This window comes from Gossypium hirsutum, chromosome A11 (assembly GCF_007990345.1).
Source record: "Gossypium hirsutum isolate 1008001.06 chromosome A11, Gossypium_hirsutum_v2.1, whole genome shotgun sequence".
NCBI lineage: Eukaryota > Viridiplantae > Streptophyta > Magnoliopsida > Malvales > Malvaceae > Gossypium > Gossypium hirsutum.
This window is the reverse complement of record NC_053434.1, coordinates 22500520-22572608: the sequence shown is the minus strand read 5'-3', so window position 1 is coordinate 22572608 and position 72089 is coordinate 22500520. Positions and strand designations below refer to the sequence as shown.

The 72089-nt window shown below is 33.6% G+C and overlaps 4 protein-coding genes and 2 pseudogenes across 4 annotated transcripts; all 6 read left to right on the top strand.

The window, feature by feature from the left end:
• Positions 1 to 12890: 12890 nt before the first annotated feature.
• On the top strand, positions 12891 to 18246 carry LOC107912748 (LEAF RUST 10 DISEASE-RESISTANCE LOCUS RECEPTOR-LIKE PROTEIN KINASE-like 2.4). The gene is made up of 3 exons (XM_016841055.2): positions 12891 to 13771; positions 15843 to 15887; positions 17056 to 18246. Exons 1-3 carry the CDS (start codon positions 12931 to 12933, stop codon positions 18123 to 18125), a joined length of 1956 nt encoding a protein of 651 aa, XP_016696544.1. The 5' UTR covers positions 12891 to 12930; the 3' UTR covers positions 18126 to 18246.
• A 24269-nt stretch (positions 18247 to 42515) lies between these two features.
• LOC107912747 (LEAF RUST 10 DISEASE-RESISTANCE LOCUS RECEPTOR-LIKE PROTEIN KINASE-like 2.4) lies at positions 42516 to 48875 on the top strand. The gene is made up of 3 exons (XM_016841054.2): positions 42516 to 43563; positions 47340 to 47408; positions 47592 to 48875. The coding sequence occupies exons 1-3, from the start codon at positions 42717 to 42719 to the stop codon at positions 48659 to 48661; spliced, it is 1986 nt and encodes a 661-aa protein (XP_016696543.1). The 5' UTR covers positions 42516 to 42716; the 3' UTR covers positions 48662 to 48875.
• A 6232-nt stretch (positions 48876 to 55107) lies between these two features.
• Positions 55108 to 56868, top strand: LOC107911018 (pentatricopeptide repeat-containing protein At5g61400-like; annotated as a pseudogene).
• Positions 56869 to 58147: 1279 nt separating this feature from the next.
• Positions 58148 to 64015, top strand: LOC107911017 (endochitinase-like; annotated as a pseudogene).
• Positions 64016 to 64158: 143 nt separating this feature from the next.
• Positions 64159 to 64937, top strand: LOC121203410 (LEAF RUST 10 DISEASE-RESISTANCE LOCUS RECEPTOR-LIKE PROTEIN KINASE-like 2.3; the record flags this gene model as incomplete). The annotated part of the gene is made up of 1 exon (XM_041082040.1): positions 64159 to 64937. A coding segment is annotated over one exon (480 nt), but the record flags the coding sequence as incomplete, so codon positions are not given.
• LOC107911016 (PR5-like receptor kinase) lies at positions 64660 to 70996 on the top strand. The gene is made up of 3 exons (XM_041082039.1): positions 64660 to 64834; positions 69917 to 70401; positions 70437 to 70996. The coding sequence occupies exons 1-3, from the start codon at positions 64660 to 64662 to the stop codon at positions 70971 to 70973; spliced, it is 1197 nt and encodes a 398-aa protein (XP_040937973.1). The 3' UTR covers positions 70974 to 70996.
• Positions 70997 to 72089: the final 1093 nt, after the last annotated feature.

Genomic DNA, 72089 nt, shown 5'->3' with positions numbered 1-72089 from the left:
GTTTTTGGATATATGGCATGTATAGGAACTTTGGTCATTTTGGTATATGTTACTTATGGATTTGGCCATTTGAATTGGCTTGTAAATGATAAATGTTTGGTTTTGGTGTATAGTCATGTGAGTTGGCTTATTTTGGTTGATTTGGTTGTGTATATTTATGTACAGGGCCTTTGTTATGCATTTGGTATTGCTTGTGATTTAGGTAAAGTGATGCATAAATGAAAGTGAACATTTAAGTGAATTGAGAATGTGAAATTGATTGGAATAGTATATTGTGGTACATGTGTGCCTTATTGATGTTGGTATTGAAATAGCATGAATTAGGCTTGATTGAGGTGGTTTAAATGCCTATTTATGCCTTGTGTTGGTGCTATTTGGTTTGGTGTAGGTGTATACAAATTTGAGTGGCAAGATGGCTTGGTAAATCGCCTATTTTTGTCCACACGGGCATGTGTCTCAGCCGTGTGTGACGGGTCCAGTGACACGGTCTTGTGTTCTCGGGTGTTGAATTAAAAATGAAGTCAGTATGCTCCACACGGCCTAGCACACGGGCGTGTTATTTGGTTGTGTGGCATAAGTCAGCATACCCTACAGGTTTGGTACGGCCTAGCACATGGCCTGACACACGGACGTGTGTCGCCATTTCTTAGGGCACACGGGTGTGTGAGTTGGCTGTGTGACCCAAGTCAAAGAGTTACACGAGCTGGGACACGACCATGTGATCCTATTTTGAATGTCCTCATGGCCTGTGCCACGGGCATGTCTTTGGCCCTGTGAGACATACGGCCGAGCCACACGGGCGTATGTCCCCTATAATTTGAAAATTTGTCTACGTGTTCCAAAAATTTTATGAGTTATCGTTTTAGTCCCGAACCATTTCCAATGCATGTTTTAGGCCTTGTAAGCTCGTATTAGGGACATTATGGTTGATTGTGAATGATGTTTAGTTGAAATAGGAAAATGTATGAGAAATGCATGTTTAATTGTGTAATAAGTCTGGTAATACTCCGAAGCCCTATTCTGGCATTGAATACGGGTGAAGGGTGTTACAAGTTTAATTTCTTAATCTTTGCAAGTGAATTCCTCTCAACTTGGACCAGATGAAACCTTAATTCATGCATAAAAATGTCAATCCGCGCATGTTCTTTCTTTTACTACAAATGCATTAGCAACATCTTGATGTGGGCAACGCTCCTATAATCTGTCCAAATGCACCTCTTACTAGAATCCCAGAAGTAGAGGTTTTTGACACAACATTAAAAGATGCATCAAAATTTAACTTTATGTAGCTCGGATCTAGTGGCACCCATATTTCCTATTTACGTAGGAACGTAGTTTGCCTTAGCTCCTCAATAGCCTCAATTTCTAGCAAGTATCCCATAATAAAGCCTGTCAACTTCTTTAATGTATTCCTAAAACACTTGTGAACCAGTTTGTTTTGTGTGTACTAGATAGCCCTATAAGAAATTACCATCATCTTTTTAGATCTGATATTTGCATTTATGGAAGCCTTTGCTAACCACATTCTATAATCTAAGTATTGTGAAACAGGGAGCACCACAACCTTCAAGTGATTCAACATTTGCTTACAGACAGAATAATACCGCAATAGGTGATCAATCGTTTCTTCAGCTTCGTTGCACAAAGGGCACACATTAGCAATCTGAAACTTGCTCTTGATAAGATTCCCAAAAGTTGGCAGAAAATTATTAACGAATTTCCACATAGAAATTTTCACTTTTTCTGGGATTTATAACGCCCACATCTTTGTAAAAAAATATTGTAATTGTTTAGGCATATCCATAAAGTAATAATCCATGTTCTGTAACTCTTCTTCTAAGAGCAATTTGTAATTGCTCTTAACGGAGTATTCCCCTATCCCTTCAGACCACCATACAATCGTATCCGGAGGCTTTGTCTGGGCAAGTGGAGTTGTAAGAACTTTTTCAGCTTGATCAACATCAAAGAGGCATCTAACTCTTCCTTCATTCCAAGTACAAGAGTCTGAATTGATCAAATGTGCAACAGTAGAAAATCTGAAATCGATATTCCGATGTATAATTCTCTCATTTCTAGGTTTAGGAACATACGAGCCATTCTAGATTTCACCCTTTCTCCCATGCCAATTCCCCAACTAGATCCCCTCTCTATTAATCTCTTGGCACTCAAAATGCTTTTCTAGGCAATTTAAGGGTAAGTACCATAGCATAATCAACATAAAATAACAGGTAGGAGTCAGGTTTAGAGGCTCACTGAAGACCTACATTTACTTTGACCTGGAGTTTTTATTTCGATTGTCTTTCTTAACCCAATAGTAGGAACTATTTAAAAAATCATAAGATTTTCATTAGAATCCTCATTACAGACATTTACTAACATTTCAACTACATGCAACCCCTATGCATGGTATTCCTGCAATACTCTTCCTTTCTATAATCATAACGTGCAAAGATGTAAGACTTGCCAGAATATAGAATCATCTTGTAACACCCCCAACCCGTATCTGTCGTCGGAACCGAGTTACAGAGCATTACTAGAATTTACAAAACAATTACAGTTAATTCATGTCATTTATTATTCATATTCGAAACCAATCATATTTAATCGTATTTTCCCTTATATGGACCCTCGAGGCCCCATTTAAGTACTAGAAACAGGTCGGGACTATATCGGAAACTCAGAGAATTTTTTGTGAAATTTCAAAATTTTTCTTATGTACAGGGGTCACACGCCCGTGTCTTAAGCCGTGTTACAGAGCATTACTAGAATTTACAGAAAAATTACAGTTAATTCATGTCATTTATTATTCATATTCGAAACCAATCATATTTAATCGTATTGTCCCTTATATGGACCCTCGAGGCCCCATTTAAGTACTAGAAACAGGTCGGGACTATATCGGAAACTCAGGGGATTTTTTGTGAAATTTCAAAATTTTTCTTATGTACAGGGGTCACACGCCCGTGTCTTAAGCCGTGTGCGCATTCGATGTGAGGCACACGGTCGTGTCCCCGCCTGTGTCCATACCCGTGTAATTTTCTGACTTGGGTCACACGGTCAGCCACACGCCCATGTGCTAGACCGTGTATTACACACAGCTGAGACACACGCTTGTGTCTCTGCCCGTATGTTTTTAATTCGAAGCATTCTGTTTCTAAATTTTCAAGATGCAGATGACACACAGCCAAACCACACCCCATGCGCATGGCCATGTGTCAAACACGGCTAAGACATATGCCAGTGTGTCTACTCGTGTGGACAAAATAAGGCTATTTCCAAGCCTTATTCCTCACCCAAATTTGCCTTGTACCTACATTAACATTTTAACACATTCATCAACCAATTCAAGACATTAAAATCACACCAAAACCTATCTTATGTATGACATATTAGTTCATATGTTCAAGGGTTTAAACTTACCAAATTCACAATTATGTTATTAGGCAAAGTTTGTATCAATTATACCAACTTAAAACCATTTATCAACTTGTTTATATACTTCCCACTTTGTCACTATTTCAACACACATCAAACATAATAAAGCTTTTATAATTGCATCATAGTATGCTTAACACTAGCCATTCCAATGGCTAGTTACAACCAAAATATTTCATCATTTGATCTATTTTAGCTTATACATGCCATTATACCAAAAGTAAACTTGTTTTATATACCGAGAAGTCTGAGGGATAGTGTGATGTGTCTCCGACCAAATTCCAACCTTCACGAGACTCCGAGTACCATAAAACAGAGCAAAGTAAACAGAGTAAGCATTTTAATGCTTAGTAAGTTCGTATAACAATAACTTAACTTACCAATTATGTTCATTTTAAGTAAGCATAAAAATCATACATCCAAATCATTTTGACCAATTGTTTAATCATATGCACTCCTCAAACCGGTTAGTCATGTAATTCATATGAATTTCCAAGAAAATAGAGATGAGCTCATCGAACATAAATTTTCAAGTAATTCAAGAAATTTTCGAGATATAATTCATTTTATTTTTATATTTTCTCACATTAGGAATTTATCTATTAAATCATTGAAATATCGATGGATACCCAGGTAGTACACACAAGGTGTACAAATAAGTGATTCGTCAACTCGTATTCAGGGGTACCTATTAGGGTACATAATCAGGAAGCACTCTCTCGAGATAAATAACAGGATGCTCATGTGAGCTATGTAACATGAAGCTTATCTGGGCTAAAACAGGAAACTCATAAGAGTTTAAAACAGGAAGTTCATTGAGCTTAACAGGTAATTCCGAAGAGTTATTAACAGGGAGCTCTGAATAGCATATAACAAGAAGTTCAAGCGAGCCATAACAGGAAGCTCAAGGAGAGCCTATATCAGGACACTTATAAAGAGCTGTGTTTGTGTCCACAATATATATGCAGGATCACAACTGATCATATGACAGGATGCTCACAAAGAGCTGCAGTAGTCCACAACACATGCAGGATACTACCGATCAGGATGCTCGCAGGAACTGAAAACATGTAATAGAAAACTCAAAAGGGCTTATAACGGAATGCTCATAAGAGCTATGGTGCATCCGCAACATATGTAGGACCACAACCAATCGGGAAATCCTGTATCCATCGAATTTCATCTATTCAAACGAGATTTACTATATAGACAAAATTAAGCATTATCAGATTTTATGATTAATTTTATTAACATACCAATTTCACAATTCAGCATACATAAATACAACATTTAATTCAAGTATATAATATACAAAATATAGTTACACAAACTTACATCGATACTTGTTCGTATTTGAGAATCTACTAATCCAATACTTTTTGTTTTCCTCGATCCAATTCCATATTAGGTCTATCTGGATCTATATAAATGAATTTAACATCAATTTAATAAAATTCACATTCATTTCCATTCAAATTCACATCTTAGAAAAAATTACCATTTTGCCCCTATACATTTCATTAATTCTAATTTCGTCCCTAGGCTCGGAAAATGAAATTCATGCAATTTAATCCTTATTCCAACCCTAATTGAATTTTTCATATAACATTTACAGCCCATGTATTTCAAAAAATTTAGAAATTTTCCATGAATTTTACTACTTTACAATTTAGTCCCTAAATCATAATTTCATCAAAATTCACTATGTAAAAGTTATTTATCTATCAACAACCTTTCATTTTCTACCATAAATTTCAAAATTTTAGCATACTCATTCATGGAAAAATTTCAATACTTTGATATCTTTACAAATTGATCCCCAAAATAGATAGATGGTTACTACGTTCTCTGAAATATGAAAATTACTAAAAACGGGACAAGATTACTTACCCAATTAGGCTTGCTTGATTTCCTTTCTCTTTCCTAGGGTTTTCATAGAAATTTTTGGGGAAGATGATGAAATAAACTTATTTTATTCATTTAATTAATTTATCATCTTTTAATTTATTCAATTTTCAATAGAGTCCTTTTCTTTTTCTAATTTTCCATGGATGATTCATCAAAAATATCTACTAACCCTATTTAATGGTCTAATTGCCATATAAGGACCTCAAGTTTAGAATTTCATAGCTATTTGGTACCTATAGCTACTAGAGCTCAACTTTTGCATTTTATGCAATTTGGTCCTTTCTATAATTAAACATGAAATCGGTAAAATTTTCTTATCAAAATTTTCATGCGTCTTTCCTACCATAATTCAGACCATGCAATATTATTAAAATAAATTTTCTTTCTGACTCGGATTTGTGGTTCTGAAACCACTGTTCCGATTTCACTGAAAACAGGTTGTTACACATCTACTATTTAAAGTAGATCTTATTTTGATCTTAATGAAAAAGAAAATGTTGAGGCTAGAGAGAAGAACTTGAATATTAAGCAAAAATAAAAACCATCTAAAATGGTCTTCTCCTATAAATATACTCTAAAACCTCCTGACTTCTCTACCAAATCCAAGGTAGGTAAAAGAAAATCAGGTGAAGGTTAACCTTACTGTTGACCAGTCATGGGAAGGGTCAAATCAATCTAATTAACTCCTATTAAGAAATGGTCAACCATGCTTCTTGTGATGATTTGTTTAGTTGGCTTGTTTTAGTATACAAGCAATATTTCATACATCTTGCTTTTTACTCTAATCTTTACTTCTGCTGTTGTGAAGTCCCAACAACTCCCAACCAACATGATATAAGATCCAATTGAATAGTACTCATGTAAATTGGACGTGGCGATAACTCATATTCGGTTTGATATTAAGGATAATTAATTCTCCTACAGGTTCCTTATACACCTAAGAGAATCTTAGTGTTCAAACCCAACTTTAGTGATGCAATCGTTGAGAGCACCAAAAATATCCTATCCCTATAAAATATTAAAAATAATAAAAAATAGTATAAGGGAAGTAGGGTCAAATCCTCAAGGACCGGATTTGCACAATTGTTTGTTCCTCGAAATCTTGGTTAAAATCGTGCCCAAGAAAACCTGCGTACCTGGAAAAAAATAAAAAACAGAATTAAAAGTTTTGATCTGGGAAAAAATAAAATAAAAACAGAATTAAAAGTTTTGATTGAAATTCTGAAAATTAAAATTAAAATAATAGAAATAAATAGAGTTGAGGAAAATGTGTTATTATGGAGAGATTCCAGCCTCCGGTTGTCTCGATCCGCCTTGGGTTCAATCCTCGGCTTTTAGGTGATCCTTCTCAAACAGAATAAGCCAGTTATAGTGGAAGAAGACGCCTATGACCACTAGCTCCAAGATTTTAGACTTACAATTTAGCGGAACCTGACTCTAGCCAACAATCACTTTTGTGGGATTATCTTATGCTAGATCATCACTTCTCAATGGTGAATACCACGCCACTTTGTCTCTTGGACTTGCCAACCTCTGACGCAGTAAGCTAACGAATCGACTGTGCAACCTTCCCAAAATATACAAGCGGCTGTTCCTTGCACATGTTGAAAAGATCACTTTTTAAGGGACATGGATGAAAGCGTTAGCCCCGTAATGCAGAGAAACGATGAATACTCTTTTGAGAAAGCTAAGTGCGGATTCTAAGCCTCATGAACCCTTTTGGGGATTTTCCACAACCTTTGGCTAGATAAGTTTAGTGGCTCATGATTTTTGGGGAAAAGGAAATAAGTGTAATGGAAATAAAATTTTTATTGAAAAATATGGAAAGAACAAAAGGCTAAACTTTATGGGGAGAGAGTGTTTTCAGAAAAGATGGACGAAATTTGTGTCACTCCATCCCCTATTTATAGTACTAAGAAACATAACCTATTCCTAATTAAGTTCTAAAAAATAAATACAAATAAATAAAGATAATTAAATACAAAAGAAAATAAATCCTAAAATTAAATCTAAATAATAATCTTTAATAATCATCCTATTACAATTAAACATTAAATAGAGTCTTGTGCTATAAAATCTCTTCTTTTGCACCTTTTCCTTTTATGTCTTCCATACTTGCATTTTTGACACCACCTTTTTCCCTATGTCGCATGTTGGCCCATTTTATCTTCAAATTTGTACTTTTTACCCTTATATTTCCTTTTGCCTCCAATTTAGTCCCTGAGAGATAAAAGACCATAAATAGCTCAAATTAGTAGGGTCATACTCAAAATAAACATGCAATTAGCACATAAAAATATGTCGTTCTAGAGTATTATGAGATCCAACAACTCCCAACCAACCTGATATAAGATCCAATTGAACAGTACTCATGCAAATTGGATGTACCATGTCTTGGCGGTAACTCATATTCAGTTTGATCTTAAGGACAATTAATTCTCCTATAGGTTCCTCATACACCTAAGAGAATTTTAGTGTTCAAACCCAACTTTAAGGTGCACTCCTTCATAGGCGTACACTCTCTTGGGTGAAATCGTTCTTCACTTAAAAACATCTTGTGACAAATTCCTTAGATACCACTAACGAGCAGATGCTTTAATGCTAGTATGCGCTAATAACTCACCATCAGGCCAACAGGATGGCGAATTATGTTACCACAACACACCCAATAGTTTACCTACCAACCTTACTCATCTTCTCAGATTCGCCACTTTTCAGGGTGTGACAGGATTCCCATGACTTCTTAAAGAAAATCTGTAACAGTCCTATTTTGACCATAATCGGAATAGTGGTTTCAAGACCACGTATCTGAGTTAGAAAAATATTTTAATATTATTTTCCGTGCCTATTATAAGTGAATTGACATGTGTGAAAGTCTCGTGTAAAATTTAACTGTTTGTGTGCTTAATTTGCAAAAAGGACTTAATCGCGTAAAATGTAAAAGCTATGTGCTAGATGTTAAAAGTGCCTTTTTGATTTGGCTTTATAATTGTGAAGTCCTTATGTTGTAATTGGACCATTAACATGGTTAATGGACATTAATGGCCTTAATATATGTGTTTTGGTAATGTTTTTATTAAGGTTAAAAATGGAAATTTATAATTCATGTTAATATTAACTTAATGTAAATGAAAATGGCTATTATTATCCTTGTTCTTGCCGAAAATACAAAGAAAATAAAAGATAAAGAAGCTTTAAGCGTTCGACTAGGTTAAAGCTCAATTGAGGTATGATTTTTGATCGATTTTTGATAATTTCTATGTTTCTGTAATCGTTGCTTCGTGTACTATCGAACCCATGCTTCAATTTATAATTTTGGTGATAGTTTTGAAATGTGCCATTGATGAAACTATGAGCTTTATGATGTTAGTTGATGAATTATGGAAGCTTGATGTTTGGTTTAAATGTGTTGTCTTTGAATTTTTGATGAAATTGAGTAATTTGGGATAAATTGTAAAAATATTATTTTGAGGGACTAAAATGTGAAATAAATGAAATGTATGGACTTGTATGAGATTCATGAAAATTCAACTAAGCTTGTGTACAAGCAAATTTTGTGTATTTTGTGATTTTTTGAATTAGGGACTAAAGTGTCGAAATGTGAAAATGTGGGGGCTATTTTGCAAAATACCGTAATTGTGTGTATATGGATTGTTTTGAATGATTTGGTGAATAAAAGGGTTAATTTTGAATACATATAGATTAAGAAAAGAGGAATTCGGACTTAGACCGAGGGAAATTGAAGATTATAGAATAAACAGTCCAAGTCGACAAATTTCGAGTACGAGGTAAGTTCGTACTTAAAATATGATGTTAAGTAGGTTTCAATGCCTTTATTATACATGGATTGAATATAATTGATTCGGATGAATATGATGATGAATCGAAAGTATTTGGCACTAAGTGTGCGATTTAAACTAGCTTCAGCTACTTGAGGCACTAAGTGTGCGATACCGACTTAGTCTCGGTTAATTGAGATAGCACTAAGTGTGAGGAATCGTTTTAGCTTTGGCTAACCTTTAAGAACTAAGTGTGCGGATGTTTAAAGCATCAGTAATCTTTGGGAAGTGTTAAAGTATTCGAACAAGAGGTGAGATTGAAAATGAATTAATATGAAAATGACCAGGTAAGTATGATACCTATGTGGTAGATGATATTATGTTTATAAAGCTCATTGAATTGGTAAGAATTTATGGATTGTGTTGGTATAGATTTTCTAGGTGAATTGAGAAATTGTAAATACTTAAGTGTTGATGATTTATGTTTTATATATTGTTGATGATTTTAGTACGAGCTTACTAAGCTTTTGAAAGCTTACCTTGTGTGTTTGCATTGTTTTATAGATATCAAAGCTACTACAAGTTCGGAAATCATCTAGGATCGTCACCACACTATTGAACCTCATTTTGGTACTTTTGAAAATGCATATTTTTGAAGTATGGCATGTATAGGCTAGTAGTTTGGGAAGTATTTTTGTGATGTATATGCTTAGCCATGTGTTTTGGCTAATTTGTGCTTGAACTCATAGTTGTTAATGACTTATGGTCTGTGATGATAAGTTGCAAATGTGGTACGTTTTAGTTGTTAAGTAGTGGTAAGTTTAGCCTGAGATTTAATGATGAATGGAAGGAAATGTTTTAGCATGATCTTATCTCATGTTGGCATGAATCTGGTAAGGTGTATGAGTAAGGATTTGGGTGAGTATAATATGATATGATTGGTTTATATTTTAGTGTTGAAATTGGCTAAAATGGTGGTGCAATTATGCTTGTTTTCTTTGCTTACAAGTTGACCAAATTAGGGTGGCAAATTGGTTGTTCAAATAGCCTATTTTTATCCACACGGGCAGAGACACGGGGGTGTGTCTCAGCCGTGTGCGACACACGGCCATGTTGCATGGTCATGTGTCCTCTGGGGTATCCTACAATTGTAAGTCAGGCTCGAACACGGCCAAGACACACGGGCGTGTGGTCTGGCCGTGTGACCTTAATTGGTATGCTGACGTCACAAATAGAATACCCCCATTTTTGGCACAGCTTAGCACACGGCCTGGATACGGGTGTGTGATAGGAACACTAGCTGGACACACAGACATGTGGTCTAGCCGTGTGGTCAAGTCAGCATGTATGCCCTATTTCGCCACGGCTTAGACACACGGGCGTGTGACCTTTTAAAAGTTGAAAATTCTTATAAGTTCTGAAACTTTCATATGTTGTCAATTTGGTCCCGAATGCATGTTTTAAGTATTGTATACTCGCTTTTACGATCTTATTGAATGTGAATGTATAAGATTTACTGCAATGAAATGATATTTGATATTCAACTATCCTAAATTGTGTTATGGACTAAGTAATGCCTCTTAACCTATTCTGGCGACGGATACGGGTTAGGGGTGTTACAAAATCGAGAAGAAATTTACTTCTAAAAATAACAATAAAGCAATCTTGCACAAAAGCAATCTTGCACAATCAATGACTTTAATGAACAATGAAGAGGTCTTTATATATGCTAGCTAATTACATCCAAATAAAACTCAAGTATAATGAAACTCTAATTAATCTAAACAAGAAGTAGTTTTAGTATAACTAAACATTCTTGTTGACTAAGAAACATAAAATTGTTAAACAACTTTAAATACTTAAAAATATCTTAAAATTCGGAAGAAATAAACAATAAAATAATAAAACTTAATAAATTCAATATTGGGTTCATAAATAATAATAAAAAATAAGCTTAAAAATAGAACCCAATAGGATTTAAACTCAAATTAAATCTTGAAATTCATAATTTCTCGTAATAATCATGTCCAAAAATGCTGCTTGCGCAATCTTCAGTAAAATGATCATAACTTGAGCTCCTAAACTCGAAGTCAAGTTCAAAGTGAGTTTTAAATCTAAGAGATAGCTCTTCAAATGCTACATATTAACCCATAAATGCTCAGGTCCCATCCAAAAATTCATTGCAAGTTGATTGATCATTTGAGCTTGAAAATTGACAGGTTGACTGAATTTGCTTTAATAAATTTCACCTCATCGATGCATGTATCATTTAACTAGAGAGAGGATGGATAAGAAAGAGGGGAGACACCTAGAAAATAGACCACTATGGTATACCTCTGCCTAGAGGTGGCAAGCAAAAAGGCAAGAGATGGTTATTATGCCAACCAAAAAGGAACAAGGACAAGCCTTACTCTCGATGGAGAGAAGTGTGAGCGTCCCCGGTCAAAGACCAAGATAGAAGCATTTTACTTGAGAGAAAGAGAGAGCTTTTTTTGGATGTTAAATTTCATGACACAAAGTTCAATTTAAGTTCAAACAAAACTTTCACTATAAATTCATATCTGTAAAAGCAAATGATCCCAATGCTAGATTAAAATTTATAGGTCTTAAGCTACAATTTACTACGATGTTTGTATTGGTGTCTTTTTGTGTTGTATTCATGTGTCGGTAGAGGTGTGCATGGGCCGGGCTACTTGGCCCGGACCAAAGGCCAGCCCGAAAAATGGGAGGGTTCGGGTAAAAATATAGGCCCGAAATATGGGTTTGGGTAAAAAAACGAGGCCCGTTTAGAAAACGGGCCGGGATCAGGTAGAACTTTTTTGGCCCGAGCCCGGCCCAAATTATATACTAAATATATATTTTTTTTATTTTTAATCATATTTACATTTTATTTTCAATTTTAATATAATCACTTTTTATTATATTTTCAATTTGTGTATTATTTTAAGAATTATTTTAGTATCATTTTTTATTTGTTTCTTATTTTAATATTTGTTTTAAATGTATTTGATTTATTATATTTTAAAATTTTTTTATTTAATGAAATAAGCAAAAAAAATAATATTGGCCGGGCCAGGCCCAGGCTTAACAATTTTATTTCGGTCCGGACTTAGATAAAATTTTAGGCCAATATTTCGAGCCGGGCCAAGCTCGGGCCAAAAAAACGGGGCTAAAATTTTGTTTGGGCCTGGCCATGTGTCGGTGTCTTTTCATGTTGAAGTTGTCTTGAGTAATCGGGCAATCCGCGTATTGTGTCTAGTGTCTGCTTTTAGTGTTAGCCGTGCAGTTATGAAATGTGTTAGAAATTTTCAACACAATTATAACAGATCTTTATAACAAGGTACATACTCTTTGTAGAATTTTAAATTTTTAAAATTTTTTATTTTTCGGGTTTAAAAAATAAATTTAATTATTAGCATGGTAAAAAAATGTTAATATCATTGGTTTTGGTATGAAAATAAAATAAATTTTAATCTCTACGTCTTAAATCTTAAAAATAAAATAAAATAACGTTATGAATCTAAAATCTGTACGCCTTAAATCTTGCACTTTATATTATTTTTAAAAATGATTCGGTATCAGTAGTATGAATGGAGCTTTTACTACGACAACGATAAATTGGAACAGTGCAAAATTCAGGTCACAATGTAAATCACGCTGCATGAGTCTTTTCAAGTCAACTTTATAGTCTAAGTCTTTCTTTTGATAAACTTTCCCTTTATTTAGACCCAATCAATCCTTTCTATCTGTACTTCCCTAATTTGCCTTGTTCGGTTTTCCATCAATCCTCAGAAAAGAAAAAAAGAGAATGATTTATCATTGCTTCTCATCATCATTACCTGATCTTCCACTTCGTCTGTACTTTTCCTTATTCTTCATCATCTTCGGTTTTCCTCTTTCACTAAGCGATCATGATCTGTACCAGAACTGTCGCGATGCAGTCTTCAAATGCGGGAATATCTCCGCCGGATTTCCTTTCTTTGGTGGCCAACGAGCGATGGAATGTGGACGACTCGGTCTCGAGCTTCGCTGCGACAACAAAAATACAACAACGATCGTAATTAGTGATATAGAATATCGGGTTCTGGCCATCCATCGGGATCGTCATATTCTAAGGATTGCGAGGCAAGACCTCATCAAGTACGATGGCCTTTGTAGCCCTCAAATTATCCCAACTCGGAATTCGGTCCTCGATTCCGAGCTGTTTTCACCTGGTCTTGGTTATGCCAACGTTACTTTGTTTTACGACTGCCAATCTTCCATCTCCTCAAGCAGTACTCTCGGGTTCTTCCCTTGCGATAACGCCGGTTCCATTTACAGTAACGTTTCCGTTGCGACGCGAAGTAATATCCGACCGAAGAGATGCTCGGCTAATGTTACTGTTCCGATTCTTCGATCTTCCCTGGAGGGATCACTGAATTCTTTGTTGGGGTTGAAAGAAGCCTTGAAAAGAGGAGTGGAAGTAGAATGGTATTGGAAGGACAGCGAAGCTTGCGGGAAGTGCAATGATTCCGGCGGAGCCTGCGGTTTCTTTGGGCCGGCGGAGAATCAAACAGTGTTCTGCTATTGCCCTTTCATGTTTGACAATTCGCACGATGACGGACAATGCATTCGCGTTATTTCTTCACCATCCCCAACGACTGCCCGAGGTATGTAATTTTTATACCTTTAAAAATTCTTTGTTCAAGTCTCACTATTTCAAAATGATTAAAAATGATGTTATCAAAAATTTCTATTGGATTAAACTTTAATAATTAATTAAAATCTGTTTTATATACGGTTTTATGGATATTATCTTATTAGAATAGTGACATTATTGATGAATAAAAAGATTACAAGTTATAGAAAAAACAATACTTGAGTCAAAACAACCCAATAACGTCTAACCAGCAAAGCATAAAGAATAAGAACACCTTTTATATAGATACAAGACGACACCTAGTGAACTGCAACGGATACCCCATAACATCAAGCAGCCAACCATTGTTAAAGGCAGACAGCTTACGGGATCTTGAGCTTTTACATTACCAACCGTCACTGTCTGGTTCAAATGCATCAAAACTATTTATATTAAATTAAAATTTCTCATCTCAAAATTATGTATTTAAAACATAAAAGATTTTTTTTAAATAGTATATAATAAATAATTAAATATATTTTTTAAAATTAATTAATAATAACAAATGAAATGTATATAATATTAAAATAAAAAAATAGATTAAATTTTAATAAAATGAAATTTAAACATGTAAATATATCAGATTAAGAATACATAAATATTTTGATTGAGTTGGTGTTGCCAGTAACTAGATCTAGACTTCATCATGAGCCGAGTTGGGTCGATGCAAAATTTTAGGTCTAGGCCTACCTCGGCTTGAAAAGTAGGTCTAAAATTTTACCTTAACTCAACCCATATTAAAATGCTAAACTCGAGCCTAATCGACCCAACCCAACCCAACCGTATTATTTTTATATAAATTTTTTTTAAAAATATAAGACATCGAATACACTAAAAATATTAAAATAAATGTTTCTTAAAACTTGAAAATACAAAAAAAAATTATAGGCATGTAATTTGGGCTGAACTAGGCCTAGACCAAAAAATTTGTCTAACCCTCGACTTGTTTAGAAAGTGGACCTTATTTTTTATCCAAGCTAATTTTTCGAGCATTTTTTTTTCAAATCCTCCTAATTTTTGTACGGGTCTTTGGACTTACGCCGGTGGCCTGACCCATGATCAAATATAATTAGATCTCGTCTCAATTGTTAAATTACTAAAATATCATTATTTTAAAAAAAATAAATATTAATTTGAAGTGTTATATATATTTTATATAAAATTTAAAAAAATAAATGCTTATAATAAAATTGGTATGTAAGACATCATAATAACACTCCCAACTTTAGGATTTCGATAAAAAGTAATTTTTATAATATTTATAAAACAAATATACAACACAATTGTTTCATTATATAGAAAATTATCTGAATAGCCGAATAAAGGAATTTTGGGCTTGATAGCCACTCCCCTGAAAAACTGCAAAGAAGACGATTCGCTACTTCCGAATCGCTGCATCCAGCTCCTCCAGTCTCCTCGATTGGCCCCCTTCGCCGTTGTGATCCCCTTAGTTCACTATTTTATTGTATATAGAGTCGAGTGCCTGTCTTTGATTCGGGTTTGGATATTCTACCGTCTTTCCTGCCCCTCTCTCTCTTAATCAAAAGCCCCTAAACCAGTGAGGGTACTTTTCAAGTTAGTTGAGAAGTAGCCATTTGCTTCAAACAGGCACCTTGGACTAGTCTCTTAAATTACCGAGACCCATACATACAAAGATCTAAACATGACAAACTAATATTTGTTAGGTAGGCATCAGCATTGGTTTTAGAGGACAATTCAACACCAAAACATTCTGTATGTAACTTTTATCCATTCCATTAATATTTTTTATATAAATAAATTTATTGAAATAATGATACATCATCAACAAAAAAAAGTTATTTCAACTTTTTTTGTTTTTATTTTTATGATTTATTATTATCCAATTCAGTACGTTTATTTTATCAAATATAAATCATACTTTGCTTTTTCCTCAAGAAACTCATTATACTGGTTTCATTTGAATTTTGTTAGAATCTTAAAAAAAAATGTTGGAATTATTAAAATGATTAAAACTGCAGAATAAACTAATTTACTGCTTCTGCCATATATTTTACTCGCAGAATCCAAAGCTAAATCGAAATCGAGGCTGAATCTAATATTTATAGGTATGAATCAATTTGTTCTACTATCAAAATTTCTATTCATCAAATGTTTTGTTATTTAAATTTAGTTGAATAAAATGTTTTTAAATTATTTTTTTTAAAAGTAATTTTACTTTCTTTTTTATTATTATTGAAACTTGGTTTTCTTATAGGCTTTTTTTTTTACTATTATCTGAAAGTGGTTCCTCATCTGAGTGACAATGTACTTGAATCAATTAACTAGTTTGGATTTGAATTATAATTCTACCAAAATAGAACTAGTAACCTTCAGTTAGTGGGGGAGAGAGGGAGAAGGGTTAGAGTAAATGTGCTCATAGATTGAGTAGGGTCGAGTCTAATTATAATATTAATATACTTTATATTTGTCTAAACTTAGTCCAGCCCATTATAGTCTAAAATTTTACTCAAACATACCCATATTTGCAAAAAAATTAATCCAAGCCCATTTTAAACTCGTCCATATTATTTTTTAAAATATTTATATTATATTATTTTAATATTTAATTTTTTATTTTTTTATATAGTCATTTTAACATTATTTTAATGTTTATATTAGAGTAGTATTATATATTTAGTATAAGTTCATTTTTCAATGTGTTATAACTTACATAATATATAAAAAATAATATAAAATATTATAAATTTAAAAATGGATCCGATTGGGAGCTTAAGCCTAATCCATATTTTAAACGGACCTAATTTTGTTACCCAATTTAATTTTCTGAGCATAATCCTTTTACCATAACCCTCTCAAATTTCAGGCAGACTTTCGAGCCTAAGTGAATAGCTTGGCTTATGAATAGATCTAGGTACGGGTGAGTGATGGTGAGGGGAGGGATATTTTTTATTTTATTTAACATTAATATAATTATTTTTATTTAATATTATTATAATTTTTTATTTAACTAGGTTTTAATAAGGTGCTAATGTGGCACTTCTTGATTGGCTCTACCTTTTTTTTTTAAAATGGAGTGTATCAGTAAAGGCCAACTGTGGTTATGAATAAAGTTTAGATTAAAAGGCCTCTTATTGAATTAAGCCTATTATTTATTTTAAGATTTTTTGTTTAACTCTATTCATTTTTTTTAAGTAATAATTTTTTACTTAATTAATCTTATTGATATTCATTTATAAATGATTAAGTAAAAGTTGATTAATACACCATGAACAGGATTGACGGTTGCTGTAACCATCACCGTTGTATTGGTTTCTGCTATATGCTTCTTTGTGTTAAGGTTAAAAGGGAAATCACCATCAAGTCATCTATGGAAGGGGAAGAAGAACGGCAATGCTAGGATTGAAGAATTCATTGCAAAGTTTGGTTCTCTAGCTCCGAATCGATATTTTTATGGAGACATTAAGAAAATGACAAATAAGTTTAAAGATAAATTAGGTGAAGGAGGGTATGGTAGTGTATACAAAGGAAAATTGCTGGACGGTCGTTTCGTGGCGGTCAAAATCCTAAGTGAATTCAAAGATAATGGAGAGGAATTTATGAATGAAGTAGCCAGCATCAGTAGAACTTCTCATGTCAACATAGTGACTCTTTTGGGTTTCTGTTTTGAGAGATCAAAAAGAGCTTTGGTTTATGAATTCATGCCCAATGGATCTTTGGACGGGTTTATTTATAATAAAGGACCACGTAGTCAAAGTTGTCAATTAGAGTGGAAATCTTTGTACAACATTGCAATTGGCATCGCTAGAGGACTCGAATACTTGCATCAAGGTTGCAACACTCGGATCTTGCACTTCGACATTAAACCTCACAATATCCTTTTAGATGAAAACTTTTGTCCCAAAATCTCTGATTTCGGTTTGTCTAAGTTATGTGAACGAAAGGAAAGCATTATTGCAAATACAGGTGCTAGAGGAACTGTTGGATATATAGCTCCTGAAGTGTTTTGTCGAAATTTTGGTGGTGTTTCTCATAAATCAGATGTCTACAGCTATGGAATGATGCTCCTTGAAATGATCGGAGGAAGAAAAAATAAAAATATTGAGGGTTCCCAAACTAGTGAAACATATTTTCCCTTATGGATATATAACCATCTTGATCAACCCATGAACTGCAATCCTAATGAAGTAATATCTGTAGAGGAAGAGGAAATAACAAGGAAACTAATCATAGTGAGCCGTTGGTGCACTCAAACCAATCCAGTAGACCGACCATCAATGACTAAAGTATTAGAAATGTTACAAGGAAACTCTCAATCATTAGTACTTCCATCGCAACTCACCTAAAAATGTTGCAGACTTCTTGTTAACTTGAGTAATTTGTTCATGTTGAAGCAATTTTGGGAAAATGTTCATTTTGATCTCATGTTTTCTTTAGTGTTAGTTGTGTATATATAAATAGAACAATTTAAATGTGTAAAATTTTAAACATAAATCTATAGTATACCTATATGATATTATGCTTATTAAACATATATTTTGTGGAAATAATTTTATAAATATTAAAAGATGATTGAGAAAAACAGAAAAAAATCCTAAAAGGTTTTGTCTTCATAAATCACAAAACAGAATGGAAGATACATGGATTCCATTAAAAAAAAAAAAAGGCAAAGATAAGATTTGATTGAAGATTCGTAATAGAAACCTAAATCTGGGAATAAAATTCAATGTTCCCCTTTTATAGGAATGACAACAAGTTGAATACTTATATTTTTTGAATTATTGAAATCCAAATACGAAAATATGTTGAAATATTTGAATTCATTTATTATCCATAAATTATTCTAGTATTATTATCTAATCTCAAATTTAAAATTAATATATATTTATACTACAATAATGTTTTAGAGAAAAAAAGCTTAGGTGGCATGCTTCAGTATTTGACAAGTGGCATTATATTTATATATAGGGCACATTTGTATTCAATATGTAAAAATGAAAAAAAAGAAGTTGTGTCAAAATGTTTGAATATTATATGACAACAATTATATTTTTAAAAAAATCACTTTTTATATTATTTTCTTAATTTTCGTATATTAAAAAATAGAGAAAAAAATAATGAAATGATTTTAAATTTGTTAAATTAATTATTTTTAATTTTTTTCTTAGTGACATGACTAAATTAAATTTCTTGAAAATTTTAAATTAATTGCAAACATATTCAGTGATATATGAAATATAACTTTACATATTCAACAATTTAAAAGTACAAAAATAAATTAAAAGAATTTTGAATAAAAATAATATCAAACATATTCAATAACTTCACATTCTTTACGCTATAAACAGTGAAATTGCATAATGTTTACAAATAAATTTATTTTATTTTATTTTATTTATTCTTCACCCTAAAAAAAATAAAATCAATACAAATTTATCACAATACAAACCATTAATATTCTGAAAGTAAAATTTTTATATCATTTTATTTTTACCTTTTCATTTATAATAATTCCGAAAGGTTAAAATTTTTGCAACTATTTTTTAATAAATAAATGTAATATACTTTAATTAAATTTGTGCATTGTATAATGCCTTCAACCAAATCCGATTCATCGGGTCCAGATCTTGAGTGTTTCTATGCATAATACTTAAAAAGATCTTGTCAAGCAACTTTGCTATAAAGGATATGGGTGTAACAAATGTTGTTCTTGATATTAAAATAACCCGAGAGGAAAGCACTATAACTTTATAACAATCACATTACATTGCAAATATGCTTAAAAAATTTTATCTTTTCAATTATATATTAGCATCTACACCCATGGATCCTCAAATAAAATTAGTATCTAATACTGGTAGGAAAATTGGTCAATTGAATTATTCAAGTCTGATTGATTGTCTTATGTACATAACGAATTGTACAAGACCAGATATTGCATGTGCTTTTAGGAAATTGAGTAAGTACACGAGTAATCCAAGTATTTTGTTTTAGCAAGCTGTAAATTGAGTACTTAGGTACTTAATGAGAACTCTTAACTACGGGTTGTGCTATAATGGGTATCCTTCAGTTTTAGAAAGGTATTCGGATGCTGGTTGGATTACAAGTTTGGACTATCATGCTTCTACTAATGGATGGATCTTCATTCTTAGTGGATATGTTGGTTCTTGGGGTTCCAAGAAACAAACATGTATTCCACCATGACAACTAAATTTATTGCATTAGTTGCTACATCTAGCAAATCAGAATGGTTAAAAAATTTGCTTTATAATTTATTTCTATGGCCTAAACCAATTTCACCTATTTCTATTTATTGTGGTAGCGAGACTACTCTAGTAAATGCATATAGCCAAGTATAAAATGGAAAGTCTAAACACATTGGATTAAGACATAGCTATATCTGACAATTAATCTTTGATTGAGTGATCACTATTAATTATGTGAGGTTAAGTGACAACTTGGTGGATCCTTTGACAAAAGATCTTGCTAGAGATGCAGTCAATAATACCTCAAAAGGGATAGAACTCAAGCCTATTAATTAGAGTCACCCATGATGGAAACTTGACTTAACGCTTAGTATAACGTCAAGTCTTAAGTTCAATGAGACAAAGTACATAATTAGTATGTAACTGTTAGCACTATAAATAAACTCATCTTAAGATTAAATTGCTAGGTACTCGTAATGATAAAGGGAAGGATTTGTAATGTACTTTTAACGGACCCATAACATAAATATGTTAGAGTGTTATAATTACTAAAACACTCTTGATAAGATTGTAGCGACCTAAAAATTGGGCACGGGCGCTAATCGAAATAAATATTGAAAATTTGAAAACAAAATCTCGATCTATTTGAAAAGGGAGTCGCCACCGATCTTTTTTCATAGGTGTGATCGGACACCTAATAAATTCTCTTTTTAGAAGAAAAATTTATTTTTAAACTTTTCTAAAAAGAGGTAATTTTAGGTCTACGTGAAGATCCAGAGAAAATTAGAGTTCGGGAGTCGGTTATGCGCGAGGAAGGTATTAGCACCCTCGCGACGCCCAAATTGGTATCTCGTTAAACGCATGTTGTCTTAATTTCAAAATACGAGTTCCATTTAATATTTAGTCGTGATCCGATTGAAATATGAAAACTTTTTTTAAGACACGAGAATTTTGAAGCACGAAATTTTTTTTAAAAAATGAAAGTTTTTTTAAAACACGAGAATTTTAAACACGGAAATTTCAAAACACGAAAATTTTTAAAACACGACATTTTTGAAACACGAGAATTTTAAACAAGACATTTTTGAAACACAATTTTTTTCTTAAAAAAATTTAAAATACGAGAATTTTTAAAACACGAGAATTTTTAAAACACGAAAATTTTTGAAACACGGAAATTTTTTAGAGAACGAATTTTTTTTAAATCACCGGAGTTTTTGAAAACACGAAAATCTTTGAAACACCTGGAATTTTGAAAACACGAAGATTTTTGAAACACGAAAATTTTTTGAAAATACGAAGATTTTTTTTTAACACGGAAATTTTTGAAACACGGTCATTTTTTTGAAAACACGAAAATTTTTGAAAGACATGATTTTTTTGAAAATACGGAAATTTATAAAACACGAAAATTTTTTCTGAAAACAAGAAAATTTTTGAAACACTAGAATTTTGAAAACGCGAAGATTTTTGAAACATGAGAATTTTTAAAAGCACGAGGATTATTGAAATTACAATTTTTTTGAATATTTTTTTATTTTTAAAAGGGCGTATCGAGTTTAACGCAAACCAGTGATATTCACCCAACGTAGCGATGAAATCAACGATTTTATGTTAAATCGATTCGTTGCCTTATTTATTAAAATTATTTAAAATAAAATAAAATAAAAATCAAATTAAATTAAAAATATAAATATAAATATGCATAAAATGCTAATAATATTAAAACGAAATAACATAAAAATACGAGCATTAAAATAAAATAAACGAAATTACCGAAAAGCTACCGAAATACGAGCTTCGTCGAACGGGTTACACGAATTGAACCTCTTTTTCTTGTTTTTTCTTTTTTCTTTTTCTCTCTTTTTCTTTTTTTCTCTTTTTTTTTTGCTGGGCTGGCCGGTTGGGCTGCTGGCTTGGGCCTGGCCTGCTGGTGTGGGTGGTCTGCTACTGCACTGGGCCTGGGGGCCTGCTGGGCCTGCTGCTGCGCTGGGCCTGCATTTGGGCTGCTTCTTTCTTCTTCTTTTTTCTGCTTCTTTCTTCTTCTTTTTTGCTGCTTTTTTTTTGCTTTGGTTTTTTTTTGGGCTTGTTTCTTTTTTTTTTATTTTTGTTGTTTTTTCTTGGGCTGCTGGGTCGGATCGGGTCGTAGGTGGGTTGGGTCGGGTTGACCCGACTGTTATAATATTTTTTATTATTTCTTTTCTTTTTCTTTTTTCTTTCTTTCTTCTTCCTCTTTTCTTTTTCCTTCTTCTTCATTCTTCTTCTTCAAAGTCTAGCCTCCACCACCGCTTGCGCCGCCGCTACCTCCTCCGACGCCGGTACTCTTTCTTTTCTTCTCCTCTTTCTCTTTTCTTCTCTTTTCTTCTTTTTTCCTTCGAAAAAATCTCTCTTTTTGCAAGTTTTTTTTATTTTTTTTCGTGGGTGTGGGTTTGATTTTGGGGTTTTAAACCCATTTTATAGTTGATATTTGCTTCCTTTTTGCAGGTGGTAGGTGAAGAAGGAGCAGCCACCCATGTTTGTGGCCTGAAAATCTGGGAAGTGGGTGCCCCAAATCACGTAACTTGTCTGAAGGACCAAATCACAAATGCAGCAAAACTTCTGGGGCTAAATGTAATTTTTAGAAAATTTAGGATTAAAATGAAATTTAATGAAAGTTTAGGGGTCTAAGTGAAATTTAAAGAAAGTTTAAGGGTCAAAATGAAATTTAGGAAAAGTTTAGGGGTCAAAATGCAATTTTTATTTTTAAAATTTTTTTTTTTGAAATTTTGAAAATTAAACACAAACTCTAGTCGGACAAAAATTTAGTGCTTACAACTGCCCCTCTTTGCTTATCATTGTGAAACAAGGATAGTGCAAAGACTTAAAAGCACTAAATTTTGTTCAATTGTCCAATCTTTATTCTTTACTCGGCATGTGATCCTGAGCTCAAATCATTTCTCGCAATATGAATTGACTATTTAAAACTAGACATTAAAATAGAAATTGAAAATAGCTCAGCACGTGAGCCAAGGCTCAACTCACTTCTCGCAATATGAGTTGATTTTTGAAAACAGAATTTGCAAAAGGCTCAACTCACCTCTCGCAATATGAGTTGATTTTTGAAAAATAGAAAAAGGCTCAACTCACCTCTCGCAATATGAGTTGGTTTTTGAAAAATAGAAATTAAAAGGCTCAACTCATCTCTCGCAATATGGTTGATTTTTTAAAAACAGAAATTAAAAGGCTCAACTCACCTCTCGCAATATGAGTTGATTTTTGAAAAACAGAAATTAAAAGGCTCAACTCATCTCTCGCAATATGAGTTGATTTTTGAAAAACAGAAACTGAAAAGTAGAAATTGAAAATACATCAGCGTGCCCTGAGGCTCAACTCACCTCTTGCAATATGAGTTGATTTTTTTTTTTGAAACACAGAAATTAAAAAACAGAAATTAAAAACAGAATTTGAAAAGACCTCAGCGTGTGGCCTGAGACTCAACTCACCTCTTGCAATATGAGTTGATTTGAAAAGTAGAATTAGTAAAGCAGAAATTGAAAATACCTCAGCGTGCCTTGAGACTTAACTCATCTCTCGCAATATGAGTTAAGTTTTGAAAAGCAGAAATTGAAAATACCTCAATGTGTCTTGAGGCTCAACTCATTTCTCGCAATATGAGTTGAATTTTGAAAACAAAGATTGAAATTACCTCAACGTGTCTTGAGGCTCAACTCATTTCTCGCAATATGAGTTGAATTTTGAGAAGAAGAAATTGAAAATACCTCAACGTGTCTTGAGGCTCAACTCATTTCTCGCAATATGAGTTGAATTTTGAAAACAGAAATTGAAAATACCTCAACGTGTCTTGAGGCTCAACTCATTTCTCGCAATATGAGTTGAATTTTGAAAACAGAAATTGAAATTACCTCAACGTGTCTTGAGGCTCAACTCATTTCTCGCAATATGAGTTGATTTTGAAAAACAAAAATTAAAAGGCTTAACTCACCTCTCGCAATATGAGTCAATTTAAAACATAAACTAAAAATACCTCAATGTGTCTTGAGGCTCAACTCATTTCTCGCAATATGAGTTGAATTTTGAAAACAGAAATTGAAATTACCTCAACGTGTCTTGAGGCTCAACTCATTTCTCGCAATATGAGTTGAATTTTGAGAAGCAGAAATTGAAAATACCTCAACGTGTCTTGAGGCTCAACTCATTTCTCGCAATATGAGTTGAATTTTGAAAACAGAAATTGAAATTACCTCAACGTGTCTTGAGGCTCAACTCATTTCTCGCAATATGAGTTGAATTTTGAAAACAGAAATTGAAATTACCTCAACGTGTCTTGAGGCTCAACTCATTTCTCGCAATATGAGTTGAATTTTGAAAACAAAGATTGAAATTACCTCAACGTGTCTTGAGGCTCAACTCATTTCTCGCAATATGAGTTGAATTTTGAAAAGCAGAAATTGAAAATACCTCAGCGTGTCCTGAGGCTCAACTCATTTCTCGCAATATAAGTTGAATTTTGAAAACAGAAATTGAAATTACGTCAGCGTGTCCTGAGGCTCAACTCATTTCTCGCAATATGAGTTGATTTTTTTTAACAACAGAAATTAAAATTACCTCAGCGTGTCCTGAGGCTCAACTCACCTCTAGCAATATGAGTTGATTTTGAAAAACATAAATTAAAAGGCTTAACTCACCTCTCGCAATATGAGTCAATTTAAAACATAAACTAAAAATACCTTGGCGTGCCCCTAGGCTCAACTCACTTCTCGCAATATGAGTTGATTTTTGAAAAACAGAAATTAAAAGGCTCAACTCACCTCTCGCAATATGAGTTGATTTTTGAAAAATAACAGAAATTGAAATTACCTCAGCGTGTCCTGAGGCTCAACTCACCTCTAGCAATATGAGTTGATTTTGAAAAACAAAAATTAAAAGGCTTAACTCACCTCTCGCAATATGAGTCAATTTAAAACATAAACTAAAAATACCTTGGCCTGCCCCGAGGCTCAACTCACTTCTCGTAATATGAGTTGATTTTTGAAAAACAGAAATTAAAAGGCTCAACTCACCTCTCGTGATATGAGTTGATTTTCCTTGGAAAGCATGAACATTAAACATTAAAATACCAAAACCAGTCCTTTGGTAGAACTCGGGTATCTTTTCCTTTGATTCAATGCGACTCTCATTCAAGATTTCTTGCTCTGTTGGAGTACCTGTATATGCCATGTATCATGATATGCACATGTTTGTCTTAAATGCTTTTATGCCTACATGATTATGCGGTGCTCCTTAAGCATGTTTGTCGTATGTCCATTTAGCCACGATTGTTGAGGATCTGCGTTCATTGCTTTGATTCTCGACCTTCTCTTCAGGCCTCATACCTGTCTTCGAGCTTTACGAGTAATCGACGTTTCTCAGATATCACCCTTTTGCCCTTGGTTAAACTTTGTTCTTGCTTTGAAGATCTTGCACTTATCAAATTCTTATCCGGGTAATGCTTGACATTTCTTTTGTTTAGAGCATGTCATTTCACTATTTATCATTAAATAAACACATAATGAGATACATGAGAATGGTCAGGTAGGGACAAAAAGGATATCTCATATTCCTTTATTTCAAATGTGGCAAACAAAGAAAGTTAACCAATGAGAGTAAAAATGTCAAAAAGAAAGAAAAGGTTGTATACAACGGATACAAATGCTCTAGATATTCAACACATGAACTCTTCCACGTTCCTCAATCAATAATCTTTTCGAGCATGGCTTCTTGCGTAGAAAATTTTGAGCTTTCAGAAGTGCTTCAAATACTGTAGTCTCACTACTTGACCTACCGTTCGACCGCCAGGTTTGTTTCATTAGGACGCCCTCTCGGATTTTCATCCTAATCTTTTTGTACTAATCAAGACGCCCTTTTCGGGTTTTCGCCTTGATCCTTTTTTTTTTAAGATGCCCTTTTCGGGTTTTCATCTTAAGCATAATATTTCTTCACCACATCTGAATTCACCGGATTCGGTAACTCCTTCCCATCCATCTCGGTAAGGATTAAAGCTCCTCCTGAGAATGCCTTTTTTACAACGTATGGTCCTTCCCAATTTGGTGCCCATTTTCCTCGTAGGTCTTTTTGTATTGGGAGAATCTTTCTTAGAATGAGTTCTCCTTCATGGAACTTTCTTGGTCGTACCTTCTTGTCATGGGCTGCGATCATTCTCTTTTGGTACATTTGCCCATGACAAATTGCCCTTAGACGTTTTTCTTCAATGAGGTTCAACTGATCATATCGAGCTCGAACCCATTCTGCTTCTTCTAACTTTGATTCCATCAATACTCGCAGAGAGGGGATCTCAACCTCGATAGGTAGCACAGCTTCCATTCCATAGACTAGAGAGAAAGGAGTTGCTCCCGTAGATGTTCGCACAGATGTGCGATATGCAAACAAAGCAAATGGAAGTTTCTCGTGCCAATCTTTATATGTCTCAGTCATTTTCCCAATGATCCTCTTAATGTTCCTGTTAGCTGCTTCAACAGCCCCGTTCATCTTTGGGCGATAGGGCGAGGAATTATGATGCTTTATTTGGAACTGCTCGCACACTTCTTTCATCATCATATTGTTCAGATTCGTGGCATTATCTGAGATGATTCTTTCAGGCAAACCATAACGGCAAATGATTTCCTTTTTCAAAAACTTGCACACTGCAGTCTTCGTCACATTGGCAAACGAAGCGGCTTCAATCCATTTTGTGAAGTAATCGATAACCACAAAAATGAATCGATGTCCATTTGAAGCTTTTGGAGAAATTGGCCCTATGACATCCATGCCCCACATAGAAAAAGGCCACGGAGAAGTCATGACATGAAGGGGTGAAGGGGCTACATGAATTTTATCGCCGTAGATTTGACATTTGTGGCATTTTCTGGCAACATTGATGCAGTCACTTTCCATTGTCAGCCAATAATAACCGAGTCTCATGATCTTTCTGGCCATATTGAAACCATTGGCATGCGTTCCGCAAATTCCCTCATGGACCTCTTCAAGTATTTTTCTGGTTTCAACATCATCCACACATCTCAAAAGCATCTGATCCTTTCCTCTTTTATACAGGATATCCCCATCAAGAACAAATCCCGCTGCCATTCTTCTAATTGTTCTTTTATCGTTCTCATTCGCTTGTTCGGGATACCTTTGATTCTTGATATATTCTAAGATATCATGGAACCAAGGCCGTCCGTCTACTTCTTTCTCAATGCTACAACAGTGTGCAGGGACCTCGTATATGCTCATTTTGAGGGGCATTATTTCTGCTTCTCTACTTGCTTTGAACATTGAAGCCAAAGTGGCTAGGGCATCAGCCAGTTGGTTCTCTTCTCGTGGGAAGTAATGAAAAGTTATTTCTTTGAATTCCTTGGTCAATCCAGCCACTAAATCGCTGTACTTAATCAATTTTGAGTCCCTCACTTCCCATTCTCCACGGATTTGGTAAATTACTAGGGCTGAGTCCCCGTACACCTCCAAGATCTCGATGTTTCGTTCGATAGCTGCACGAAGCCCCATGATACAGGCCTCATATTCTGCGATATTATTGGTACAGAAGAAGTTCAGTCTTGCAGTGAACGGATAATGATTCCCGTCTGGTGATACCAGGATTGCTCCAATTCCATGCCCTAAAGCATTTGACACACCATCAAAGCACATCTTCCATGACTTCTCTTTTGATGACTCGGATTCTATTTCTGTGATGCACATTAAGTCTTCGTCTGGGAAATCGAATCTTAAAGGCTCATATTCCTCTGTCGTTCGAGTTGCTAAGAAGTCAGCTATTGCGCTCCCTTTTATTGACTTCTGACTTACATAGGCAATGTCATATTCCGAAAGGAGGAGCTGCCATCGTGCCATTCTTCCTGATAGTGCCGACGATTCCATCATGTATTTTATTGGGTCCAGCTTTGAAATTAGCCATGTCGTGTGATACAACATATATTGTCTGAGTCTCCGAGCTACCCAAACCAGAGCGCAACAATATTTCTCAACGGACGAATATTTTGCCTCATATTCAGTGAACTTTTTGCTGAGGTAGTAGATCGCCTTTTCTTTCTTTCCTGACTCGTCATGTTGTCCCAGTACGCAACCCATTGAACTTTCGAACACTGTCAGATACAAAATTAATGGTCTTCCCGGAGTTGGCGGTACTAGCACTGGAGGACTGGACAAATATTGTTTTATCTTATCAAAGGTCACTTGGCATTCCTCGTTCCATTCTCCCGGGTTATGTTTTCGAAGAAGCCGAAAGATTGGGTTGCATTGGTTGGTAAGTTGAGCGATAAATCGGGCGATGTAATTTAATCTCCCTAAAAATCCTCTAACTTCCTTTTGCGTGCGCGGAGGTGGTAATTCTTGGATGGCTTTTATTTTATCTGGATCAACTTCGATACATCTTTCACTGACAATGAAGCCTAGCAACTTTCCCGAGGTAGCCCCGAATGTACATTTGGCTGGATTAAGCTTTAGCTGAAACTTTCTCAGCCTTTCGAACAACTTCTTGAGGTTCATTACATGCTCTTCTTCTCCTCGAGATTTAGCAATCATATGTCGACGTAGACCTCTATTTCTTTATGCATCATGTCATGGAATAACGTCACCATAGCCCTCTGATATGTTGCCCCAGCATTCTTTAACCCGAATGGCATCACCTTGTAGCAGAACGTTCCCCACATTGTTATGAAGGTAGTTTTCTCCATATCCTCAGAAGCCATCTTGATCTGAATATACCCCGAGAATCCATCCATGAAAGAAAACAATGAATGTTTTGCTGTGTTGTCCACCAACGTGTCAATATGTGGCAAGGGAAAATTATCTTTTGGGCTTGCTCGATTTAGGTCACGGTAATCCACGCACATTCGTACTTTTCCATCTTTCTTGGTACCGGGACTATGTTAGCCACCCATTCTGGATATTTGGAGGCTTGTAGGAAGCCAGCGTCAAATTGCTTCTTGACTTCCTCTTTTATTTTCAACAGCATTTCGGGCCTCATCCGTCTTAATTTTTGCTGGATGGGCTTGCATTCTGGCTTTAATGGGAGCTTATGGACCACTAAATCTTCATCTAGCCCTGGCATGTCCTGGTATGACCACGCGAAAACATCTTTGTATTCGCGGAGTAAAGTGATCAAACTACGCCTGGTACTTTCTGAGATAGAAGTCCCAATCTTCACTTCTTGTTTCCTCTCTTCAGTGCTCAAATTTATTGTTTCTACAGACTCTTCATGAGGCAGAACCTGTTTATCCTCTTGTTCCACCATTCTTAACAATTCAGGAGACGAGACATAATCTTCAGCATTTTCTTCGGCTTCAAATTCTCCTAAGCAAACAGCCTTCTCAACATCAATTTCAAGATTCGTAACGGGCTTATTCATGTCATCAATATCTGAGCACCTGAAAGTTGAATGGAAAAGGAAGCTATCGGGGGACATCCAAGTATTGGAAACAACAAACAAAATGTTATGTCATGGCAATGAGGCAAATGTAAGGATAGGCTATGAAATGAGAAAATGATTATGAAATTAGTGATAATGCGAAAAATCATGACAAAATACATCTTCATTGAAATTTATTTAAATGATAAAGAGCGAATGCAAACTCTTACAAAAGAACTCTATTATATCTAAGGACACAATAGAAGGTTGATGTTTGGCATTACTCTGAAGGCTTATAAACTACAAGAAGCTCCTCAGCAATCCAATTGTTCAACATGAAACCAGGAGGGCAAGGGCGTATCCTCGAGACATCTTTACTTGCACCAGCTTCTTTGTCAATGACATTTATACTAGCATTCTGAAAATCCTTTTCAATTAATCCCAGCATGTTTCGTGGATCCTCTTGTCCAGGGTACATCATTCCCGCAGATGTAAATGTTTTTGACAAAGGAGGGTACTCTATTGGTTCCCATTTTGGTTCTCGGCCCAAAGTTCTTGCAATTCTTCTCTCTTGATCCTTCTTCCACTGTCTTCTTCTTTGGCGCATGTCAGGCTGGAACCCCAAACCGTATCGGGCCTTGTGGTGCACTGGCTTTAAAGCCCTCACTATTCCTTGCAGATGTCTCCCTAAACCTCTTCTCGCACGAGCTCCCCTTCCTACGGTCAACTTGACACCCATTCTGGTATTTCTCGACAGTTTTGGCATCGGAATTCTATTTCCCTCAGCGACGAAAGTGGCATTGATGAATTCAAGGGATCGAAAGGAACATTCCACTGCATCCTTGCTTACTTCCAGGTATGGCGCATCAGCAGAGATAGATGCGATGATGTTTTCTTCGCCCTCGACTGTGACCAAACAGCCATCCATGATGAATTTCACTTTTTGATGGAGAGATGATGGGACTGCTCCAGCAGAATGAATCCAAGGTCTTCCCAAAAGGCAGTTATAAGAGGGTGTAATGTCCATGACTTGGAATTCGACCTCATAGATGTAGGGGCCCACTTCCAAAGGGATTTTGATCTTTCCCATGACTTCACGCCTCGTCCCGTCGAATGCCCTTACCGTGGAATGACAGGGCTTTAAGTAGGACAAATCTATCGGTATTCTGGAAAGTGTAGCCAATGGCATAACATTTAATGCTGACCCATTATCGATGAGTACGTTCGGTATTATGTAGCCCTTGCAGCGGGTCGTGATATGCAGCGCTTTCACCGAACCTCTACCATTTAGCGGTATCTCATCATCACTAAAATAGATGAAGTTGTCCGCATTCAGATTGTTTACCCACCTATCAAGCTTTTCGACAGATATGTTGTTGGCCACGTAAGCTTGATTTAACACATTCAATAAAGCGTTCCGGTGTGGCTCTGAATTTAACAGTAGAGATAGAACTGAGATTCGTGCTGGCTGCTTGCTCAGTTGTTCCACCACACTATATTCGCTGTGCTTAATAAATTTCAAGAATTCTTGAGCTTCTTCCTCATTCACAGGCTTTTTAGTTTCTTGCACGGGTGGAATTTCTTGCTCGACTTCGACCTCGTGCATCACTGCTTTCCCTTTTTACTTCGAGTCGCTACTTTTCTTTACCGGTTCAACTTCTTTAGAATAGCATCGTCCACTTCGAGTAAAATGACCTACCTCCTCAACATCTTCAATTATGGCTTTGGACTTTTCAACTTCCGGTGTAACGATATTAACATCATATCTCCACGGTACTATTTTGTTGTCCTTATACGGGAAAGGAGATGGTACTTCAATTACCATCTGTGGTTTCAATGGCTCTCTCATCGCGTCGTAATAAATTACCAACGGTCGATCGGCGCTATACGGACAACCTGACGATCGATTGTCAGAGGCACATACTTCTTTCTCATTGGCCCCTCCTTCATTAATGATCTCAATCTCCTTATTATCTATCCGGTCTTGCAGTAACCTTTTAAATTCCTCACATGATTGAATGTCGTGCCCTACAATTCCATGAAAATCATAAAGAACCTGACATTCTTTTCTGAGATTATCGCCGGGGCGACAGAGCAATCCATTCTTAACCAGTGCCTCTCAGATTTTCTGCAGAGGCGTCCTTATTTCTGAAACACATCTTCTGACTTGCCATTCATCTTCTTTCCCCACTGTGCTCACATTCCCTTCAGTATGGTTAGGGAACGGGTTCCCAGTTGCATTACTGGTACTATCGAATCATAGGATACCCGCATCAATTAGTCCTTGAACTCTCCTGTTAAAGGCTAGGCAATTTTCCGTGGAATGTCCCTGGTTTCCCGTATGGTATGCACAACTAGCGAATTGTATGTTTTAACCTCAGCGAACGAGTATGGAATATGCAATGAATGAATGAATGCATGAATGTCAAATGACTGTTAGTCATGAAAGAAATGCAAGAAATTGGTGTTAATTTCAAGATAGCCCCTATTTAGGCATTTCCTTAATCAAAAGAGTCTATTACACAACGTTTCGGTCACTTGTGTAATTGACTCCTCTATCAGAAACCCCTTTTTGGCAACCAATCTCTAATCAACCCTTTCCTAACAAGATGTATATGATGCATGATGAAAAATAGAAATACAGACAAACAACATTGGTTAGCAAAACACATATGATCAGATAAAAATTGTGGAAAATCTAACAAATTAAGCTACTTAGTCCAATGGACTCGATTCCCTTGCATAGAAAGCGAAAGTGCAAAAGGTAAGAGGCGTTCCTCCCGTGCACTTATTTTGGTGACTACTAAACGGACGGAGGTTCAGCATGGCTCTAGTTAGGTGGCTCGTATGGTTCATTATATGCGGTTTTGGTTCTAGATAGGTACTCGAATTGCCCGTACTATCATCTACTAAGATTAACACGGAGCCTCGGTCATAGCCTATCACAGGCTCACGAGTTCAATTCGAGGGGTTACATTTACTTATGCCTATGCGGAGGGACAAGTTAACTCACGAAAGCATAAATCATATGTAACCCGAAAGTATTCACTAGCCTGTACGGAGGGACGAGTTAACTCACGAAGGCGTAGCGTTTACTTTCACTTAAACGGACGGAGCCCGGGTAGAGAGCTCATGTTATGCGAAAATACAAGTGCACGGTGTGTGGGGAACAACTCATAAACCTTTACGTTTCACTTAAAGAAACTAAACCAAAATTAAAACCATAAAAATTAAAAACTGAAAAACAACCAAATAAGCAAGTTAGAAGAAATATTTACAGCACGATACAAATGCATGAATTTTGAAAACGAGATTTTCGGATCACGACCAAATATTTACTTTGAACAAGGAAATTTGAAAATTTTGACAAAACATGTTTAATTCCAGACATGACTCTCAAAAAGGCTTTCCCCAGCGGAGTCGCCAGCTGTAGCAACCTAAAAATTGGGCACGGGCGCTAATCGAAATAAATATTGAAAATTTGAAAACAAAATCTCGATCTATTTGAAAAGGGAGTCGCCACCGATCTTTTTTCATAGGTGTGATCGGACACCTAATAAATTCTCTTTTTAGAAGAAAAATTTATTTTTAAACTTTTCTAAAAAAGAGGTAATTTTAGGTCTACGTGAAGATCCAGAGAAAATTAGAGTTCGGGAGTCGGTTACGCGCGAGGAAGGTATTAGCACCCTCGCGACGCCCAAAATTGGTATCTCGTTAAACACATGTTGTCTTAATTTTCAAAAATACGAGTTCCATTTAATATTTAGTCGTGATCCGATTGAAATATGAAAACTTTTTTTAAGACACGAGAATTTTGAAGCACAAAATTTTTTTTAAAAAATGAAAGTTTTTTTTAAAACACGAGAATTTTTAAACACGGAAATTTCAAAAACACGAAAATTTTTAAAACACGACATTTTTTGAAACACGAGAATTTTTAAAACAAGACATTTTTTGAAACACAATTTTTTTCTTAAAAAAATTTAAAATACGAGAATTTTTAAAACACGAAAATTTTTAAAACACGAAAATTTTTGAAACACGGAAATTTTTTAGAGAACGAATTTTTTTAAAATCACCGGAGTTTTTGAAAACACGAAAATCTTTGAAACACCTGGAATTTTTGAAAACACGAAGATTTTTGAAACACGAAATTTTTTTGAAAATACGAAGATTTTTTTAACACGGAAATTTTTGAAACACGGTCATTTTTTTTGAAAACACGAAAATTTTTGAAAGACATGATTTTTTTGAAAATACGGAAATTTATAAAACACGAAAATTTTTTCTGAAAACAAGAAAATTTTTGAAACACTAGAATTTTGAAAACGCGAAGATTTTTGAAACATGAGAATTTTTAAAAGCACGAGGATTATTGAAATTACAATTTTTTTGAATATTTTTTTATTTTTAAAAGGGCGTATCGAGTTTAACGCAAACCAGTGATATTCACCCAACATAGCGATGAAATCAACGATTTTATGTTAAATCGATTCGTTGCCTTATTTATTAAAATTATTTAAAATAAAATAAAATAAAAATCAAATTAAATTAAAAATATAAATATAAATATGCATAAAATGCTAATAATATTAAAACGAAATAACATAAAAATACGAGCATTAAAATAAAATAAACGAAATTACCGAAAAGCTACCGAAATACGAGCTTCGTCGAACGGGTTACACGAATTGAACCTCTTTTTCTTGTTTTTTCTTTTTTCTTTTTCTCTCTTTTTCTTTTTTCTCTTTTTTTTTGCTGGGCTGGCCGGTTGGGCTGCTGGCTTGGGCCTGGCCTGCTGGTGTGGGTGGTCTGCTACTGCGCTGGGCCTGGGGCCTGCTGGGCCTGCTGCTGCGCTGGGCCTGCATTTGGGCTGCTTCTTTCTTCTTCTTTTTTCTGCTTCTTTCTTCTTCTTTTTTGCTGCTTTTTTTTTGCTTTGGTTTTTTTTTTGGGCTTGTTTCTCTTTTTTATTTTTGTTGTTTTTTCTTGGGCTGCTGGGTCGGATCGGGTCGTAGGTGGGTTGGGTCGGGTTGACCCGACTGTTATAATATTTTTTATTATTTCTTTTCTTTTTCTTTTTTCTTTCTTTCTTCTTCCTCTTTTCTTTTTCCTTCTTCTTCCTTCTTCTTCTTCAAAGTCTAGCCTCCACCACCGCTTGCGCCGCCGCTACCTCCTCCGATGCCGGTACTCTTTCTTTTCTTCTCCTCTTTCTCTTTTCTTCTCTTTTCTTCTTTTTTCCTTCGAAAAAATCTCTCTTTTTGCAAGTTTTTTTTATTTTTTTCGTGGGTGTGGGTTTGATTTTGGGGTTTTAAACCCATTTTATAGTTGATATTTGCTTCCTTTTTGCAGGTGGTAGGTGAAGAAGGAGCAGCCACCCATGTTTGTGGCCTGAAAATCTGGGAAGTGGGTGCCCCAAATCACGTAACTTGTCTGAAGGACCAAATCACAAATGCAGCAAAACTTCTGGGGCTAAATGTAATTTTTAGAAAATTTAGGATTAAAATGAAATTTAATGAAAGTTTAGGGGTCTAAGTGAAATTTAAAGAAAGTTTAAGGGTCAAAATGAAATTTAGGAAAAGTTTAGGGGTCAAAATGCAATTTTTATTTTTAAAATTTTTTTTTTTGAAATTTTGAAAATTAAACACAAACTCTAGTCGGACAAAAATTTAGTGCTTACAAAGATCTACCTATGTGAGTATAAAGTGTGGCCACTTTTAGGAGCACAAGGGCATGGCTCTAATAACATTTGTGAAAAATAAAAAAATAAAATAAAATAAACACACAGATTTTTACGTGGAAACCCTTTCGGGAAAAAAACGACGGGCAGAGGAGAAGAAAATTCACTATGTCGAATTCGAATTATTTTACAAGAGGAATAGACTATGTTTATTTATAGGCTTGTAAAGCCATATTCTTATGTTTATTTATAGGCTTGTAAAGCCATATTCTAGTAAGACTAAAACACCTTATTCTAATCAATATCAAATAGATGATATTTAATAAGGTTTAAAAAACTTTGTTCTAAAAATAAAATAAAAGAAGTGTAATTCTATATGGATTCTTCTTTTATTTTATTTTACCACTATATTTTATTTTATGCAGGTTTATAGTGTAAAGGGTGAGAAAAGTTGATACGAGTCACAAAAGCCCAAATTCTTGAAGGCGAGGCCCAATAAGAAGATTCCAAGCCCAATCAAGAAATCCACCCATACTTAGTTGAAAATCAGGCCAAATTGTCAAAGTGGCCCAAGTTGTAAAGTTTTATTTTTATTTATTTATTTATTTATTTTATTTAGTTTAAATTTTTATATTCAGTCCAAGAGTCCCAAATAAAAGACCCTTGGCCGAATTTCCATATTAAAATAATTAGGAGTTTTTTTTAGTTTTAGTTTTAGTGTTCTAATTAAATTAGGAAAACATTTGAAAGGCCTATTTATATGGCTTGGCCAGCCACCCTACATAACATTACAATTACATTGAAAATTTCAGATTTGATTTGAGTGAAAATTCTCTTTGAGTTCTTCAAGGATTTTCTCTTGAGTTTTCCTTAGAAGTTGTTTTAACAATCTTTTTGATTGTGGGAGCCATCTTCAAACTTCTTCTTGCCATTGATATTCTTTGGAGGGGAGATTAGAGCCGTTTGAAGGGAGTTGTGAGATCTTTCGAGATTTCAAGGCTTCTTAGGACTTATCTTTTAATTTCTTACTGTCAATTCTTTCTTTATTTCTACTTGTGCTGAATCATTATCTAATCTATTTTCTGTTCTTATTGTGTTTTCAGCCTTTTTCTATCTTAAGGAATCAGCCCAAAAATCCCCAATTTCTAGGGTTTTTCCATACTCTTTTTGGGTGAAATTAGATTGTCGAAATTTGGGGAAAACTATCTTGGTGTTCAATTGGGCAGAATCACAATCTCCTTGAGGGTTTCAAGAACCCTAACACTTATTTCTATTCTCAATTTGATTCTTTGCTGATTTGGGGATTTTATTTCAGATCTGAAAATTCAAAAATCTAATCTTTTAATTTTCTGTTTCGTTTCAGATCTAATTGTTTAGGGTTTTCGTAGGAGTTTCCCGTGACTTGGCAACTCGATCTTGGTCCGCGCGTAACCCCGTATCATTTGGTATCAGATTTTGGGCGTTTTGGGTGTTCTTGGTTGATTTCTAAACTGATCTCTATTTTTTAAAGTATAAACAGCAATTTTACCCAGAAAAATTGTTCAAAAACAATTCATTTGAGTAGGTAAACATTGTCCTATTGATTTGAAATTTTACATACATGTTTTTGGCACTGTGATTGAATATAAAAAAATTATTCCCGCAAAAAAATCAGTCAAAAAAGTCAAAAAAATCAAAAAATACGAAATTCAATAAAAATTTAAAAAAAGATTTAGCGGGTTGAATTTGGTGCCCAAAATTTCCAGATCAAAAATTCAATATATAAGGACACTCCAGATTTAATTTCGTGATTTTTGGAGATCGGGAACACCTCGAACGAAGTTGTCAAGTTACTCCGCAGTTTTTCGGGTTTTCTGTTTTCAGCAATTTTTATTGATTCTTAGCTGTAGGTTTTCATTTGTTTCCCTTTATTCTTCCTTTACGTTATCTAACACCTTCTTGTTTCTTGTGTTAGTAGGATTTAAACGTGTGCACAACTTCTTCCTCGGTGCAACACGAATCAATTGGTGTCTCGTCAGTTTTTGGCATCCTAGTGCAAATTAGGATTCTTTGGTAGTTTGGTTCACACTCTCTAATTGGTTGATATAAACTCTGATAAAGAACTCACAAGATTGAATTCGACCTCATTGAGAATTTGATTTTTCTTTTTGAGTGATTAACGGTGAGGTTTGATAACTTTTATTTTTGAGTGTTGAGTGTTTTGCAGGTTTTAAAAAAAAATGTCTACAGGTGATAATACTAGTGACATATTTAAAAAATTCCAACAACAGTTGGACGAACAGGCTGCTGCACTTCGAGCGTTGACTGCTACTATCAATGAGGTGCGGTTGAATCAAGAGCCTCAATATCGAGATCAAATTAAAGACGATGTGGATAACCAGCCTCCTGCTCATAGGCGCGCTCCTCGGCGTGTCCCTAGAACTGATTATGATCTTCATGATCGTGGACAACCCTCTTTGGCAAAACCAAAGAGCGAGCAGCAACGAGAACATCTCTTTCATACTCGCTGCCATGTACAAGGTAAGCTTTGTAGAGTTATTATTGATGGTGAAAGTTGCTCGAACATAGCCAGCACGACGATGGTGGAAAAGCTTTGCTTAACCACTACCAAGCATCCACGACCTTATCAACTACAAGGGCTTAGCAACGAAAGCCAATTTAAGGTCACTCAACAAGTGCGCATCGCCTTTTCTATCGGTAAATATCAAGACGAAGTCGTGTGCGACGTAGTACCTATTCAAGCCTGCCATTTATTGCTAGGAGAACCATGGCAACTGGATCGAAAAGTCACTCACGATGGTCGTACCAATAGGTATTCTTTCAAGCATCAAGGAAAGAAACTTACCTTAGTGCCGCTCACTCCGGAACAAGTCCATGAGGACCAAATCAAACTGAGAAATTCTGTTAAAACAAGTGAGGAAAAAGAAAAGAGAATGAAAAAGAGCAAAAAGAGATTGAGAGTGAAAAGGAATGTGAAACAGAAAAGAAATTTGAAAAAGAAGTTGAAGAAAGAAGAGAAAATGAGTTAGAAAAAGAAACAAAAGAAAAAGACGAGGAAAGGCTAGTGAGGAATGTTTCCACTAACCAAGATATGAATTTTTCTTGTGTTGCTACTTTTCAGGTTCCTGAAAGATCGAAAGATAACTTTCAACTTCAATACCTCTCAAATGAAAGACGCTTTCATACGATCAACTTAGGCACACTACATGATCCCGAAGGTAAGCGAGGTAAGGAAATTTTAGAAACCGAGTCCAGTGCAGATTTGAAAATTATTGATAAAACTTTTGGTGACTTAGTTCTTAAAAGATCCCCTCATTTTGATCCAATTAATTGTTACTCTTCGATTGTGGTTGATAAAGTCATTACGAAAAGAAGCGTGATTTGTTATTCTCTTGATTTACCTTGTGTAAAATCCTCGAATTTGTCCAAATCTGTTTTGGAGAATAAGGTAACGAAATTTTCCAAATTTGTTTTCAATTTATATTCGTGCCTTAAACAGTTTATGTGGTTGTACATGAAGTTTGAGTTCCATTTGACAAAGGTTAACTCAACAACGGAGATTCGACTACACTATGCCCCCGATGAGCGAAGGTTTGTTTTAAATGAAAAAGGTAAAATCGACCCTTATTCTTCTGCTTATCGAGGTAAGATGCTTGAAACCTTTGAAACACTTTTGTACTCCTCGGATAGTGATAAAGATCGTGTTGATGAACACTTAGATCGAAACGTGCTTGACTGTCCTATTTTATTTATTGATGATCTATCTGTTTTGATGGTTGATAAAAAGATTCTTGTTTTTGATAATGCATGTGTGAGTGAATCTATAGACCGTCGATTAATGCATGGTATGATTATGCAACTCTGTGAACCATGTGAATCTTTTCAAATACCTACTTGTGACGATTATGTTTACCATTTGATTTATTACTCGCAATTTATTCATGGTTTGTGGGAACAATGTGAGACGACTGAATGCCTTAAAACATGTCCATCTTTGTTTCAAATATTTGACGAGGCAGTGGTGAGTAAATTAGATTGTTTGCATGGTAATCTGAATCTGTCCATTCACATACGTTATACCTGTTCTGTTATGCTTATGATTGGACTACAAGCTTGTTTCCGTTGCTATTTACTATCTCATGGCTATTCTTTTCAGTGGACTCAATTGCCATTAGTCCCGTTCGATAGAGGAAAGTCGAGTTCATTTGATTTTTCAGATTCGAGGACGAATCTTTTTGAGGAAGGGGGGAATGATACGAGTCACAAAAGCCCAAATTCTTGAAGGCGAGGCCCAATAAGAAGATTCCAAGCCCAATCAAGAAATCCACCCATACTTAGTTGAAAATCAGGCCAAATTGTCAAAGTGGCCCAAGTTGTAAAGTTTTATTTTTATTTATTTATTTATTTATTTTATTTAGTTTAAATTTTTATATTCAGTCCAAGAGTCCCAAATAAAAGACCCTTGGCCGAATTTCCATATTAAAATAATTAGGAGTTTTTTTAGTTTTAGTTTTAGTGTTCTAATTAAATTAGGAAAACATTTGAAAGGCCTATTTATATGGCTTGGCCAGCCACCCTACATAACATTACAATTACATTGAAAATTTCAGATTTGATTTGAGTGAAAATTCTCTTTGAGTTCTTCAAGGATTTTCTCTTGAGTTTTCCTTAGAAGTTGTTTTAACAATCTTTTTGATTGTGGGAGCCATCTTCAAACTTCTTCTTGCCATTGATATTCTTTGGAGGGGAGATTAGAGCCGTTTGAAGGGAGTTGTGAGATCTTTCGAGATTTCAAGGCTTCTTAGGACTTATCTTTTAATTTCTTACTGTCAATTCTTTCTTTATTTCTACTTGTGCTGAATCATTATCTAATCTATTTTCTGTTCTTATTGTGTTTTCAGCCTTTTTCTATCTTAAGGAATCAGCCCAAAAATCCCCAATTTCTAGGGTTTTTCCATACTCTTTTTGGGTGAAATTAGATTGTCGAAATTTGGGGAAAACTATCTTGGTGTTCAATTGGGCAGAATCACAATCTCCTTGAGGGTTTCAAGAACCCTAACACTTATTTCTATTCTCAATTTGATTCTTTGCTGATTTGGGGATTTTATTTCAGATCTGAAAATTCAAAAATCTAATCTTTTAATTTTCTGTTTCGTTTCAGATCTAATTGTTTAGGGTTTTCGTAGGAGTTTCCCGTGACTTGGCAACTCGATCTTGGTCCGCGCGTAACCCCGTATCAAAAGTGGTCTTAAAATGGCCTATTTTTGTCCATATGGGTAGACACACGGGTGTGTGTCTAGACCGTGTGTTACACACAGCCTGGTATATGGGCATGTGATTTGGTCGTGTGTCCCCTGCACCTTAAAAATAAGAAACAAAATACTCAGAATTGAGCACACGGGCAAAGACACGGGCGTGTGTCTCAACCGTGTGGGTGACACAGCTTTGGATGCGGGTGTGTTACACGGCCGTGTGAAAACTGTACCTAATTTATGAAAATTAAATTAACCACACAGCCTAGCACATGGGCGTGTGATTTGGCCGTGTGACCTAAATTTCTTCATGCCTTATAAGTCAGAGAGTGACACAGGTTAGGGACACAGTTGTGAGCCACACGGCCTAATCACACGGGCGTGCCTCTAGACCACACGGGCGTGTGGGCATTGTATATAAGGAAAATTTTATAAATTCGCATAAAATTCTTAGGGTTTCCGATTTAGTCTCAAATCGTTTTTACTGTTTATATTGGGCTTCGAGGGTCCATTTAAGAGACTATAGGATTATTATTGAATGTGAATAGTAATTTTGGCTCGATTTATTTGTAAACCCCGGTAATACTCTATAACCCTATTCCGACGATAGATACGGGTTAGGGGTGTTACAAAACTTATAGCCATGGATCAGTTGTATGGAGATTAGGATGTGTTGTACAGTGAACTCTAAGGGTGGATAGCCGCAATGCAAGAGTACGTTCTAGGGATAGTCATTGAGTTGTAGACATTGCCTTATACGATTGGGATAACCTACTACATCTGGGGGAAAATAACTTTTCACTGGATGTTTTAGACGTTTGATCCATGAATTTGAGCCTTTCCCTACTGTAACCCGCTTGTGCAGATAGATGTGACCTAGCTGTACGGGAAATATACGTAGATCTTTCTCATTGTAACTGCACAAGATGGGAATTGGAACTTGCTACCTATAACGTTTGCCATTGTTGAGGAATAGAACATGGAGTCATGGGACTTTTTCCTAGAGAACTTGTAGAGGTATGTTGTCACTCAAGACAACATTTGCATCATTCTTGATAGATCAAAGGGGATAATTGCCGCAACTAGGCATTTCAGGTGTTTTTGGAGATCCGTATATTGTATCAGGCACATTGCGGCGAACTTCCACAAGGAATTCAAAAATGCAAATTGGCACAAACAAGTTTTAAATATGGGTAATTATTTGTCTCAGTTTTTTTCCATATGTTTAGAGTTTCTGAAACAACACGTAATATGTTGTAACGGTTTAAGGTACGAGCTAGAACCATATCGGTTCAGACGGAGACTAGCTAACCTCTAAGTTGATATGTAAGGTCAAACGAATACTTCGTTTTACCAATATAAAAAATTGTTTTAGGTCTAAAATACAGGTGCTGCCAATTGCGTAGGCGACACCCAGAAAAATTATTTTTTTTAAAAAATGTGATGTCATCGATGGTAGAGGACAGGGGTGCCGCCGATTGGTTAGGCAGCATCGATTTAGACTGTTCACTTTGCCTAGATTCGTAAATATTAGGATCGTTATCCTATTTTAGTATTTATTTTATTTTTTATATTAGTTAGATAAAAAAACCTTTATATATTCCCTATTAGATGCTTTTTTCAAGTGTCTTTTTTCTCCTATTCATTTCTTTAAGGAATTATTTAAAGATTTATAATTAAGTATGAATGGAAGATTTATACATAGGGAATAACTTATATTAGAATGATACTAAAATTTAAAGTTTTTAGGCATTAATAAAAAAATTAAATATATGAAATTATTATTATACACCTATTCATATTCAACCTGCTCTCCAACTTTAGAATTTTTTTAAAAAATTATATATAAGTAATTAAAATAAAAAAATCAAATAATTTATAAACTTTAAATCTTACACAATTCTTATTAATGAAGATTCAATGACATAGGAAATAATTTAAAATGAAAAAAAAATCCATTGTCTAGAAACTAATATTTTTTTAAAAAAATTGATTGCAAAAAAAAATTAACTTAAAAGAAAAGCAAAATGATTAAAAATTGTAAAATTAAAAAATATGTTTGTCTATAATTAAAAAAATTACTTATTTAAATAAATTGAAGAAGATAGTAAATATATATCAAAATTTAACGATGCTAAACTATTTTATTAATGCCTTAAAATTATGTTTTTTCAGGAGTTATATATATATATATTACATAAACCTTTAGACTTTTTACTACCCATTGATAAATTAGAAGAGTGCAAAATTCAGCATAAACGTAAATCATATTACACGAGTCATTTTAAATAAACTTCATTGACGAAGGCTTTCTTTTGATAAACTTACCCTTTACTTAGAGCCAGTCAATCCTTTCTCCGTGTACTCTCGTCATTTCCATCAAATCTCAGAAAATTTTTTAAAAAATGAATAATCTTTGGTTCTCATCATCATCATCGCCATTACCACGTCTTCCACTTCTGTACTATTCCTTACTATTCATCATGTTTGGGTTTCCTCTTTCACTAAGCAATCATGAACTGTACGAGAACTGTCGTGATACAGTGTTCAGATGCGGGAATATCTCCGCCGGATTTCCTTTCTCTGGCGGTCAACGAGTGTCGGAATGTGGACGACACGGTCTCGAGCTTCGCTGCGACAACAACAACAATACAACAACCATCGTAATTAGTGATATAGAATATCGGGTTCTGGGCATCCGCTGGGATCGTCATTTTCTGAAGATTGCGAGGGAAGACCTCATCAAGTACGATGGCCTTTGTAGCCCTCAAATCGCAACTCTTAATTCGGCCCTCGACTCGGAGTTGTTTTCACCTGGTCCCGGTTATGCCAACGTTACTTTGTTTTATGACTGCCAATCTTCCATCTCGTCACGCAATCTCGGGTTCTTCCCTTGCGATAACGCCGGTTCCACTTACAGTAACGTTTCCGTGGGGATACCGAATAATATCCAGCCGAAGGGATGTTCGGCTAATGTTACTGTTCCGATTCTTCGATCTTCCATGGAGGGATCACTGAATTCTTCGTTGAGGTTGAAAGAAGCCTTGAACAAAGGAGTAGAGGTACAATGGAATTGGAAGGATAACAAAGCTTGTGGGAAGTGCAATGATTCCGGCGGAGCCTGCGGTTTCTTTGGGCCGGTGGAGAATCAAACAATGTTCTGCTACTGCCCTTTCATGTTCGAGAATACGCCCGATGACAGACAATGCCATCGCGTTGTTTCTTCATCATCACCAACGTCATCTGCCCGAGGTATGTACTTTTTATCTGTATTGGTGTTGATAAGTAAGATCAGACTGGATTGCAACCTGAATTAAAAAAAAAATGAATCTTTATTCAAGTTTATTAGAATTTTGATTTCATTATTTCAAAAATATTAAAAATAATCTTATCAAAAGCCTGATAGATAATCCGACAAATAACAATAAATGAAGCAAAACAACCTCAATGACATCAAACTTGAATATTTTTTATTTTATTTTTTATATTATGAATCATGTAAAATAATTTAATTCATTTAATAACGTATTTTCTTATGATTTTATATACTTTCAATTTTTTATATAATAATCACTCTTTATAATAACTAAGTTTTTAGTAGAATTAATATTTTATGTTTTATTTTAATCATTTATAATGATTTTTCACTTATAATAATAACTATAACAATAATTATGGAATATATTCTTTATTAAATTAATTTTCTGTAATAACATTTATTGAAAAGTTTAGAAAGATTATAGTTACTCCATTAATTATAATTTATTAAATAAAAATATCATAATTAAAATATTTAAATTTCACATTTAAAATCTATTAATAATATTTTATTAAATGCAAATTATCTTTAATGAGTGAATTAAATATATCAATTCAATAAACTATTAAGTTCCTTAATAAATATTCTAATATGAATTTACAACATCATAAATTTATAAATTGATTACTTGAATTTAATAATTTTATGATAAATTAATTAATTAAATTAGATAACTCATACTGATTAATTGAACTTGTTTAAATTATGAACTTCATAATTAATCATGTAAAAGAATGTAACATAAAACATACATAAAAGTAATAATGCATGCATCTATTATATGTCTTTTAGTTTTGTTCATTTGATTCTATTTTTTTTCTTTTTTAACATAATTCTCATTTACTTTATTTATTGGAAATTCATGTTATAAATTTTATTGTAAATTTATAATAATTAATTTTATATAACAATATATTGTTATAAATATATAACAATCGCTTCACTATAACATACAAAATCTTCATAAATAAATATAATTATTATAAAGAAAATTTACTATCATGGTAAAAAGTTTGTTATAAATAATTACTTTTAAAAAGATTTCCAATTGTAATAAATTAATACAAAAAATAAACTTAAAAAACCTATTATTTTCAATTTTTTAAATTTCTTTTAAAAGTTAAAAGTATTTGAATAAATAAAAACAACTCTTGTTTCTTGAAATCGATTCGCTCTTGTTTTCATTAAAAATGTTTTGTAAAAATAAAAATGATAAAAACAAGTGTTTTTAATTTTAGATGAGTTGACTGATTGAGTCTTAACTCATTTGGTATAGACATTGTTGCCAATATAGGAAGACGTGGGTTTAAGTATGCTAAAGCGCATTATTCTCCTATTTATGGTTTGGGGAGGAACTATAGGTAGTTTTAAACATTGTGTCAAAAAGAACAGATATGATCAGAACCTATCATGAGATTGTTCAACAAAAAAAAAGTATAGATAAATTGATCTGGGTTCATATCCATATAAATGCAAAAAAATATTCTTTCTTTTTTCAATTTTTTTAATATTAAATCTGGTATCCTAGTTCAAATCTATATGAAATGTAATTTTTATTTTATTTTATTTCTATTTAAGAAAAATAGTTACCAGATATATTTTCATGTTTTGATTATTATAAATATTTTTTATTTATCAAACGTGTTTTTAAATTTTTTAAAAAATAGAAAATGGAAACTATGTTATGAAAATAAAAATAGAAGATATTTTCAAAAATTAAATCTCATCATAAATATGCTAGATGCAGTGTTAAAACATATTATATTTTCAATAAAAGACACATATGAATTTTAAAAATAACATTATTAAGAATAACAACTTTAAATATAAATTATAAAATAGATTTGAACGATAAGAAGAGAGACACGAAATATATGCTTAATAATAACATCTTTGAAATATACAAACTTTACCCAAAAAAATATTATTTCTTACGTCATTGTCAATCATTTAAAGCAATAATAACGTATTAATCAGCATTAATTTTAGAGGAAAATTCAACACCTAAAATTGTATATATATAATTTTGATCCATTCATTTAGATTATTTTAATATATGTCAATGGATTTATTAGATAATGATATGTCATTTTTATAAGATAATGATAAATCATTGACAAGGATGTTATTTGGATTTTCTTTTTTCTGGTACAATAATAAAATTAATTTTTAATATTTAAATTTTTTAGCATTTTTTATATCTTTTTACTGGATCAACTTTATCCTTAGCTTTTAATTTTTTTAATTATTTTTAACTAAAAAATAATCGAACCATTAAAATTTTAACACTGCTGATGTGGTTATTTGTATAATAGTTTATGTATATCTCATAAGAAAATTTAAGAAAAATGTAAAAATTAAAAAATTTCATATTTTAAAAAAATTATATTAATAATAAAGTATACATGAACTATCATGTGGGGTGCAATATCAACACTGTTAAAATTTTAACCTAATCAATTTTTTATTTTAAAAAAAAGACTAACTTTTAAAGATTAAGGGTAAATAAAAAAACGGATTAAAGTCAAACCAACTATAGAGATAAATATTTTTCACTAAAATTTATTATTACATTTAATTTTTTCATGATGTGATATCATCTATTTAACCAAATATATATATATTATATTACAAGATTTTAAAATTCTATATGAAATGAGTAATTGATATGTGACAATGTGTTATCGACACATGCCAAACATTTTATTATAATGTGATTATTAATTAGAATTTCTAAATCAAAATTGCTTAAAAGAAAATATCATAATTGTAGAAAATACTAGTGATACATTTTAATGTATCATATGTATCTTTATTTTAATATATATAATTATTTATTTATTTTTCTTCCTTTTATATTATTTAGTAAATATAAGATTTAAGTATTGTATGGATTTCTTTATTTAATTTATTTCGTTATGTTTCATCCTCATTTTAATTATTTTAATGTATCAATGAAATAAATTTGGGCTTCGAACAAATTAAAAACTTCAACAATTGAAAATTCAAGGGTGCACGGATTAATATACATGAAAAAAAAAATGCAAAATATAAGATAATCTTTGATATACACATTGAGTTTATAGATAAAAATTAAATCATAAATCATAATTATTGTAGAAAATATAGATTCTAATTTGAAATCATAAATAATAGCAATAAATTTCCATATTTTAAAGTATTTAAAATGTTAATTGTTTCCTATTTAAATCTAACATACTTATCAATTGAGTCTTAACTCGATTGGGATCGGTATTGTTGTCCGTGTAGAAAGATGTGGGTTCGAGTGCGGTGAAATGCATTATTCTCTTATTTAAGGGTCAGAGAAGGTTTATGAATAATTCTAAATATTGTATCAAAAAGAGCAAATATGATAAGAACCTAAAATGAGATTAATATTAAAAAAAATCCAATATAATCTTAACTTCCTAAAGTTAAGTTATGCAATGAAACAAGTATTAACAATAATTCATGTTGTTAAATTTAATTAAAATTTTCTTGCTTTTTAAAAGATTTCATTTATAATTTCAAAAATTATATCTTTAAAATTCATTTTAAACCATTTTTAAAAACACATTTAGGATAGGATAAAATTATTTGCACATTTAGTCCATGATCTTTTATCGTTAGTTGATTAATTTTTTTTATTAAGTCTTTTAAATTAATTTTTTACTCCTTCAAAATTTTCATTGCTATATTTTACTTGCAGAATCCGAATCTGAATCCGAATCCAAATCCAAATCCAAATCCAAATCGAGCCTAAATCTAATATTTATAGGTATGAAACACTTTGTTGTAACGACAATATCTATTCATGAAATCTTCTGTTATTTGCTTTAAGATCTCTTGTTTACTTCTATTCATTGTTTTTTTAACTGATAAAAGTTTTTACTTACTTCACCTTATTCATCTTCATTTATAAATGATTTAGTAAAAATTATTAATAATGCACCATGAACAGGATTCACGGTTGTTGTAACCATCACCATTGTTTTGGTTTCTGCTATATGCTTCTTCGTGTTAAGGTTGAAAGGGAAATCACTGTCAAGTCATCTATGGAAGGGAAAAAAGAATGACAATGCTAAGATCGAGGAATTCATCACAAAGTTTGGTTCTTTGGCTCCGAATCGATATTTTTATGGAGACATTAAGAAAATGACAAATAAATTTAAAGATAAATTAGGTGAAGGAGGATATGGTAGTGTATATAAAGGAAAATTACCCGACGGACATCTCGTGGCGGTCAAAATCCTGAGTGAATTCAAAGAAAATGGAGAGGAATTTATGAATGAAGTAGCTAGCATTAGTAGAACTTCTCATGTCAACATAGTGACTCTTCTTGGTTTCTGTTTTGAGAGATCAAAGAGAGCTTTGGTCTATGAATTCATGCCCAACGGATCTTTGGATGAATTTATTTATAATAAAGGACCACATAATCAAAGTCGTCAATTGGAGTGGAAAACTTTGTATAACATTGCACTAGGCATTGCTAGAGGACTCGAATACTTGCATCAAGGTTGCAACACCCGGATCTTGCACTTCGACATAAAACCTCACAATATCCTTTTAGATGAAAACTTCTGTCCTAAGATCTCTGATTTCGGTCTGTCTAAGTTATGCGAACGAAAAGAAAGTATTATTGCAAATACAGGTACAAGAGGAACTGTTGGATATATAGCTCCTGAAGTGTTTTGTCGAAATTTTGGCGGTGTTTCTCATAAATCTGATGTCTACAGCTATGGAATGATGCTCCTTGAAATGATAGGAGGAAGAAAAAATATAGATATTGAGGGTTCCCAAACTAGTGAAACATACTTTCCCTCATGGATAAATAACCATCTTGATCAGCCTATGAACTTCAATCTTAATGAAGTAATAGCTGAAGAGGAAGAAGAAATAACAAAAAAACTAGTCACAGTGAGCCTTTGGTGCACTCAAACCAATCCAATAGATCGACCTTCAATAACTAAAGTGTTGGAAATGTTACAAGGAAGCCTTCAATCATTGGTACTTCCGCCACAACCCACCTAAAAATGTTGCAGACTTGTTAACTGGAGTAATTTGTTTATGTTGAAGCAATCTCAAGTAGATTTGGCAAAATGTACATTTTGATCTCATGTTTTTTTAGTGTTAGTTGTGTATAAACAAATAGAACATATCAAATGTGTCAAAAATTTTAAACATAAATATGTTATACATATATATGATGGCATGCTTATTAAATGTATTGTTCGTGGAAATAACATTGTAAATGTAAAAAAAAATATATTGTTAAGAGGAATAGATACAAATTTCAGAAAGTTTTATTTTCATGAATTGTACCGAAATCTATTAAATATTTTAATTGAAAATTAATTAATACAATTTTCAGTAGTGAGATTAATTTGTTGATCACTTTTAAAAGCATAGAGATTGTGCTGGGATTTTTGCCAAATATGATACATATAAGAATCAAGTTATGTTTAAGGGTTAGGAAAATTCATTTTGATTTGAAAAAAATAATTCAAATTTTAAATTAGGTGATTCAAGTTAAATAAGTCATTTGAGTTATTAAGTCAATTTAAATAAGCATTTTAAGTTATTCGAGATGAATTTGAAAATATTCTAATATCTAAAACGATGTTGTTTCAATGTCTTTTTTTTTTCACTTTATTGTAAATACTCTTTTTAGCCCTTATCAATTCAAAAAAATTATAAAAACAAGTAAAAAGTAAAATTTATATAATATAAAAATCTAAAAAATAAAAAAATATTTTAAAAATATTAATAACAATTCATAATTTTGAAAAAAATCTTAATTATAAAAATAAAAAATCCTAAAAACTTGTTATTTGAAATTCAAAAAGAATTATAATTTTTTTTCCAAAATTGTACTAAATATATAAAAATAAAAATCATATAATATTTACATTCTAAGAAATTTCAAAAGACTCTCAAATTTATTTACTCTAGTATTGTTGTGAACAAGGTTTTAATTTAATTTTTTTTATTTTTATTTTAAGTTTAAATTAAATAATTTTTTTCAACTCAATTCAAATTTATTTTTATTAAATTCAATTAGTAAAAGAATAAAAAAATAATTTAATTAAAAAAATAAGATACATTAATTCAACTAATTCGAGTTGGATACTTGGATTCCATACAATTCAACACAGTAATTAATCAATTGTAAGTTGTGTGTTTTAAAATAATGGCGGTTTTCAGGATATTCGTCAACAATGTTCCCCCTAAAATCCATTAGAAGATAACTGATCTGTGTAGTGGCCAGTTCTCATCCAAATGAGTGCTTTCAAAAATGTGGATGAAGTGATAAAAGGGTTAATAGCGGTGCAAAGATGGTTGAAGTGAGATTGTAATCCGGACATGTTTTCCTTGTAAACAACTTTGTTGTCAGTTGGAGTAGAAATTAGAGGAAGAGGGTTTGGTGAAGGTTAATCGGAAACCCACCAACATGGCTAACACCTTCCTAAACTAGAAGAGGACGACTTATGGATCATCTCTTTATAAAAATTTAACTTCACCACATTTTTTGGTAAAAGAAAAGCTCAGTCAAAGACCGAAAGAAAGACTAACAAAATTACAGCAAATAAGAACCATTGAGACTATCATCACGTAACAGCCTCTATGCACTAACCGGAGGTTGCTCAAAAGCGTGAAAATCGAAATCTGAAACTCTATCGTGGCTGTAACAAATAAGCCAACACCATCAGAATTAACAGTGACCCAACCTTTCGCTGGTGGTAGCCAAATGTCATGGCTTCCCTGCAAAGATCGAGCTTTTTCCCCCGACAGCCAGCTCCGAAAGATGGTTATCACGCAAGGCCGACAGAGGTTAACAATAGTTTCAGCACTCCAAGTCGAGTTTGAAAAGAGGAAATTGCATCTATACTTCCAAAGCCTCCAACAAAGTATTGCAAAGAGAGTCCCCCATTCGCACTCATTAACATTAATCTGTAACTCATTCCGTGTATTACTCATCATCCAACTCTCAAAGGAAGAACTGAAAAAACTAGCACTACAAGTTATTAGGCACTAATCTTGACCAAATCGATTTAGCAATCAGAAAATCTCGAAGAACATGTAACGTACTTTCCTCATGATGTCCACAAAAGCTATAAGAGGAATCGGTCGACAGACCTTTCCTTACCCGTTCCATATTTGTCAGGAGGCAATTGCGCGACGCTAACCACAAAAAATTCCGAACTCTTTGTGGCACTCGTACTTCCAAATTACTTCCCATTTAGCATCCTTATCATTCCAATCTATGTTGGCCAGAAGAGAGTAAGTACAGATAAAGAGAACAAGCCATTTTCAGAACTTGACCAAGCAAACCTGTCCTCTTCCGCCATGGGATTTGGTGGAGGAATAGCAGCAACGTGCAACATGGTCGAGGCTTCCAACAAATGCTGGAATTTATGCTACTCCAATTTCCATTAATATCAACCATATCGGAAACACAAACTTCATGATTTGGAGGATTGGATTGAGTAAGATTTACAGGAGGCCCAAGTGCCGGAATTCAATTGTCTATAAAAACGAGTTCTCCTTCCATTTCCCACTCTCCAACAAATATTCGTTTTTAACACATCCCAAATTTTTGCCAACAATTTCTCCATACAAACGAACGTTTTGTTCTAAAAATATGTTCTGGGTACCCAACTTCAACCTTAGACTTGCCTTGATGATCCGAGCCCAAATTGCTTCAGGATTAAGAAGGCTGAAGCCTATTTTAAGAAGAAAAGACTCATTCTTATAAGCAAATCTTCAAAGACCGAGACCACCCGACGAGATTGGCTGACAACAATCCCTCCAATTCACAAGATGCGGTTTTCGCCTTTCATCTTAAGAATCCCAAAAAAGTCCTCGGATCAATTTCTCCAAAATGTCGCAGCGTTCTTTAGGGATCAGAGTTGTCTACATGCAATAATTGGGAATAGCAAAAATGATCGAATTAACCAAAGTAATACGACCAGCCATCGAAAGGAGCTTTGAGTTCCATCCGCTAAGTCGTTCTCGGATTTTATCAAGAAGGAACTGAAAGGTACTCTTCATGACTCTTTAATGAAAGAGGGGCATCCCCAATACTTTCCTAAAGCATCGACCCTTTGAAAACCCAAACTTTGGCTAATCGACCATGCCACACACCTTTGACATTCCCCGAGAAATAAATCTGATTCTTTCTAGCATTAACTTTGTGGCCCGAATAAGCTGCAAATTCGGACAAAATCTCACTAATTAAATTAGCTTGCTCCTCATCTGCTTTGCAAAACAAAATAAGATATCAGCAAAAAAAAAAAAAAAGGTGAGATATTGGTGGAACATCTTTTGACAATCTAATAGGCTTCCACTTACTCAACAAAACAACTGAGATAATCTTTTGCCCAAGCTGCTCCATACCTTTACAAACAAATGCGGAGAAAGTGGATTACCCTGACGAATTCCCCGAATCGATTTAAAGCTTTCAATAATAGAACCATTCCAGAGAATTTGCATAATAGTCGTAGAAACACAGTTAATAATAACACGGACAAAATGATGAGGAATTCGAGCATCAATGAGGGACTCTTGCAGGAAGTCTCACTTAATCTGGTCGCATGCCTTCTTAAAGTCCACCTTAATTGCCATCCAACCCACAAAACCTTCATAAATTTTCATAGAATGAATAACCTCCTAGGCGATCAAGATATTATCATTTATCGATCTACCTGAAACCACTTTACATCATTATTCTTGATGCTCACTAAATCATATTTAAGTTCAGGTTCTAAGAAAACTTATCAATCCCATAACCTAACAGAAATATACTAAAAACATTTTAAGAAATTAACAATGATAGATGAAGGATGAAGATGAAGCTTTTCTGATTAGTGAATCTTGAATCATATAATGATAGATGAAGTTTAGTATTTACTGCTTTTTTTTTTAATCATATATATAGTTATTTGTTTTTAAATTCAATTCAATTCAAACTTTTTTATTTAGTTTTTCACACAATGTTATATTATTCATGTAGAGTTTATGATTTGGAAAAAAAATTTTACGGGTCAAATTTTAATTAGTTAGTTTAGCAATTCACTGAAGGTGTTAACACTTCATTCTTTAATATTGATAATTTAGTACTACATTAGATATTTTCAAAATATAGGTACCACATTAAACATTTTTATAAATATACATGTACCACGACAAAACATATTTTGATAGTTTAACTATATTAGACATTTTTAAACTACAAATATAACCTTCGATCTTTTTATAAAACTACAAGAATAAAATGTGGACAAGAAAAAGATGAGAATGAATGTATATTTGATCCATCTCTCTCCCACTTAAGTATGTTTTTAACTTTAATAATCAATCAATGGCTATAATTCACCCAAGCTTAAGTGAGTGGAAGTGGATTGTGGATAAAAGGTTAATCCACTATCAAGTTTTTAATTATTCTCAAGTCCTAGGTGAATTGCATATTAGAGGCAAAAAATTTACCTTAATCCAATCACTCTAGTTTTGTCATCTAACAATTTTTCCCTGTACTGTTTTCACTAATTATACAAACAGATCATTTATAATTATATTCCCTAGTCAACTCATAAACTTCTCAATTTAGCACTCGGACTGTCTCGGTTTAAGAAAATTTAGCTCCAAAATTAAATTTTTTACATTGACGAAAATCGAGTGGATTAAGTTACTTCTAAAACGTACATAGTCTCCCAATATTTTCGGTTCCTTCTTTCATGTGTTCCTTTACAAATCTAAACTGGTATATATTGTTGCATGGGCTGCTGATTGGACCCAAAATTTGTTACATTGCCTTCCCCTGGTAAAGAAACCTTCTCCACAAGGTTCCAAGCTGGAAAATTCTTCAAAATTTCGTCCTCTTCTTCTCATGTAGCTTGGCTCTCATTTGCACTATTCCATTGCACCAGCAGTTGAGCTACTGCCTGGTTTTCTTGTAACTTGACCCTGAAATCTAGTATTGCCAGCCTCGTTAATTTTTGTCTCCTTCAAACGGGACAGTGAAATCGATTCATGCATATCATAGTGGGTCTGAGCACTAATACCTGATTTTTTATGTTTGATCTCAACCCAGATAAGAAGCATTGAGTTCGGAAAGTTTCTGAGAGACTCATTATGGAGTGCCATTTCTTCAAACCATGTTGGTACTCTTTGACAATTAACGTCTACATAAACAAATTAGCATCCACTAAATTACTCCACTCGACTATTTGTCTCCTTTGCATTCATCAGAACCACTTCTTCGCAGGTACATCCATTCAAACCGACGTGATCGTAACTTAATGGTGGTCCTCAATGGGATTGAGGTGATGACGTAGAGTATAAATAAATGGTTATATATATAAAAAAATGTACTGTTTATATATCAAATAGTTATCTCAAAATAAATGAAGAAATATAAGGTAGAAATAATAAATAAATAAATAAATTAGAGTTGAATATAATTAAATTTAAGATTCATGTTTAGAATAACAAATTTAGCACGTAAATTTAATTCCAAAGCCGATTCAAATGTAAATTACAACATTAGAATACATGGTAGTACGTTGCGGCTCGGCTACTATTTAGTTACGTCGCTGTATACAACATTTTTCATTGGAAATTCAAAGATGAGACAATGCCTTACTGTTATTGGAAGCTAAAAGTCTTAAAAGGTAGAGTGTATGGTCAAAGTCTTCGTTGTGATAATTTCCTCGAAATTCATTTGAGTTGAGCTCAGACAATAATCAATCCTTTCTTTTTATTCATCATTTGACTTGTTCTCTGAAAATCTAAAAACAAAATGACTTCATCATCAACTGAACTTGCTCTTCTTTCGCTTTCCTTATCATTCATGATGCTTGGGGTTGCTACTTCACAAAGTAATAATACCAGAGATATGTCTGCATGTACCTTCCATTTGAGAGCTTTTCTTTCTGGGTAATGGTAATAAGATGAAGACAATGGTTACATGCATCTGCCAGTTTAATAATTTGGGTGGTTAACACAAGTGAGTATGTCCTTTCCGGTATCAAGGCCTCTTTCAGTTTACCTATTCACTGTCTGCTTGGACCCTTTGGATGTCTTGTCCCTGTTCAGATACCCCTTTTCCACGCCATTAACTGCGGGAGGTTATTCTGGAAGTTTTGGCCTGCATTATGATTTCTGACTTGAAATTTCTCTGTTTTTCCCTCGTTTTCCATATTCCTCGTAGAACCATTGCCAATCATCCCTATCATTTTTTCCATCTTCAATCCACTCTTTGATCCAATTACCAACGCTTCAAGTTAATCTTTTGAGTTTTGACCCATTAACGTGAAAAAAAACTAAAGCTTGCATCAATGGAAAAAGAACGGTTTCAGATTTTAGAAGTTACGTAGATTTTCTGAACTGATAAATATAAAAAAAAATTAAAAAAAGAAAGAGAAACAATCTAGATTTTAAAGAACCCATATTGCTAAACCAGAATATAATTAAAAAAAGGGTAAATTACACCAACAGTAACCCCACTTTAGGGTAGCTGATAAAATAGTCACCTAAGTTTCATTTCAGTCACTCAGGTTTCATTTCAGTCACTCAACTTTCAAAAAGTTACAAAACAGTCACTAACGTTACAAAAAAGTGACAAAAGAGTGACTGACTAACAGTTTCCGTTAGTATCTTAACAGAACCGCTGATGTGGCAAGTTAACTAGCTGACGTGGCCAGTTAACTTGCCATGTTGGATGAAGAAATTGAAATGAACCCTAAAAAAAACCCTTTAACAGAGGAGGAGAAGAAGAAGAAGCAGCAGCAACAGAACATGCCTTGTGGGTTTATAGAAATATCAGAACTTACCCTCAAATGCAGGCTTGTAATGCACTTTTAAATGGGTTAATTAAGTTGCGCAGGTTTGACTCCATGTGGGATCTTTATAAGGAATTGCTTTCACGGGGGTTTTTGCCTAATGTTGTTACTTATGGGGTGTTGATAAATTATTGTTGTTGTCAAGGTGATGTTTTAAAGGCACACAACTTGTTTTATGAACTGTTGATGAAAGGAATTCCACCCAATGTTGTCGTCTACACTACTGTCGTAAAGTTACTTTGTAATGAAGGTAAGATGCTAGAGGCAGAACGAATGTTTATATTGATTAAAGAGGGTTATTTCCTTCCAAATTTGTACACTTATAATGTTTTGATGGATGGATATTTCAAGATGGATAAAGTTGAATGAGCCTTGGAAATATACAGGATAATGATCAGTGATAGGTTGGGACCAAATATTGTTACTTTTGGTATCTTGATTGATGGACTTTATAAGGTGGGTGAACTGACGGTAGTTAGGAAATACTTTATTTGTAGGGTTAAGTATGGTGTTTTCCCCAATATTTTTGTCTACAATTGTTTGATTGATGGCTACTGTAGGGCAGGCAATGTTTCTGAAGCAATAGAGTTGAGCTCAGAAATGGAGAGGTTGGAATTTTTACCTGATGTTATCACATATAGCATACTGATTAAGGGTCTTTGTACTGTTGGTAAAGTGGAGGAAGGGAGCTTTTTATTGCAGAAAATGAATAAAGATGGAGTTTTGGCTAATTCTGTGACTTACAATTCCCTGATTGATGGGTACTATAAAGTGGGGAACATGGAGAAGGCTTTGGAAATATGCTCTCAATGAACGAAAATGGTGTAGAACCAAATGTTATCACTTTTTCTACATTGATTGATGGTTATTGCAAGACTGGAAACATGGAAGCTGTCGTGGGATTTTACTCCGAAATGGTTATCAAAGGTATTATTCCGGATGTGGTGGCTTACACAGCATTGATTAATGGGTATTGTAAAAATGGTAATATCAAGGAGGCATTCCGGCTGCATGAAGAGATGCTGGAATCAGGATTAAAGCCAAATGTTTTCACGTGAAGTAGTTTAATTGATAGCCTTTGCAAAGATGGAAGAGTTCAGGAGGCTTTCAGCTTTTTCTTCTTCTTTTTCTCTGTTAAAGGGGGTTTTTTAGGGTTTTTTTTTCAATTTCTTCATCCAATGTGGCAAGTTAACTGGCCACATCAGCTAGTTAACTTGCCACATCAGCGGTTCTGTTAAGATACTAACTGAAACTGTTAGTCAATGACTGTTTTGTCACTTTTTTATAACGTTAGTGAATGTTTTGTAACTTTTTGAAAGTTGAGTGACTGAAATGAAACCTGAGTGACTGAAATGAAACTTAGGTGACTGTTCTATCAGCTATCCCAAAGTTGGGTGACTGTTGGTGTAATTTACCCTTAAAAAAATCAAAATCCAGACATGCAAATTTCCCTCCAAGTTTTCTTAGAAGCCAAACATAACCCAGAAAAAGAATCCCATCTTTTTGAAAAGAAAAGAAAAACCATTCAAGATCTAAACTTTTCCTTATCCTTTATCCACTCCACCTATGTCATCACCCAACTACACACACAAGCCAAGTTAAGCTTCTTCTTAAGAAAAGCCTGATAATCTTTTACATTTGCAGGAATATTGTTGTTGTTATTATTATTTTCTAAACACCCATTCTTCAGCTCCTCCTTAGCTTCCTCCTCTTCGTTATCTTCACCTTTCTTACTAACTTCTTCTCTAAGGAACTGCTGAAAAGCCCACTCTGAAGCATTTTGGTTCATTTCAGAACCGAGGTTTTTATTTCTATCGTCGTCGACACCACCAGCATCGGAAGTGACGGCGGATGAAGACCAGTAGTGATTGGGGATTTCTTCAACGAGGATCTATTGTGATTGGTTGGGTCGTTTGAGGGGATTTCTTCAACCGACCATATTAAATTAGATTATTTGTATTGTTAACAAATTTCAATTTTAGCTAATTTCTCGATAGAAAAAAAGGTCTATTTCCATTTTGGGTTTAATTTTTTTTCTCATTTCATTGAATTCGCTAATTTGAAAGGGGTATTTGTTGAACTTCAATGGGGGGTTTTTAAAAATTTTTAACTTCAATAATAATAAAAATAGTCAATTTTAACAGAAATTAAATCTATAAACAAAATCCAGCTGAATAAAAGCTTTGAAATCTGTCGAGAAAATAAAAAACTTGCCGATGAAGAACCTAATAGGGCAGATTCAGAGGTACCCATTGATGCAAGCTTCAATTTTCTTTCACACTAAGTCGGGTTAATGGGTTAAATGATTAACTTAAAATTTTGTAATTTTTAAAAGAATTAAAAGAATTTTTTTTTATTTTGTAATTTTTTCAACAGAATATCTTAGATGTTAGGTGAAAAAATATTAATAATTTTTCTAATAACAGTGACAAAATTAATAAAAAAATTAAAGGAGTAATTTCGCCAAAATTAGCATTACTTTTCTATGTTATTTTGTCAAATCTATTTTGAAAATCTAATCACAAAATTATTTTAGTGGACTGAATGATGAAATAAAATAATCATATTTGTCCACAGATCAGATTGGATAGATTTGGGAGTTGAAACCTTTTCTTCATTTTAATTTCTAATTCAGCTGGAAAGTCTAATTCATGAAATTACAAAATTTATACATTAAATGGATATACACCCTCTAGTACTTGTTCAATCCAAATCTGAAAACCCACACCAAGTATCAATGGATACGAAAAAGTTGTATGCTCTTTGACGCTAAGTAGTCTAGCAATGTTCTTGCAGTAGAAGCGTGCGGAAAACAAGCAGGAGGTGCTCTATGTCCAAATAGACAGTGTTGCAGTAAATATGGAATGTGTGGCAGCACGTCTGACTACTACGGATCTGGCTACCAGAGCCAATGTAGTAGCAATGATGTTGGCAGCATTTTCACTCAACACCTCTTTAATCAGATGCTTAAATATTAAAATGATTCACGTTGTCCTGGCAATAGTTTTTACACTTATAGTTCTTTCATTGTCGCTGCTCAGTCTTTTAATGGATTCGGCACAATCGAAAATCTTACAACCAGAAAGAGGGAACTCGCAGCTTTTTTGGCTCAAACCTCTCATGAAACAAGAGGAGGATGGCCAAGTGCACCAGATGGCCCATATGCATGGGGATATTGCTATATAAGGGAACAAAACAACCTCGAAGCATATTGTAGTCCTGGCGTCTGGTCATGTCCTCTTGGTAGATTGTATTATGGACGAAGACCCTTCCAATTGGCTTAGTAAGTTTATCAGTCTCTCAACTAATGAAGTACTAGTTCATGATGTTGTTAACTGACTCAACACAACTTTCACGATTTGATTTCCTCAGCAACTTCAACTATGGGCTAGCTGGAAGAGATATTGGAGTAGACCTTGTTAGAATTAAGTGATCCGAATTCTTATTTAAATAAAATACAGTGGTAAAATAAAATAAAAGAAGAATCTATATAGAATTACACTTCTTCTATTTTATTTTAGAATAAGGTTTTTTAAACCTTATTAAATTCCATCTATTTGATATTGATTAGAATAAAGTGTTTCAGTCTTACTAGAATATGGCTTTACAAGCCTATAAATAAACAAAGTCTATTCCTCTTGTAATCATTTGAATTCGACATAGTGAATTTTCTTCTCCTCCGCCCGTGGTTTTTCTCGAAAGGGTTTCCACGTAAAATCTGTGTGTTTATTTTATTTTATTTTATTTTTCACAAATTAGTATCAGAGCTTCCGGGTTGTTCATCTCAATCACGGTAATGGCGTCTTTGAAGTATGAAATTCCGCTGTTAGATCGCAACACCAGATTTGCATTATGACAGATTAAGATGCAAGCAGTTCTTGCGCAGATGGATCTGGAGAATGCCCTGCTAAGGATAGATAAGATGCCTTCGACATTAACAGATGAAGAGAAGAAGCGTAAGGATCAAAAGGCATTAACACAATTACATCTGCATTTGTCTAACGAAATTTTACAGGATGTGATGAAAGAGAAGAGCGTCGCTACATTATGAAAGAGGCTAAGACAAATATATATGTCGAAAACTCTAACAAGCAAGTTGCATATGAAGCAGTGTCTTTATGCTCATCGTTTGGAGGAAGGTGTGTCTATACACGAACAATTAACAGTGTTTAAAGAAATTCTCTCAAACTTGGAGGCCATGGAGATTCAGTATGATAAGAAAGATCTAGGGTTGATTCTACTTTTTTCGTTGCCCCCGTCTTATTCAACCATTAGAGACACGATTTTATATAGCTGTGAGTCTCTCACAGTTGATGAGGTTTATGATTCTTTGACCTCGTCTGATAATATGAAGCATCTTGTGGTTAAACCCAACTCTCAGAGAGAGGGTCTCATTGTTCGTGAGAGACAAGATCGGAATGCTGATGATAATCGTGGAAGGACACATGAACGGAATCCTTGCGGTAAATCTAAGGGTAGATCAAAGTCTTCAAATAGAGGTAAAACTTGCAACTTCTGTAAGAAGAAAGGGCACATTAAATCTGAATGTTATAAGCTACAGAATAAGATTAAAAGGGAGGCTACGAATCAAAAGGGAAAACAACTAGAAAATTTTGGTGAAGTTGATATTGTAGAAGACTAGAGCGATTATGAACTTCTAGTCGCTTCTGTCAATGATTCTAAAGTAAACGAGGAGTGGATACTTGATTCAGGCTGCACCTTCCACATAAGTCCCAATCGGGATTGGTTTACAACTTACCAAACAGTGTCTGAAGGTGTTGTTTTGACGGGAAATAATGCTTTGTGTAAAATCGCAGGTGTTGGAACAATTAAATTTAAGATGTTTGATGGAGTTGTCAGAACACTTAGTGACGTACGACATGTTCTAGAATTGAAAAGAAATTTGATTCAAAAGGGTACAGATACATAGCTGAAAGTGGAGTTTTAAATATTTCCAAAGGTTCCCTTGTTGTGATGAAAGAGCAGAGAAAGATTGCCAAGTTATATGTTTTGCAGGGTTCTACTGTTACTGGTGATGCAGTTGTCGCTTCCTCTTCCTTGTCAGATGATGATATTACTAAAATTTGGCATATGCGCCTACGGCATATGAGTGAGAATGACATGGCAGAATTGAGCAAAAGAGGACTTCTTGATGGGCAAGGAATTTGCAAACTGAATTTTTGTGAGCACTGTGTTTTTAGGAAGCAAAAAAGAGTTCGATTCATCAGAGGAATCCTAACACGAAGGGAACGTTGGAGTATATTCATTCTGATCTATGGGGGCCATTTAAAGTGCCTTCGAGAGATAGAGCTAATTATATGCTAACATTTATTGATGATTTTTCCAGAAAAGTTTGGGCGTTCTTCTTGAAGCAGAAAAATAATGTGTTTTCTGCATTTAAGTCTTGGAAAATTATGATTGAAAAACAGAAGGGAAAACAAATAAAATACCTCCACACAGATAATGGCTTAGAGTTCTATTCTGATGAGTTTAATAGATTGTGTAAGTCAGAAGGGATTGTGAGACACTTGACAGTTCACCATACTCCACAGCAAAATGGCGTTACAGAACGAATGAATAAAACGATCATGGAGAAGGTTCGATGTATGTTGTCAAATGCCAACTTACCAAAGTCGTTTTGGGCCGAAGTAGCTTCTACTGCATTTTTTTTATCAACCGATCCCCATCCTTTGCCATTAAGAAAAAGACTCCATAAGAGGTATGGTCTGGTAATCCTGCTAATTATTTTGATTTAAAGATTTTTGGGTGTCCTGCGTATGCTCATGTTGATAATAGAAAATTGGAACCGAGATCCATTAAATGTATTTTTCCTGCGTATGCTCATGTTGATAATACAAAATTGGAACCGAGATCCATTAAATGTATTTTTCTTGGTTATAAAGCTGGTGTAAAAGGGTATAAGTTATGGTGTCCTGAAAATAAAAAAGTTGTGATTAGCAGAGATGTTGTTTTTGATGAAACTACTATGCTACCTAACTTATCTCTTAAAGACTCTTCCAATAAAGAAAATCAAAGGCAGGTGCAGCATCAGATTAATACAAATTCTACTCCTCAAGCCAGTACAAAAATTGAGAATAGAGTTGCTTCTTCACCGCAATACTCTATCGCTAAAAACAGAACTAGAAGAGAAATTAAACCTCCAAAGAAGTATGCTGAGGCTGATCTAGTTACTTATACTTTAAATGTGGCTGAAGATATAGATACGTGTCAAGAGCCATCTAATTATTCTGAGGTGGTTAGTTGTGAAGACTCAGAAAAATGGATGTTTGCTATGTAAGAAGAGATGGAATCACTCCACAAAAACAAAATATGGGATATTGTGAAACTTCCTAAAAGTAAAAGACTATTCGTTGTAAATGGGTGTTTAAAAAGAAAGAAGGGACTCTAGGAGTTGAAGCACCTAGATATAAGGCAAGGCTTGTTGCAAAGGGTTACAGTCAAATTCCAGGAGTGGACTTCACAGATGTGTTCTCCCCAGTTGTTAAGCATAGTTCAATTCAAGCTTTGCTTGGTATTATGGCCATGCATGATTTGGAGCTTGAGCAGATAGATGTAAAAACTGTATTTTTGCATGGAGAACTTGAGGAGGATATTTACATGCAACAACCAGAGGGTTTTACAGTCTCAGAAAAAGATGACTATATTTGCTTGCTGAAAAAGTCCCTTTACGGTTTGAAACAGTCACCAAGACAGTGGTACAAGAGGTTTGATTCCTTTATGACTTCTCATGATTTTAAAAGAAGTAGTTTTGACAGTTGTGTTTACTTTAAGAAAAACAGTGATGGTTCTTTTGTGTATCTACCTCTTTATGTTGATGACATGTTGATAGCAGCAAAAGATAAAGGAGAGATAAGAAAGGTCAAAGCCCAACTAAGTGAAGAATTTGAGATGAAAGATTTAGGACCAGCAAAGAAGATACTTGGTATGGAGATTCTTAGAGATAGAAAAGTAAATAAATTGTACCTAAGTCAGAAGGGGTACATTGAGAAAGTTCTTTGCAGTATGTAGAGTGCTAAGCCTGTTAGTACTCCTTTAGCAGCCCATTTTAGACTTTCATCGGCTTTGTCTCCACAATTAGATGATAAAATTGAGTACATGTCACGTGTTCCATACTCTAGTGCAGTGGGATCTCTCATGTATGCTATGGTTTGTTCAGGTCCAGATTTATCATATGCAGTTAGTGCAGTTAGTAGATATATGGCGAATCCTGGTAAAGAACATTGGAAAGCAGTTCAGTGAATTTTAAGATATTTACGAGGTACTACTGATGTTTGCTTACAGTTTGGAAGAACTAGAGATGGAGTAATTGGGTATGTTGATGCTAATTTTGCTGGAGACCTTGATAGAAAAAGATCTCTCACAGGTTATGTCTTTACAATTGGAGGTTGTGAAATTAGTTGGAAAGCCACTTTGCAAACTATAGTCGCTTTGTCTACCACTAAAGCTGAGTACATAGCGATTACTGAGGCTTGTAAAGAAGGTATTTGGTTGAAGGGACTCTTTAGTGAACTCAATGAAGACCTTCAAATCAGCACAGTATTTTGTGACAGTCAGAGTGCCATCTTTCTTAACAAAGATCAAATGTTTCATGAGAGAACAAAACACATTGATGTTAGATATCATTTTATTTGTGATATTGTTGTGAGCAAAATTAGTACTCATGAAAATCTTGCAGATATGATGACTAAGTCACTTCCTATAACCAAGTTTGAGCATTGCTTAGACTTGGTTGGTGTTCATTGTTGAGGTTAAACCCTTAAGGGGTTTTATGGAAGAAGTGGAAAACTTGTTGTTGAGAATTCGCGATGAAGAACTTGTTCATTGAGAATTCGTGTCAAGGTGGAGATTGTTAAAATTAAGTGACCCGAATCCTTATTTAAATAAAATACAGTGGTAAAATAAAATAAAAGAAGAATTCATATAGAGTTATACTTCTTTATTTTATTTTAGAATAAGGTTTTTTAAACCTTATTAAATTCAATCTATTTGATATTGATTAGAATAAGGGGTTTCAGTCTTACTAGAATATGGCTTTACAAGCCTATAAATAGACATAGTCTATTCCTCTTGTAATTATTCGAATTCGACATAGTAAATTTTCTTCTCCTCTGTCTATGGTTTTTTCCCGAATTGGTTTTCACATAAAATCTGTGTGTTTATTTTATTTTATTTTATTTTTCACAAACCTAATAAATAATCCAGACCTCGTAGCCACGAACTCGACTATATCCTTCAAGACGGCCATTTAGTTTTGGATGACCCCACAAGGAAACAAACCATCAAGCCATAAAGTAATTGACGGGAAATGGACACCGTCTATTGCAGAAAGGGATGCAGGTTGGCTCCCTGGCTATGGAGTCATCACTAACATAATCAACGGTGGGGCAGAGTGCGGTCATGGTCCTAATAACAGGGTGGTGGATAAGATTGGTTTCTATAGGAGGTACTGTGACATTTATGTGTAAGCTACGGGAGCAACTTAGATTGCTATAACCAAAAGCCTTATACAAGCAGACGATCCTAACGTAGGTAATAAATACATATCGATTTCAACATTAAGTCTTATACGAACCGACAATCTCAAGGCTGTGGTGATTGTTGATGTCACCACAATAGGTGACATTAGCAATCAACCCTTTCTTATATCTCTTCTCTGAAAATTTTTGAAAAAGAAAATGGATTATATTTCTTTCTACCTCTTCTTCTGTTTTGTTTAATCTTGCGTTTCTTGTTTCATCACCCAGTCCTAGTCAACTGTACGAGAAGTGTCGTGATGCAGTGTTCAAATATGGGGATATCTCCATTGGATATCCTTTCTCCGGAGGTGATCGAGATCCAGAATGCGGACATCCTAATTTAGAGCTTCGCTGTGACGATTTTACTAATACTGCTAAGATTGAAATTGTTGGTATTAAGTATATGGTGTTGGATATTCATCATGAAAGCTGGATTCTAAGGATTGCGAGGGAGGACTTCATCAACAATGGTTCTTTTCGTCCTCAAATTCCAATTCAAAATTCGGTCCTGAATTCTAAGCCATTTGTTCTCGGTTCTGGGAATACTAATCTCTGTTTTATGATTGCCAACCTTCATCGAGTCTTGGAATATTCCCTTGCAATTCTTCAAATTACAACAATGTTTCTATAACTACAGATAATATCTATCGAGATGAATGTTCAGTTAATGTTAGAGTTCCTGTTCTTCAATCTTCCTGGGAAAGATTTTGAAATAAAACCTTGGATTTGGAAGAAGCACTGGAAACAGGATTCGAGGTGCAATGAGAGGAGGATATGGAAGCCTGCCAAAAGTGCAATGCTTCCGGTGGAGGCTGTGGTTTTAACGAGTCAAACAATCAAACATTCTGCTACTGTTCATCAGGATTTGAGAGTTTATCGGATCCTAACGAATACCATCAATCCCATCTCCCACCATCTCTAACATATACCAAAAACAACAATATTACCAAATGTATGTATATACTTTCCATTTATGCAATTAAACAATTTTGTTTATCTAATATGAAATATTACATAATTTTTACAAAATTAAATGAATTACTTATTATAAATTCTTATAAAAATTTTAAAAAATTAATTATTATATATAATAGTTGAAATGTTTTAAAATCTCAAAAATGAAAAAACTTTTAATTAAAAATAATATATAAGAAATAATTAAACATATAATTTGAAACTAAATAATAATAGCACATACAATATACAATGTATACAAAATTACAATATTAACTTTAATTTAACTACTTATTATAATGGCGTCATTAATATTGAGTTGATGCCAAGTAATACAAAGTTAATAAGAAATTTAAATAGTAGTATTTATATATATATATATTAAAAATAGTTATAAAATTAACAATATAGATATTTTAGTAAACTTTTTTAGACGGGATAAAACTTGCTTTCAAACCTGCTCCTATGAGGTGAGGGTGAAACTTGATGGATTCGAGTTATTTTACCATGTAAAATTATTGACTAATCAATTATTCAATCAATGTCTACTAATATAAAAAATTAATTAATTTAATTAATTATTTTACAATAGTAATAAATAATGGTTGAAAGCATTGAAGTAATTGTTTTTTCTATAGGTTTTTTTAGAAGAGTGGAACCAAAAAGAGTTTATTAATAGCATTATTATTTGGTATATTTATGGTGATTTTTTAACTCTACAAACAAAAGAAATTATCTTTTGTCCTTAATTAGTATTTAAAAAATTAAAAACTAGATGAGCTATACATGGCGATTTTTTATCCTACTTGTAAAATTAAAAAACTTCTTCACCAACAAATACACAAGAGATGAAGACGAGAGCGAATAAGAAGGAGATAAAGTGGTGCAATGGAGATCAATTAACCTATAAAGGTCAAGAGTTGGAACAAGAACAAGGGGACAGGTTGATCAAATAGATGAATATAGAGAATAACCTTAAAATGCTAAAAATTCGATCTTTTATTTGTTGTTTCAAAGGGTACTTATAGAATAGGTCCCTTTATCCGCAAGTATGACATGTCAGGATATACATTTGATCCTATTAAATGCATAATAGATAATCATAGGCACGTATTGTAACACCCCTAATCCGTAACCATCGCCTGGATAGGTTAAGAGGCATTACTAAACCTATAACTCAATTCAAAACATTCATTTAACAATTATCTCTCATTTCAATAACCATTATTTCACATTAAAAATGTACTTAATTTAATCATACAAAGTATTAATCATGCATCTGGGACTAAATTGATAACATGTAAACGTTTCAGAAACTTAGAAAATTTTAAACTTTTCAAGGGTCACACACTCGTGTCAACAAGCCGTGTGCCTCACACGGCATTAGACATGTCCGTGTGTCTAAGCCGTGGCAAAACAGGGCATACATACTGACTTGTTCACATGGCCATAAGACACGCCCGTGTGCATTGGACGTGGTCGAAACTGACTTGGATCACAAGGCTAGCCACACGCCCGTGCGTATTGGCCGTGCTCAAGCCTGACTTACAATTGTAGGGTACCCTAGGGAACACACGGCCGTGTAACGTGATCGTGTGTCGCACACAGCTAAGACACATGTCTGTGTCTCTTCCCGTGTGGACAAAAATAAGTCATTTAAAAAGCCAAATTTGCCACCCTAAAACATGAGCATTTACAATCATATTTAACCACAATTAAGCAACTCAATTGGCAACCAAATTAACCAATCCAATACACATTATAAGCCATATCCAAACTTACCATTTACATGTCCATATACCTATATAGCTACATATACAATTCATTCATGTAACATCCATATATTAAGACTTATTTTGCATAATTTCATTCAAGCATTACCGTACCAAAACCTACCATATTCAAACACATATATATAAACAACCAAAACATGGTACCAAATAAGACAAATCACATGGTTAACTTATATACAAATTCATTCTCAAACCATGATATCAAAACATAACTATTACTATCAAACTAGCCTATACATGCCATATTTATATAAGTTCATAAGTTCAAAATACCAAACGGAAATTTGGATAGTGTAACGTGCAAATCCGACTTGTCCAGAACGAGCGGGCTAACGAACTTCTATAAGACATAGAAATAGAAACAGAGTAAGCTTTTAATCTTAGTAAGCCCGTATAATTCAGAATTAAACTTACCATTTAAAGTAATCAAAGCAATAATAAAATGCCAACAATTCAATTTAACCATCACCTAATCATACATAATCATCACATGTTAGTTATTTAACTAATACATAGACCATAACTTGTCCATATAACATTATTTAAGCCCGTTGAACCTATTAGAACTCCAAAGAATAATCGAGTGAACAATGTTAATATTCCGTCAATTCATCATCATACATGCTCTTTCGAGTCATGGTCGGTAAGCTCTTACTGAGCTGATAAACAGTAAGCTCTATTGAGATAAAAACAGTAAGCTCTATTGAGCTAAATAATAAGGTCTTTCGAGCTGAATCAATAAGCTCCAATGAGCTAAAACAGTAAGCTCATACGAGTTATGGTGAGTTCGCAACAAATGCAGGAGCTCAACCATTACGATAATTCCAGTAACATGTCACTCGTATCCAATGAATTCAAATAGTTCAAACGGAGCTCGATAAGGAATACAATATATATCAATGCATTCATTTTTAAAATATTTTCATTATGTACATTCATTTCAACAAATAAATTATAGAAAAGTTCGATTCCAATTATACGAACTTACCTCATATTTGCTCTTATAACTGTCGTCTACTCGTCTACCTTTCGTTTCCCCCGATTTAATTCCGGTATTTGCTTATCTTGATCTATATAATATTAAAATTAACTCATTCAAACTTTCATTCAATTCAATTTAGTCTAAAACATTCATTTTGGCTAAATTACAAATTTACCCCTTGACTTTTAACTATTTTTTAATTTAGTCCTTTTTTACACAAAATGGCAAATTTATGCAATTTACCCATAGCCCATGTATAACCAAATTTCATATAACCTCTTAACAACCCATATTTTCATTTTATTTCACATTTCTAACCACAATATTTCTATCTTTTTCAATTAATCCCATATGCTCATTTTTGTCAAAATTCACTTTATAAAACTTGTATATCTATTAACAACCATCAATAATCAAAGAAGAGACTTCAAAATACCTAAGTATTCAACAATGGCATATCTCAAAATCTTTATACATTTCAAAATCTAAGGTACGAGCTAGTTAGATTAAGCTGCAACGAGCTCAAAAATGTAAAAATCATTAAAAATTGAGTCAAAACGAACTTATATGCTCAAGGTAAAGTGACTGAATGTTTGAAGCTTTAAAAATGGTTATTCCTTGCCCTTGATTCGGTTGAAAAGATGAATGAAGAATAAAAATGCATTTTGTTTTATTAAATTAAACTTTATTAATTAATCCAATTACCAATATAACCTTATAATAAATCATCCATATATCATGTAATTCATGGACATGAATGTCCACGAACATTAACAAGGGTATATTATCAACTTAAGGGCTTCTAATATAAATTTCATAGCTATTTGAATCATTTAACTAATAGATCTCATATTTTATGCATTACGCGATTTAGTCCTTTTTATCTAATTAAGCATTTAAACAGTAAAATTTCTTAACGAAACTTTCACGTAATTAATCTATCATGCTGTAAACCTTAATAAAATAATAAAATAAATATTTTGACTTCGAAATTGTGGTCCCGAAACCACTGTTCCGATTTGACCTAGAAACGTGCTGTTACACGTATCATGAGACTCTATCAATATAAGATAGTTAAGCCTAAATAGACTTCTTATTAGAATAGTATTCACATTTAAGTTTGTGCAGATGACTCTTTAAAGTAGAATGGGTGATTACATTCAAAAATAATGGATGAGAGGTTTGTTGAAATGTTATTTTAGAGGAAGCCATTGCGGAGTCAACGATGTCTTTAATGCTAACATGTGTCTATTTGACGGAGCATATGACATTATTATTATTATTATCATTATTATTATTAAAAACTTCTTCCTTTTTCAACTATGTCCACCCATTGCAGTACCAGATTATTTGGTTTTATTATAATTTGACAAATTCAACATGGCATTTATTTATTTTCTGTTTTTAATAACATGAATTTTGTGTGAATGTTTTAACCCAAAAAAATTGTTGAAATTATTTCAATGATTGAAATTGTATGTAACCAATGTGTGGTATATTGTATTTAATAGGTGGGTCCAAATCCAAGTTGAAGCTGGCTCCAATTTTAATAGGTATGAAACATTTTTTTGTGGTTTGAATTAATTATATATCTTCTACTCACACACGATCACAACTACTATAATGTCTTATAGGTTGAGGTTTATTGGGTATTAATATGTGGTTTTGTTGCTACTATAATTTTTTTTTTAATTTGGAATCAAAATCAACATGTCTAATCCAAAGTAATATTTTCATGTACTCACTATTTACTACAATTAAACTTTTAGGGTTAAAGTAGGTTTTAATTGATATAACTTAATTGGTTTTAAACAAATATATATTTACTCTTTCTATAACTTATAATCAGGGTAAATCCAGCAAATCAAAATAAAATTTTAAAAGTTTAGGAGACCAAAGTTAAAAAAAAAAAGGAAAAAAGAATAGTTTAAAAGAGACTTAATTAAATTAAATATCTCACAAATAAAACGGGTTAAAATAAATATTTTACCTTTTAGCTAAGGCGGGAATGTCAAAGCCACTGAATGCTTTGTGCTTATAATGCTTTTGTTTTAAATTAACAATGATACTTTATGTGTTACAACTAACAGAAGTTCAAGGGTTTCCTTCAACATTTTTCTATAATTTTATTCATTACGTTCTTTTACTTAATTAAATATTACATATGTGTTAATAAACAGGATTAACAGTTGCTGGAATTGTATTGGTTTTTTCCGTTTGCTTCATTGTCCTAAGGTTCAAAGGAAAATCATTATCGAATTATCTCCGAGGAAAGATAAACGACGATGCTAGGATTGAGGCATTCATCACAAAGTTTGGTCTTTTTGCTCCAAAACAATACTCTTATGAAGAAATCAAGAAAATGAGGAATAAATTCAATAATAAATTAGGTCAAGGAGGTTTTGGAAGTGTATATAAAGGAAAACTACCTAATGGTCATCTTGTGGCGGTTAAATTCTTAAGTGAAATGAAGGGAAATGGAGAGGATTTTATGAATGAAGTAGCTAGCATTAGCAGAACTTCACATGTTAATATAGTGACTTTACTTGGTTTTTGCTTTGAAAGATTGAAGAGAGCTTTGATCTATGAATTCATGCTTAAAGGATCATTGGACAAGTTCATTTATGGTCAAGGATCAGATAATCAAAGTCGTCAATTGGAATGGGTAACTTTGTATGACATTGCACTCGGCATCACTAGAGGACTCGAGTACTTGCATCAAGTTGTAACACAAGGATCTTGCACTTTGACATAAAGCCTCACAATATCCTTTTGGATGAGAATTTTTGTCCCAAGATCTCCGATTTTGGCTTGTCGAAATTATGTGAAAAAAACAAGAGTATTGTATCAATGATAGGTGCTAGAGGAACTGCGAGATATATTGCTCCAGAAGTGTTTTTTCAAAATCTAGGAGGAATTTCTCATAAATTTGATGTCTATAGTTATGGAATGATGGTGCTTGAAATGGTCGGAGGTAGAAAAAATGTTAATGTTGAAGCATCCCAAACTAGTGAAATATATTTTCTGTCATGGATTTACAAGCATCTTGATCAGTCTACAAACTTGAATATTAATGAAGAAATAACAGAAGAGGAAGCAGAAATAACAAGGAAATTGATTGCAGTGAGCCTTTGGTGCATTCAAACCAATCCATTAGATCGACCGTCAATGACTAGAGTATTAGAAATGTTGCAAGGAAGCCTTCAATCATTGGAACTCCCGCCACGAACTACTTAACATTTTTGTCAAGTTGAGGAAATTGTTCATTAAACATGTGTTTATTATTTTTTTTAATTTATTTAACATGTAGTGTTCGTGAATTTAAAAGAGTTATAAATATGGGAAAATGCAAATAAGGGCAGGCAGAAGATATGATGATCTATTTGATGATTTCTGATAGAATCTATAATGATAGAACCTATAATTGATTAAACAAACAATTATTCGAAACGTAACCTGAAATTTGAGAGGTTTTTTTAGAATACTTTTTAATACTACCTGCCAAATTGGAAAAATAGCAAATGCTTATGACTTGGTGTTTATTCATGTGGACAATGTGTATGATTTTGTTGAAAGTGAAAATGAGATTGAAAATATTGAGAGAATTTTTTAAAGTGTCGTCTTTAGGGATGTCAACCAAATTTCTCAACAGTGGAACGTATTGTCTCTCAAGGTAGAGTTTTGTCTCCCGTTATGCGGAGAGCCATTTACGGTTCACAAAGGAGAACACTTGACCATAGGTGGATGTACAGCCACCCATCAAAAGGCGACTTAAGTGTCTTGCCCTTGTGAGATTCGAACATTTGACCCATTGTCGACGTCCGTGAGAATGACATTTCGAAAACTTCTCTTAAAGTCTCTCAACAATAATGATAGTATTAAACTCAAATAATTTGGGTTTTGATAAGAAAAACCAAACAAACTGTTACCGTCCATGATTTGACTATATAGTCAGTATAAAACAACATCAATAGTGGTATTAGTAGGATGTACTTCAACCAAGTTTAACTCCAAATTTAAAGTTTAAAATTTGTTTCAATCTTTAAAATTTAAAATTTGACTCAATCTACGGAGTCTTAATTTTAAAGTTCAATTCTGATTTAAGATAAAGACCTTTTTATCTAAAGAAAAAATGAGCTTGATTGTTGTCGTAACCATTTTTTTGAAAAACGGGAATCGACTTGGATTTTAAAAATAAAAGAACGGGAGTCGCCACCGTTCCTTTTTGACTAGGTGTGATCGGGTCACCTCGTTAAAATGGTTGTTTTTAATAAATAGCTTGATTTATTTAAACAACAATTTTGGTCTATGCAAATCAAGAAAACAGGTTCGGGAGTCGGTTACGCACGAGGA

Coding starts and splice junctions, on each gene's coding strand:
- LOC107912748 (XM_016841055.2), top strand. CDS start 12,931: ATGATTTATCATTGCTTCTCATCATCATTACCTGATCTTCCACTTCGT. Junction 13,772..15,842: donor ATCCCCAACGACTGCCCGAG/GTATGTAATTTT, acceptor TTTTACTCGCAG/AATCCAAAGCTAAATCGAAA. Junction 15,888..17,055: donor GCTGAATCTAATATTTATAG/GTATGAATCAAT, acceptor CACCATGAACAG/GATTGACGGTTGCTGTAACC.
- LOC107912747 (XM_016841054.2), top strand. CDS start 42,717: ATGAATAATCTTTGGTTCTCATCATCATCATCGCCATTACCACGTCTT. Junction 43,564..47,339: donor ACCAACGTCATCTGCCCGAG/GTATGTACTTTT, acceptor TTTTACTTGCAG/AATCCGAATCTGAATCCGAA. Junction 47,409..47,591: donor CCTAAATCTAATATTTATAG/GTATGAAACACT, acceptor CACCATGAACAG/GATTCACGGTTGTTGTAACC.
- LOC107911016 (XM_041082039.1), top strand. CDS start 64,660: ATGAATGTTCAGTTAATGTTAGAGTTCCTGTTCTTCAATCTTCCTGGG. Junction 64,835..69,916: donor GGAGGCTGTGGTTTTAACGA/GTCAAACAATCA, acceptor GTTAATAAACAG/GATTAACAGTTGCTGGAATT. Junction 70,402..70,436: donor AAAGTCGTCAATTGGAATGG/GTAACTTTGTAT, acceptor CGGCATCACTAG/AGGACTCGAGTACTTGCATC.